General features: G+C 49.5%; 1 protein-coding gene and 1 non-coding gene across 7 annotated transcripts; one reads left to right on the plus strand and one right to left on the minus strand.

The window, feature by feature from the left end:
* The first annotated feature begins 21,593 nt into the window (after nucleotides 1-21,593).
* Nucleotides 21,594-37,798, plus strand: mrps16 (mitochondrial ribosomal protein S16). 6 transcript variants are annotated; one of them, XM_072478128.1, is made up of 4 exons: nucleotides 21,594-21,736; nucleotides 23,299-23,335; nucleotides 34,823-35,083; nucleotides 37,464-37,798. In XM_072478128.1, the coding sequence occupies exons 2-4, from the start codon at nucleotides 23,323-23,325 to the stop codon at nucleotides 37,601-37,603; spliced, it is 414 nt and encodes a 137-aa protein (XP_072334229.1). In that variant the 5' UTR covers nucleotides 21,594-21,736; nucleotides 23,299-23,322; the 3' UTR covers nucleotides 37,604-37,798. The 6 variants fall into 6 exon arrangements, with proteins under 6 accessions (XP_072334229.1, XP_072334231.1, XP_072334228.1 ...); XM_072478130.1 differs by having other exon boundaries at nucleotides 21,629-21,661; XM_072478127.1 differs by having other exon boundaries at nucleotides 21,671-21,817.
* On the minus strand, nucleotides 25,646-25,727 carry trnas-aga (transfer RNA serine (anticodon AGA)). Its single transcript has one exon. It is a non-coding gene; the product is annotated as a tRNA-Ser (tRNA).
* Nucleotides 37,799-71,923: the final 34,125 nt, after the last annotated feature.

Genomic DNA, 71,923 nt, shown 5'->3' on the forward strand with positions numbered 1-71,923 from the left:
ACCCGTCGCCACCAGGAGCAGACGGTACAGTGCCCAGGACCGGATCTTCATTAGGTCAGAGATCCAAAGGCTACTGAGGGAAGGAGTCATTGAAGCCAGTAACAGCCCCTGGAGAGCTCAAGTAGTGGTGGTAAAGATCGGCGAGAAGCACAGGATGGTCATCGACTACAGTCAGACCATCAACAGGTTTACGCAGCTGGACGCGTACCCTCTCCCCCGCATATCCGACCTGGTAAACAGGATCGCGCATTACAAGGTCTTCCCCACGGTGGATCTCCGCCTACCACCAGCTCCCCATCCGCACTAGTGACCACAAATACACTGTCTTCGAGGCAGACGGGCGGCTCTATCACTTCTTAAGGGTTCCCTTCGGTGTCACCAACGGGGTCTCGGTCTTCCAGCACGAGATGGACTGAATGGTTGACCGGTACGGTTTACGGGCAACATTCCCGTATCTCGATAATGTCACCATCTGCGGCCACGACCAGCAGCACACGACACCAACCTCCGAAAATTCCTCCAGACCGCAAAGATCCTTAACCTTACATATAACAAGGATAAATGCATGTTTAGCACTGACCGCTGAGCCATCCTCGGCTACGTAGTGCGAAATGGAGTTATGGGCCCCGACCCTGAACGCATGCGCCCCCTTATGGAGTTCCCCCTCCCTCACTGCTCCAAGGCCCTGAAGCGCTGCCTCGGGTTTTTCAGTTACTACGCCCAGTGGGTCCCCAACTATGCGGACAAGGCCCGTCCCCTGATCCAAGCCACAGCTTTTCCCCTGTCAATAGAGGCCCACCAGGCCTCCAGCCGCATCAAAGCAGTCATTGCAAAGGCCACGATGCACGCCACCGACGCGTCCCTCCCCTTCCAGGTCGAGAGCGACGCGTCTAACGTAGCTCTGGCGGCCCCCCTCAACCAAGTGGGCAGGCCCGTGGCCTTCTTCTCACGTACCCTCCATGCTTCCAAAATTCGCCACTCCTCAGTCCCAGCCCATAGTAGAAGCTGTGCGACATTGGAGGCATTACCTGGCCGGCAAGAGATTCACTCTCCTCACGGACCAACGGTCGGTTGCCTTCATGTTTGATAATGCACAGCGGGGCAAGATAAAAAATGACAAGATCTTGCGGTGGAGGATAGAACTCTCCACCTTCAACTATGAGATCTTGTATCGTCCCGGGAAGCTAAACGAGCCTCCTGACGCCCTGTCCCGCGGCACATGTGCCACCGCACAAGTGGACCGCCTCCGAGCCCTCCACGAGGACCTCTGACACCCGGGGGTCACTCGTTTTTTCCATTTTGTCAAGACCCGCAACCGCCCCTACTCCATCGAGGAGGTCAGGACAGCCACCAGGGACTGCCAAATCTGCGTGGAGTGCAAACCACACTTCTACCCGCCAGAGAAAGCGCACCTGATAAAGGCTTCCCGTCCCTTTGAACGCCTCAGTGTGGACTTCAAAGGCCCCCTCCCCTCCACCGACCGCAACACGTACTTCCTGAACGTGATTGATGAGTACTCCCGGTTCCCATTCGCCATCCCCTGCCCCGACATGACCGCAACCACCGTCATCAAGGCCCTCCATAGCATCTTTGCACTGTTCGGTTTCCCCGCTTACATACATAGTAATAGGGGGTCCTCCTTTATGAGCGACGAACTGCGTCAATTCCTGCTCAGCAAGGGCATCGCCTCGAGCAGGACGACCAGTTACACCACCAGGGTAACGGACAGGTAGAGAGGGAGAACGGAACGGTCTGGAAGACCGTCCTACTGGCCCTATGGTGCAGGAATCTCCCAGTCTCCCACTGGCAGGAAGTTCTCCCGGATGCCCTCCACTCCATCCGGTCACTGCTTTGTACCATCACCAACCAGACACCTCATGAAAGTCTCCTTGTCTTCCCCAGGAAGTCCTCCTCTGGGACCTCGCTCCCGACCTGGCTGGCAGCACCCGGACCCATCCAGCACCGAAAACACGTACGGGTGCACAAGTCGGACCTGTTGGTCGAGAGGGTCCATCTGCTCCATGCTAACCCCCAGTACGCCTACGTGGCGAACCCCGACGGCCGACAAGATGCGGTCTCCCTACGAGACTTGGCGCCTGCAGGAGCCCCACGCACACCCCAGCCACCAGTCCCACCCTCCCCTCCACTGGGACACCTTACAGGAGGATCGGTCCTTCCTCCGGCCCCGTCTAGGCCCCCCCACCCACCGACGCTCCCCGCAGGCGCTCCCTTCCCAGGTCAACCGTTTTCCCCACCAGTGCCAAAGCTGCCATGGAGATCGAAGACACGCTCCCGGAGTCACAGACGCCCGAGCCTCCACCGGAGTCACCACCGAAGCTCCGACGATCACAGAGGACGACCAGGGCCCCCGATCGACTGATTGCTTCATTTTAAATTGTAAACTGTAAACTGTAAATGTAAATCATCAAATGTACATAGCTATCGGAATTGTAAATAGCTACAAAACACTGTATGGAGGTATCACGGTACCTCCATAACTAATTCTACCACATTGCCATGTTTGTAGTATCAGGCCACCACCCCCGCCGGACTCTTTTTTAATGGGGGGTGAATGTGGTATTAGAAGTATAATCGTACCTGATAGGCAGGAGCACTATTGGTGGAAACTGTATGCTTTCTATTGGTTAGGATGTATGGTAGCTCTGCCCTGCTAGGCGGGGTATAAGAGCCCGTGCTGCCCCAGCAGCCTTCATTCTGTACCTGAGCTGCTGGGGGAAACATCTAGCTTATTAAAGCCTTCAGTTGGACGACAACCTTGTTTTAGTGGTCATTGATCGTGCATCAATATAACAAGTTATCCACATACAGCAAAGCCCTATGCGCGACAACCAACCCCGCCCTCCACGATCAATCTCTCTCCAATCCCTCGACACCCGAAGCACCAACGGCGCTATCACCAATGCGAGAAACATTGGGGAGAGTGAGTACCCCTGCCTCATCCCACGATGTAGCCCAAAGTAGGGTTTGTCCGTACACTCGCCACTGGCGCCATGTACAGCAGCCGGACCCAATCCACAAACCCTCACCCACCTAAACCCAAACCGGCCCAGCATCTCAAACAAATATGCCCTCTCCACCCGGTCACAAGCCTTTTCTGCGTCCATCGCCATCACTCCCTCTACCTCCTGCCCCTCCAAAGGTACCATCATCACGTTAACTAACCTCCGCATATTCGCCGACAACTGCCTTCCCTTCACAAAACCTGTCTGGTCCTCCCCTACCACCTCCGGCACACAGTCGTCAATCTGCGCACCTGACTCCAGGACTGTACAGAAATCACCCCCCCCCCCCCCCCCCCCCCCCCCATAATCAACCGATGCGTGTCCAGGTCCGGAATTGTCCCCAACACCCGTGTCATAAACTCCTAATTCGGGGCATAAACGTTTACCAGGACTACCGGCATCCACTCTGGCTTTTTATTGACCATCACATACCTACCCCCCCCCCCCCCCCCCGGATCGACCGCAATGCCCCCCACCTCAAACGCCATCCTCTTATTGTCACTGCCACTCCCCTTGTCTTCATATTCAGCCCCACCTGAAACACCTGCCCCACCCATCCCTTCCTCAGCCTCGTCTGATCCCCCGACATGGTGCATCTCCTGCAGAAACACCATGTCTGCCCTCAGACTCCTCAGCTGCATGAGCCCACACCAATGTTTAACTGGCCCATTCAACCCTCTCACCCTCCACGTGAGCAGCCTGGTCAGGGAGTTTCCTGCCCCCCACCCTTTCCTGCCAGTCAACCATACCCCTTTTTGAGCCAGCCCCCTGCCCGCGTCACGCGCCCCTCCAGGCCCACCCTCGAAAATTTGTTGCTATCTCTCTCTTCCCAACTGCGCTATACCAACCACACCCATTGTCAGCATTCCCTCTTCACCCTTAAACAAAAACACAACCCCATCTCCCCCCCCCCCCCCCCCCCCACCACCACCTCACTCCCGTTAACTAGCCTGCCCAGCTAGCATGGTGGCCGCCACCCAAGGCCTCTGACTTCCTCTCATCCCTCCAGGTTACCCCCTCCCAGTTCCCCCAACCACCCACAAACCAAGAAAAATGAAAAGCACACTCACCATCATCGCTCCCCCATCGAAACCCACCCCAAACTCCCCACCCGTACACTTTACAATGAACAATTTACAATGCCCCCTCTCCAGAGTTCAGTGGTCCTCACATTCCTCCCAGTCCATGGTCCCTCATAAAGTATTCAAAGCAAAATATAATTTCTATGGGTATTTTCACTGGCTGAACTATGTGGCACAATGTAAAATATCTGTTTTTAAAAAGGAAACAAAAGGAATTCTGCCACTTGTGATTGAGGCAAACATCATGGGTACATTTAAGGAACTGGATAAGTGCATGAGGGAAGAGAAATATATGTTGGGGTGAGGTGGGAGCAGTTTCGTGTGGAGCATAAGTTAAGCCCAGGGGCCAGTTTCTGTGCTGGAAATTCTCGAAGATGGTTTTGGTGAAATTAATTGATATTGTCGTGAAAAACCTCCACACCTTGGGAACTTCCAGCGGTGGCCACGGAGTGACGGTTCGCTCACAGGGGAGCTCCAACTCGAAGGTGTTGATTTGTGCTCTTTTTACCCGAAAGCAGGGGAATTTCGACAGGAAAGTGTAGCTGCAGGTGTGGAAGAGAGGTTCCCCCTGGGAGTGGCATGTCTACTGGGTACCAGACCCGGCAGAAGAAGGTTAAAGACCTGGCCAAGGCACTGGAAGAGAACTGTGGTGCATCAACAATTGGGAAGATGGCGGAGGGGGAAGGGTTGTCGCAAGCTGGGAAACCTCAGATAGAGCAGTTGATGCCTTTTATTAGAGAGGGCGGTGGGGGGCATCCTGTTGAGCAGTAGGATGGGGATTGTAGGCGCCAAGGATGTGCGGGATCTGGGGGGGAGATATGTGATGGTGAGTGGGGTATTAGAAATGAAAATCGCTTATTGTCACAGGTAGGCTTCAAATGAAGTTACTGTGAAAAGCCCCTAGTCGCCACATTCCGGCGCCTGTTCGGGGAGGCTGTTACGGGAATTGAACCGTGCTGCTGGCCTGCCTTGGTCTGCTTTCAAAGCCAGCGATTTAGCCCAGGGGACGCTGGTGTGTTAGTGAACACGCCGAATTGGGACAACGTGGGGTTTGTGATGCTGGGAGCGAGTCCAGATCTGGACACACATCAGTTGGTTATGGGGGGGTGATTTTAACCGTGTACTGGAACCGAGGGTAGATAGGTCGAGCCCTAAGTCAATGGGAAGGCTGAGGATGGCGAAAGAGCTGGGAGGGTTTATGGAATGGATGGGAATGGCTGATCCACAGAGGTTTAGGTGCCCAGGGAGAGGGAGTACTCCTTCTCGCATGTGTACAAGGTATACTCCGGGATTGACTTTTTTGTGGTGTTATGGGCCAGGGCTTAGAGAGCACCAAAGTGTATCATGGTGTTCACCTGACCCACAACTTTTAATAGATTGTGGTATGGGGAGCACACGGCCCACTCTACAGGTATGGTACAGCAGAAATGGAAAAGTAATTTTTAAAGCAAAACAATGTTTATTCTATGAACTCAAGTTAACCTTTTTAAAACATAGTGAACATCTTAGCAACCATTAATTCAAATACAACCCCCAAAGAATACAACACTAAGTAATCCTTTAAGCTTTCCTTTTAACATCCATAAGACTTAAAACACCTTTTACCAGAAGCACATCAGGTTAAAGTCACTATTGTTATTAGTTTTATATCAACAGGATCGATTTACAGTCTCTAGATTACAGAGAGGGACTCTAATACACCTTCTGGCTGTGACTGCAGCTATCCAGCTCTGAAAACGAAACTAAAACACACCCTGCAGCAAAACAGCCTAAAACGAAAGTAAAATGTTGACAGACAGCCCAGCTCCACCCCCTCTCTGACATCACTGCAGTAATAAACACCCATTTCATAAAGGTACTCTCACTACAAATATTTATATACACACCCATTTATAAACACCCATTTCTTAAAGGTACACTTCTTACACACCCATTTCTTAAAGATACTCTCACATATGACAGTGGTGGGCCGAGAGGTGTTGGTGGGGGTGATGGTTGAGGAGTATGCAGAAATTATGATCTCAGACCATGCGCCTGACTGACTGGAGGTTAGATTTAGCTCGAGGCAGGAGCAGACGCCGGGATGGAGGCTAATCCCAAGGCTTTTGGTGGACAAGGGGTTCTGTGAGAAGGTGTGGTTGGTGTTCAGAGACCGTGTGGAGTTGAACCAGAATGGGGAGGTATCAGCGGCCACACTTTGAGAGGCATTGAAGGCGGTGATTCGGGGGAGGTGCACAGAAATAGGAGAAGGAAGGAGTGTGGATGTTCTTGGATGAGATAGTCACAGTGGACAGGAAATATTCGAGTGCCCCCAACAAGGAGGGGTTGGTGGAGAGAAAGAAGTTACAGGAGCAGTTTGATAGTTTGACGGCGGGGAAGGCAGTGGGGCAGCTACGGCGGATGAGGGGGGTGCAGTATGAATATGGGGAGAAGGCAAACCACATGCTGGCCCATCAGCTATGGAGGCAGGCCGCGTCTCGGGAAATTCTGAGGATACAGACAAGGAAGGGAGAGGTTAGTGTCGGAGCTGGGGAAGACTAATGAGGCATTCAGGGAGTACTATGAGAGGTTATACAAGGCCAATCCTGGTGGTGAGGAAGGGAATATGCGGCGGTTTTTGGATGAGCTGGAATTCCCTTGGCTGGATGAGGAGAGGAGGCAGGCGCTGGAGGAGCCGCTAGGACTGAGAGAGGTGATGGAAAGCATAAAAAGGATGAAGTCGGGAAGGCCCCGGGGCCAGACGGTTACCTGACGGAGTTCCATAAAGAGTTAACGGAGCTGGCCCACCACATCCATTGGGGATGTTTAGCGTGGCGCTGAAGAAGGGGGAGCTGCTGGACACATTGACCAGATGTCGATCATGCTAATTCTGAAGAAGGGGAAGGACCCGTTGGAGTGTGGGTCATATAGGCCCATTTCACTCCTTAATATTGATGTGAATGTGTTGGCCAAGTTAGGGGTGGGGATGGAAGGATGCGTCCCGGGGGTGGTTGCTGAGGATCAAACGGGTTTCGTGAAGGGCAGGCAGCTTTCCAGTAACATCAGGCGGTTATCAAATGTGATCATGACCCCATCGAAGGGATGGCTACCGGAGGTCAATGGACTCGGAGAAGGCTTTCGACCGGGTGGAGTGGCGTGGTACCTGTTTGAGGTTTTGGGCTGAGATTTGTGGCATGGTTGCGTCTGTTGTACGTGGCTCCAGTGGCGAGTGTACGGACAAACAAGATGAGTTCACGGAGCTTTGGGTTGCACAGGGGTGTCCGCTGTCGCCGCTAATGTTCGCGCTGGCAATAGAGCCCGTGGCGATCACGCTTAGGGGGTCTGAAGAGTGGTAGGGGATTGTGAGGGGAGTAGGGAACATCGGTGTCGCTGTATGCTGTTCGTGTTGGACCTGTTGCTGTTCGTGTTGGACCCATTGGAGAGTATGGGGAGAATTATGGGCATACTAGATGGGCTTGGGGCATTATCAGGCTATAAGCTGAATGTCGGAGTGAGGGGTTTCCGGTGAATGTGGCACGTCAGGGAGACAATCTGGGGGAGTTGCCATGTAGGTTTGCCAGGGACAGGTTTAGATATTTGGGAGTTCAGGTGACGTGGGAGTGGGTGACGATGCAGAAATGGAACCTAACAAAGCTGGTGGAGGAGGTTAGGGAAGACTTTAAGAGATGGGATATGTTACACCTGGTACTGGGAGGGTCCAGGTGGCACAAATGAACGTTCTGCCAAGGTTCCTGTTTATATTCCAGACCCTCCCGATCTTCATTTCAAAGGCCTTTTTGCAGAAACTGGATGCAGCCAATTTTGGAGTTTATATGGGCAGGGAAGGTACTCAGGGTAAAGAGATTGGGCGGCGAATACGGAGAAGGTGAGGTGGTGGTGGGAAGGAGAGGGGTTAAGATGGAGGAGGAGTCCTGTAGGGGGTCTAGACTAAAGGCCACGGTGGCGCTTCTACTGGCACATCAATGCAGTGTTAATGTGAGCCTATTTGTGACACTAATAAAGATTATTAAGCTGCCGGAGTATACCCCATTAGAGCAGTTGCTGCTCCTGGATGTGAAAGGGCAGGGTAGGATTGGGGTTATATACGGATGGCTGAGGGAGTATGGGGGAGCGCAGCTGGTGATGATTAAGGAGAAATGGGAGGAGGGGCTGGAGAGAGAGGATAGGATGGGGAGTGTGGAATGAGGGAATGCTTTGGGTGAATTCGTCCTCCTCGAGTGCGAGGATGAGTGGGTTCTTCCAGGGGGTGACAGACAAGTGTGAGAAGTGTGGCGAGGACCAGCAAATCACGTGCATATATTCTGGAGCTGTGAGAAGTTGGAAAGATACTGGGAGGGGTGTTTGAGACATTATCGAAGATAGTGGGGGTGGAGGCCGGGCCGGACCCTATGATGATGATTTTTGGGGTATCGGAAATTCTGGAGCTGATGGAGGGGAGGAGGGCCGACATTGTGGTCTTCACTTCTCTAGTCACCCGCGAAGGATTCTGTTGGAATGGCGTTCCATCGGGTGTGGCGGCCTGGCTGGGGGACTTGTACAACTTTCTCCTGCTGGAAAAGATTAAGTTCGAATTGAGGGACTCAGCGGAGGGCTTTGAGACACGGTGAGGACTGTTCATGACCATATTTAAGGAATCGTTCATCGGGGGCGAAGGAGGGAGGGGGTGAAAAGGGGGAAAACTTGCTCAAACTGTGAACTGGGAGTTGTGGAGAATGCTCTTGGATTCATTCATGTTTTTGTACCTTTGAATGTGTTTGGAATAAAATATATTTTTAAAAAAACATCTTAGTTCATATTAAATATTTATGGAACTGTCACAATTCTTCAGAGTACAGTACAGCTTTTGACACTTGCAAACAGTAATTTATTTTGGAAAAATCAAGTTTTTGAATCAAAAATAGGGAGCAACATAGGTACATACTAAATTTGCAACCAAACTTTATTTGCAGGTTTATTAACTTTTTGCAACTACTTTTCTGTTCAGCGTATTTGGGTGGAAATTTAAAAGGAAGGAACATTCTTATCTGTAGATGGTGCAGGTTTGTCTTGTTAACTCGTCTTTAATGACCCGTTTAGTTTTGGATGGAGATCTTTTGTACCACTATTTTATGCACCTCTGTCCCATCTGCGTCTTAAGTGCACAACTGCTACATTACTAAAACCCGGTTCATTAAGACTTGGACTTTACTATCTGTTTATGTTGACTTATTCATATTCCACCTTTATTTTATGTTTCATTCAAAACTTTTTTGCTAAATACAAATATTACCAAAGATGTGCAGCCTAGGTAGACTGGCTGTGCTAAACTGCCACTCCAGGGATGTACAGGTTAGGTTACAGGTGTCATGTTCTGTAGACTGGCTGAAGTGAATGATGAACCACAGAACATGTCATTTAAAATAATTTCTTGAAGAACAACTGTGTGACTAGATAGCTAGGATGAATTAAATAATGAACAACTAGCACTTGTTGTGGAACTAACAATTGTGGAACTACTGCAAATAGATCTGTCTCCCAGCACGGCCTGTTCCCAACTCCCAGAACACAGGGTCACGTGATGGGTTTACAACGCCACCTAGTGGTCGGAGGTCGTGCATAACATTATGTAGACTTTTATTCTGCATATCATCACATCCCCTTTCTTTTGTAAAAGAAAATTATTTACAAACATTAAATTACTTTTTACATTTCATCATGATATGCATAACTATATACAAGTTCAGATATGTTTTATTTTACTTTACAGTCTGTTTACAAGTTCAGTCCTTCTGGCTTGTGCCTTATTCTTGTGGATCTTCTCAGTGTCTGCTGAACTGGCACACTTCTTCATGTTCCTTAGTATTTGTTGTTTGTGTTTGATGTTGTTCATGTGTTGACGTATCGTCCTCTTGTGTTGGTTCCTCCTCTTGTTGTATTTGTCCCGTATGTTCTTCCGATGTTTTAGGACTGTTGTATGCTTCTTCTGGTGGTTGCATCACAAATGGTTTCCATAACTTTTTTTTTTTAATCGACATTTTATTGAGGTATTTTTGGTATAGTAACAACAAAATAAACAATATACATGAAACCATAAACATAGTGCAAAAGCCATTTACCTTTCGTACAGGTCACACTCTTATTGACCCCCCTACTCTAATCTAAACTACCCCCCCCCCCCCCCCCCCGGTCTGCTGACGATTAGTTTTCCGCAAAGAAGTTGACGAACGGTTGCCACCTCTGGGTGAACCCTAACAGTGACCCTCTCAAGGCGAACTTGATTTTCTCCAAACAGAGAAAGCTAGCCATGTCCGATAGCCAAGACTCCGACTTCGGGGGCTTTGAGTCCCTCCAAGCTAATAGTATCCGTCTCCAGGCTACCAGGGAACCAAAGGCTAGAACCTCTGCCTCCTTCTCCTCCTGGATTCCCGGGTCTTAAGACACCCCAAAAATCGCCACCTCTGGACTCAGCGCCTCTCTTGTTTTTAACACCGTGGACATGACATCTGCAAACCCCTGCCAAAATCCCCAAAGCTTTGGGCTTGTCCAGAACATGTGGACATGGTTCGCCGGTCCTCCCGCACATTTTGCGCACCTGTCCTCCACCCCAAAGAATCTGCTCATCCGGGCCACTGTCATGTGAGCCCGGTGAACAACCTTAAATTGTATCAAGGTGAGCCTGGCACATGTTGCTGACGCATTGACTGTACTCAACGCGTCCGCCCATAGACCATCCTCTATCTCTCCTCCCAGCTCCTCCTCCCACTTGCGCTTCAGCTCCTCGGTCTGCGTCTCCTCCGACCCCATAAGCTCTTTATAAATGTCCGAGATGCTCCTTTCTCCTACCCACCCTCTAGAAACTACTCTGTCCTGAATCCCCCTCAGTGGTAGGAGCGGGAAGGTTGACACCTGTTTACGAAGGAAGTCCTGCACCTGCAGATACCCAAATTTGTTTCCCTTCGCCAACCCAAACTTTTCCTCCAATGCCCTCATACCCGGAAAGCTCCCCTCTATGAACATATCCCCCATCCTCTCAATCCCCGCACTTCGCCATAACCGGAACCCCCCCTGTCCATACTCCCCGGGGCAGCCGGTGATTATCACAGATTGGGGCCCAGACCGATGCTCCCACTGCTCCCACATGCCGCCTCCATTGGCCCCAAACTCTCAGGGCCGCCAACATCACTGGACTGCTGTGCCGGTGGGAACGGCAGGGGCGCAGTTACCAACGCCCCCAGACTGGTGCCCTTACATGAAGCCGCCTCCATACGCACCCATGCCGACCCAACCCCACCACCCACTTCCTGATCATGGCTATATTCGCCGCCCAGTAATAGTTGCTAAAATTTTGCAGTGCCAGCCCGCCCTCTCCCCGACTCCGCTCAAGCATTACCTTCCTTACTCGCGGGGTTTTGCCCACCCAGACGAAGCCCGTGATCACTCTGTTAACCCGCTTAAAAAAGGACCGCGGAATAAAGATGGGGAGACACCGAAATACAAATAGGAATCTCGGGAGGACTGTCATCTTCACCGTTTGCGCCCTCCCAGCCAGAGGCAACGGAAGCGCATCCCATCTCCGAAAGTCGTCCTTCATTTAGTCTACTATCCGGGCCGGATTTAATTTATGCAGTCAGTCCCATTCCCGCGCCATTTGAATGCCGAGGTACCTAAAGCTTCCCCCTACTAATCTAAACGGCAGCTCCCCCAATCGCCTCTTCTGTCCCCTCGCCTGGACCACAAACATCTCACTCTTTCCCACATTAAGTTTATACCCTGAAAACCGGCCAAATTCCCTTAAGAGTCCTCATGATTTCTTCCATCCCCTCTATTGGGTCCGAAATGTACAGAAGCAGGTCATCCGCATAGAGCGAAACCCTGTGCTCCCCCCCCCCCCCCCCCCCGCCGTCCCGGACCAGTCCTCTCCAGCCCCTCGAGGCTCTCAGAGCAATTGCCAACGGCTCTATAGCCAGCGCAAAACAACAGTGGGGAGAGGGGGCATCCCGGTCTCGTCCCCCGGTGCAGTCTAAAATAGTCTGATGTTGTCCTATTCGTCCGTACACTTGCCACAGGAGCCCGATACAGTAACCTGACCCAGTCAATAAAGCCCCGCCCAAATCCGAACCGTCCCAGTATCACCCACAGATAATCCCATTCTACCCGATCAAAGCCTTTTCTGCATCCATTGCGATCACTAACTGCACCTCCTTCCGGGGGCATCATGATCACATTTAACAGCCTTCTTACATTGGCCACCAACTTCCTGCCCTTAACAAACCCCGTCTGGTCCTCCCCAATAACGTCCAAAACACAATCCTCGATCCTGGAGGACAAGATTTTGGCCAGCAACTTGGCATCTACATTCAACAGGGAGATCGGCATGTAGGACCCACACAGCTCCGGTTTCTTGTCCCGCTTAAGAATCAGCAAAATCATTGCCTGTGACATGGTCGGGGGGCAATACCCCTCTTTCAACATCCTCAACAACACCGGCCCCAATATCCCCGAGAACGTTTTATAAAACTCCACTGGGTACCCATCCGGACCCGGGGCCTTACCCGATGCATGGCCTTCAGATCCTCCACTATCTCTTCCAACCCGATCTGGGCCCCCCAGCCCTTCTACCAGCTCCCCATCCACCTTTGGGAAATTCAACCCCTCCAAGAAGTGCCTCATCCCCTCCGGCCCCGTAGAGGGTTCCGACCTGTACAGCCTGCTGTAGAAATCCCTAAACGCCTTATTCACCCCTACTGAATCACCAACTAGGTTCCCATCTCTGTCCTTTACTTTCCCTATCTCCCTAGCTGCCTCCCTCTTCCTTAGCTGCTGTGCAAGCATTCTGCTGGCCTTCTCTCCATGTTCATAGATCGCCCCCCTCGCCTTTCTCAGCTGCTCCACCGCCCTCCCTGTGGTCAGCAAGCTAAACTCTGCGTGTAACCTCCGCCGTTCCCTTAAAAACCCTGCCTCTGGGGTCTCCGCATACCTCCTATCGATCTGAAGTATCTCCTTTACTAGTCGGTCCGTCTCTGCCCTGTCCACCTTCTCCCTATGGGCCCGGATGGAGATCAGCTCCCCCCTGAGCATTGCCTTCAGTGCTTCCCACACCACCGCTGCCGAAGTTTCCCCCGTGTCATTGACCTGCAGGTAGCTCTGAATACATTTCCTCAGCTGCTCGCACACCCCTTCATCCGCCAAAAGCCCCACATCCAACCTCCAGTGCAGGTGCTGGTTACTGTCTTTACTGACCTGCAGGTCAACCCAGTGCGGAGCATGGTCTGAGATTGTGATCGCCGAGTACCCCGTGTCCACCATTCCCGCCAGCAAGGCCCTGCTCAAAATGAAGAAATCGATCCGGGAGTACACTTTATGCACGTGTGAGTAGGGGAACTCCTTCACCCTCGGCTTCCCAAATCTCCATGGATCCCCCCACCCCATCCGCTCCATGAACCCTCTTAGTTCCTTTTCCATTGCTGGCACCCTGCCCATTCTAGAGCTTGACCGGTCTAAGCTCGGGTCCATAACTGTGTTGAAGTCCCCTCCCATGACCAACCTGTGCGAGTCCAGGTCCGGTATCGTCCCCAGCATCCCCTTTATAAACTCCACATCATCCCAATTTGGCGCAAACACATTTACTAATACCACCTGCACCCCCTCTAACTTCCCACTGACCATAATGTACCAGCCTCCCACGTCTGAGACTATTCTACCCGCCTCAAACACCACCCGCTTGTTGATCTGGATCGCGACCCCTCTAGTCTTTGAGTCTAGTCCCGGGTGAAAGACATGACTGACCCAGCCTTTCCTCAGTCTAACCTGGTCCGTTACTCTAAGGTGCGTCTCCTGCAACATTACCACGTTCGCCTTCAATCCCCTAAGATGACGAACCCACGTTCCCTTTTGACCGGCCCATTTAACCCTCGAACATTCCAGGTAATCAGCCTAGTTGCGGGGCTCATTGCTCCCCCCCCCACCCCCTCCGCCGATCAGCCATCCCCTTTTTAGGCCCGCCTCCAGCCCGTGCTCCGTGCCTCCACCGGTCCATCCCCAGGCAGCCCCCGCCCCCAACCTCCTCTCTGTCCCTCAACCCAAGTCCCTCCCTCGTCAGCAGAACATTCACCCCCCTCGTAACAACACCCTGTAACCCAACCCCTTCACTAAACCAAACATATGCACCAACCCCCACTGCGCTTCCAAGAGCTAGGTCGCCCAGCTAGCTTGTTGGCCCCCATCCCCGGCGCCAGATAGTCTCCCACCTATTGTTCCCTCCCCACCCTCCCCCTGCTCATACAAACAAACTCCAACATCAAACAATCCCCACACAATTGCCCAACAAAAAAACACCAAGATCAAAACAAGCACCCCTCCATCCCCCAACAGTGCAAATGAAAACCTTAATTCACTCAGCTCTACCGCTGGTTCCAAATCAATGCAAACAGCATCATGAACAGCTTACATCTTCCATGAAACGCAAAACGAGAAACTTTTTACAAAACAGAGAAACAAAAAGAAAAAACAAAAACATGAACGTTGCAGCCAAGTTCAAAAGTTCTCAATCCATCACCAGCCCTTTCTTTTTCGCAAAGTCCAACGCGTCCTCAGGCGACTCGAAGTAGAAGTGCTGATCCTCATGCGTGACCCAGAGAGGGGCCAGGTATAGCAGTCCAAACTTCACCTTTTTCTTAAAAAGGATCGACCTGATCTGGTTGAAGCCTGTTCTTCTCCTGTCCACCTCTACACTCAGGTCCTGGTAAAGCCGCAGGATGCTATTGTCCCATTTACAGCTCCTATGTCTGCTTGGCCCACTGCAGAATACGCTCCTTATCCGAGAACCTGTGGAATCTCACCACCATTGCCCTCGGGGGGGGGGTCTTCCATTCGCGGCTTCCTCGCGAGTGCTCTGTGAGCCCTATCCACCTCCAAGGGCTGGGAGAATGTACCATCCCCCAGCAGCTTCACAAACATGTCTGTGATGTATGCCCCAGCGTCCGTTCCTTCGGACCCCTCCAGGAGCCCGACGATTCTTAGGTTCTGCTGGCGGGACCTATTTTTTAGGTCCTCCACCTTCTCCTGGAGCTTCTTCGGCTGGTCTCTCAGCATCCCCACCTCCAGCTCCACCGCAGTCTGATGTTCCTCCTGCTCGGCCTGCGCCTTCTCCACCTTCTAGATCGCCCGAACTTGGGCGTCCAATCTGTGCTCCAACCGCTCAATCAACTCTTTTATCGGATCCGAGCAGTCCCGTTTCTGTGTAGCAAAGCCTTCCTGAATGACTGGCATCAGCTGCTCCATAGACTGCTGGGTCGACAAGCCAGAGGTCCAAACCTCCGTCATGCTGTCTTCTATGCAGCTACAGCCCAAGCCTTCTCTATCTTTTTGTTTCTGCCCTGACGAACACTTCTAGTCCTTCTCTCCATGCACCGAAGTGGGAATTCAATAAACAATTGCCACTAACATCTGTTTTACAATTCAGGTCCGGTAGAAAAACGGGGGAAAGGTCCAAAAGTCCAACCAGAGCGGGAGCCACCAAATGTGCGACTTACTCCTTCATAGCCACCACCGGAAGTCCCTGGTTTCCATAATTTAAGCAAAGCTCTTCTGTTCCTTCTCAAGATAACACCTTAATCCGTCATAACAAGATATGAGTTTGGACCTGCTGGTCTCGGTACCTTTGCCTGTTTGGCCCGTCCATTGCCTTTGGAGTCTTCTACTCTCACCGTATCCTCTGGCTAGAGGTTGAAGTCTTTCGGCAGACCTATCATAGAACCCCTCCTGCCTCCTTGAGGTCAATTGTCTTGTTACCAAGTGGTTCACGGGCTCGTTAGGAAAGCGAGGTAGAGTCGTACATAGTTGCCTGTTCATCAGCATTTGAGCAGGCGAGAGGCCATTGACTCTGGGTGCCGAACAATAGCTGAGAAGCGCAAATTATGTATCCTCGCGACTGTCGAGTGCTTTCTTCAGGAGCTGTTGGGACAATATGCACTCCCTTTTCAGCCTTGCCATTCGACTGAGGGTAATGCGGGATGGAAGTAACATGTTGGAAACCATACTGCCCCGCAAATTCCGTCCATTCATAACAGTCAAAACAAGGAACATTATCAGTCATGACCACAGCCGGAATGACATGTCATTCAAAAATGTATTTGACATTTTTAATAACAGCTCTTGCCGTTGAATTCGGCAACTGCGCTAAATCCAGGTAGTTCAAGAAATAGTCTATGACCAGAAGGTACTCCTTTCCATTGAAATGGAAAAGGTCCATGCCAACCTTCTGCCATGGAGTAGCGACTGCCTCGCCCATCTGCATAGGTTCCTTGCTCTGCTTGCGCTGAAATCTTTGGCATGTTTCATAGTTCTCCACCATCAACTCAATGTCTCGGTTGATCCTAGGCCAATAGACTGCTCTCCTCTAGCACTTTTCCACCCATCATGCAGCCTGACGATGATCAGACCGCAATGCCTGTGGAATCACAATCCACTGATTTTGCAACCATTAACGTCACTTAATTCTGCTCGAATATTGCAGAAACTCGCACATGATCTTTGAGCCATCGTTCATGGATGTACTTAATCACTTTCTGCAACATTAGGTCATTCTTAGTTTCTTCTCTAATGACCTTTGACTTGTTGTCAGAGACTGGCAGAGATCTGTCACCATGTTTACATGGACCTGTACGTCCTCATCCAGCTGGGGTGGTTCCTCACTGCCGGTACCTCGGGAAAGTGTGTCAGCCAGAATAAGGTGTTTATCCGGCGTATACACCAACTCAAAATCGTACTGCTGCAACTTCATGATCATCTCACTAAGATTTTCTTAAAGGTAGCATGGTAGCACAGTGGTTAGCACTGTTGCTTCACAGCTCCAGGGTCCCAGGTTCGATTCCCGGCTTGGGTCATGGCCTGTGTGAAGTTTGCATACTCGCCCAGTGTCTGCGTGGGTTTCCTCCGGCTGCTCCGGTTTCCTCCCGCAGTCCAAAGTTGTGCAGGGTAGGTGGATTGGCTATGTAAATTGTCCTTAGTGTCCAAAAAAAAGGTTAAGTGGGGTTACTGGGTTATGGGGATAGGGTGGAGGTGTGGGCTTAGGTAGGGTGCTCTTTCCTAGGGCCGGTGCAGACTCGATGGGCCGAATGGCCTCCTTCCGCACTGTAAATTCTATGATATAATCTCTGATTATGATGGCGACCAGGGGCCTGTGGTCAGGTTGGAATCCCGTACACATAACCATGTAACTTTGTTAGCCCATTAACGAGCCCTAGACACTCTTTTCCGATTTGTGCGGATCGTCGTTCAATGTCGGACATCACCCTGGACGCACACGCCACTGGCAGCCAGTTTCCTTCCAGATTCTGCTGGAGCAGGACCGTCCCTAAACCATCCTGTGATGCGTCGGTTGAGATGTTTGTGTTCTTGGTTGGGTCAAAAAACGTAAGAACTGTTGCCCTGGTAAGCGAAACCTGCAATGCCTGCCACCCTTGTTTGTGCTTGCTGGACCACTGGAATGCTGCCAGATGTGCTGTTTTGGCTGCCGATTTGGGGATGATCTTGCCCACAAAACTTTTCATGCCCAGCATTCTTAAAATGTATTTTTTATCTGTAGGACGTGGCATCTGCAGAATCGCCTTTACCTTGTCTTCATCGGGCTGAACCGACTTGACATTTCATTCTGTTTAACATCAGACCATTTTTTCTGATACGCCTTAGGATCCTCAGCAGACGCTTATCATGTTTTTCCCGAGTCGACCCCCCAAAAATAAAGTCATCCACATTTACACGGACCCTCGGGGTTCCTTCAACTATATGCTCCATGGCACGATGAAATATCTCTGAATCCGGGATGATGCCAAATGGCATTGGTAAAAAAACAGTACCGCCAGAAGGATGTGTTGAATGTGCACATTTTTGTGCTTTCTTTATCTAGCTTCTATTGCCAGACACCGTGTGACGCGTCCGATGTACTGAAACAGGTTGCTCCTGCTAGTTCAGATGTTATCTCCTCCCTCTTTGGTATAGGGTAGTGTTCCTTTTTAATATTGAGATTCAAATGCTTCAGATCCATGCAGATTCTTAGGTCCCCATTACGTTTCTTTACACAGACCATGGAATTAACCCAGTCGGTAGGGGCTTCAATACGTTTAATGGCACCCAAAGCAGTCAGTCTCTCTAACTCTGCCTTTAGTTTATCCCTTAACGGCTTTGGCTCACGTCTCGGCGCGTGAATCACAGGCTTTACATCTTCCTCCAGTTGAATCTTGTATGTGTATGTACTTGGAAATTTCAGGGAAATCATTCAGTATGGCGTCTCCTGAGGGACGAGGGCCTGTGGCAGCACTGTCTGCACTGTCGACTCATCGGACGAGCTGTAGCTCCTCATATGCCTCAATTCCAATTAAAGACTCGCGGTCCGCCACAACCACAGGAAATTTCAACTTGTATCTTTTGTTTTTGACACTTATATCAAGCTGACATGCTCCGAATGACAAGATTTCGTTACCATTATAATCGCTTAATAATACCTTTCTGGTAACTATTTTTGGCTGAATTTGCAGCTTTTTTTACATCAGACAGGTCGATGAGGTTGGCCCTCGCACCAGCGTCAAGCTTGACTGTTATCACTCGTTTGATTATCTGCCTTCAATTCACTATTGCTGCAGATTTGAACAAGTACATTACTGTTCGGTCTGACTCGAGTCTCGTCTTCACTGGAGATCACGTTTACAAAGAATGTGTTCTCTAGACTCACCTCACCAATTATGTTGATCCTCTTTGTTTGTTCAGGCCTTTTGCTTGTATAACACTGGATTGCAAAATGATTCCTGTCATTACAGATGGCACATGTTTTTCTATCAGCAGGGCATTGCCGTGGCATATGCCGTTTACAACATTGGTACACAAAATGGAGGATCGGGTTGGCCACTTAAAATGGCTACCCGCATATTTCTTATTCAGCTGTGTCACCACATTAATGGCATCTGCCGCCTCTTCTGCCTTCGCGCCAAAACTATGGAGATTCAACGTGTCGAGCTGCTTTGCTGCAAGCACGCTAGCGTGACATATTTGACTGGCACTTTCAAGTTGCATGTCTGTTTCCCTCGGTAGCCGCTCGCACACTATATTATTGAAGATAGCGAAAATTATCTGGTCTCGTATCATTGACTGGAGTGTGCTGAAGTTGCACGGCTGCGCTTTCAATTGCAAGTCAGTGAGGAAGCTATCAAATGCTTCTCCCGCGTTCTGGGTGGGCGAATGGAATTTATAGCACTCAAAGGTTTCATCCTTTCTAGGGGAGCAATGCTGATCGAATCGTTTAAGCACTTCTTTGAAGCTTTTGCTGTCAGCCTCATTTTCAAATGCAAAAGTATTGAAGATCTCAATTGATTGTGGATTGCTACAGTGAGCAGCAATGCAATGTGCCTCTCATCAGGCTGTGCCTGCAGACCCAGGGCTGCAACATGAAGTTTAAACTGCTCCTTAAACACTCTCCAATTTTGAGCTACATTACCAGTAAACTGAAGCTGTTGAGGTGCCTTGATACCTTCCATTCCAGGCTTTTACTGCGCGTTGAGCATCAGATGCCAGTAACTTGCAAGGATAGTCGCAAAGATTTGTTTCCTTTCTTATCCTGCAGAGTTATCTATAGGTGTTCGGATGTTTTATGTACAGAATCTTCAAGTTCTTGTTATATCATTACTCTTGGTACGCCATGTTCCGTAGACTGGTCAAAATGAATGATGAGCTACAGAACATGTAGTTTAAAATAATTTATTCTGGAACAACTGCGTGATTAGATAACTAGGATAAATTAAATAATGAATGACTAACTCTAAACATCAATTGTGGAACTACTGCAAAAATATCTATATCCCAGCATGGCCCCTCCCAACTCCCGGATCATGTGGTGAGTTTACAATGCCACCTATTGGGCAGAGGTCGTGCATAATATTATTTACAAACTTGTATTATGCATATCATCACAACGGGGATAGGGAGCGGAGTGGGCCTGGGAAGGGTCGTCTTTCAAAGGGTGAGTGCAGACTCGATGGGCTGAATGGCCTCCTTCTGCACTATAGGAGTTGCATGGTCCTATTGCAAGTTATATTTCTGTATTTTCTGTTGTATAATCTGTGCTCCGCTCAATACAACCTCAGTCACAGAGGGCGCCAGTCTTAGTTGCTGTGCTGAGTAAGAAGTTTTACAACACCAGGTTAAAGTCCAACAGGTTTGTTTCGATGTCACTAGCTTTTGGAGCGCTGCTCCTTCCTCAGGTGAATGAAGAGGTATGTTCCAGAAACATATATATAGACAGATTCAAAGATGCCAGACAATGCTTGGAATGCGAGCATTAGCAGGTGATTAAATCTTTACAGATCCAGAGATGGGGTAACCCCAGGTTAGAGAGGTGTGACTTGTGTCAAGCCAGGACAGTTGGTAGGATTTCGCAGGCCAGATGGTGTGGGATGAATGTAATGCGACATGAATCCCAGGTCCCGGTTGAGGCCGCACTCAGGTGTGCGGAACTTGGCTATAAGCTTCTGCTCGGCGATTCTGCGTTGTCGCGCGTCCTGAAGGCCGCCTTGGAGAACACTTACCCGGAGATCCACACCCCCACTACTTGCCTTCAAACAACCGTGCAACCTCAAACAAACCATTGTTTGCAGCAAACTACTCAGCCTTCAGAACAGTGATCACGACACCACACAACCCTGCCATGGCAATCTCTGCAAGACGTGCCAGATCATCGACAGGGATACCACTATTACACGTGAGAACACCACCCACCAGGTACGCGGTACATACTCGTGCGACTCGGCCAACGTTGTCTACCTCATACGCTGCAGGAAAGGATGTCCCGAAGCGTGGTACATTGGCGAGACCATGCAGACGCTGCGACAACGAATGAACGGACATCGTGCGACAATCACCAGGCAGGAATGTTCCCTTCCAGTCGGGGAACACTTCAGCAGTCAAGGGCATTCAGCCTCTGATCTCCGGGTAAGCGCTCTCCAAGGCGGCCTTCAGGACGCGCGACAACGCAGAATCGCCGAGCAGAAACTTATAGCCAAGTTCCGCACACATGAGTGCGGCCTCAACCGGGACCTTGGATTCATGCTGCATTACATTCATTCCCCACCATCTGGCCTGGGAAATCCTACCAACTGTCCTGGCTTGGTACAATTCACACCTCTTTAACCTGGGGTTACCCCATCTCTTGATCTGTAAAGATTTAATCACCTGCTAATGCTCGCATTCCAAGCATTGTCTGGCAGCTTTGAATCTGTCTATATGTATGTTTCTGGAACATACCTCTTCATTCACCTGAGGAAGGAGCAGCGCTCCGAAAGCTAGTGACATCGAAACAAACCTGTTGGACTTTAACCTGGTGTTGTAAGACTTCTTACTGTGCTCACCCCAGTCCAACGCCGGCATCTCCACATCATTGCTGTGCTGAGGCAGAGTTTGGCCTTCAGCTCCCTCCTGGACAGCAGGCTGACACCACGTGACATTATTGACAAATCACCGCGCCCGTTTAGCTTCCACGTCCGGGTCAAAGTGCGGTAACATGGTGGCGCCCAGTGCTCGGGACCGAGAGTGGTAAGCGGTGGGGCTGCGCCGGCTCGGGACCGAGAGTGGTAGCGGTGAGGCTGCGCCGGCTCGGGACCGAGAGTGGTAAGCGGTGGGGCTGCGCCGGCTCGGGACCGAGAGTGGTAGCGGTGAGGCTGCGCCGGCTCGGGACCGAGAGTGGTAGCGGTGAGGCTGCGCCGGGGGCCGGGAGCGGGCGGAGGCCACACGGGAAGAGGTGGCCGAAGGGGGAAAGGGCCGTGAGGGAGAGACCCGAAGGGGAAGGCGAGCCCGGGGCCGGTTTGCGACTCCCTCATAAAACCCCCGATGGCGGCTCCATCATTCAGTTACCCCCCCTCCATAGGATAAATAACTAATGTAAAATGGCTCGATATTATCCTAGATTCCTCAGCAGGAGGGGCAATTATCCAGCAGCTCTCTGCTGTGTTCATGGATAAATCATCCCTGGGCCTCTAATTCTTCCCAATGCTTTATCTGGGGTTTTTTAAAATATTGTTTTTAGAAATTGTCATGAGTGCGAAACAAACAAATTGATCTCAATCAACCCAGTGTCAGTTAACTGACCTCGGACCAGGTACACATGGGGAAGAGGGCCGATGCCCTGGCTTTTGCTTCCTCAATCGCACAGAGAATCCTGCTCAGCTGGCACCACCCAGCACAGCTGCAGACTCGGTGGCAGACCAGTCGGAATTTCTCCACCTAGAGAAGATCAAGCACACAATCTGAGGGTCGGACGAGGGCTTCCACAAAGCGTGAGGGTTCCACATCAGCCTGTTCCAAGACCTGTTCGAAGCCAATAGCAGATAGGAAGATAGGGGGGAGGGGTGACCGATGAGGGCAGACAAGAGCGCATAGAGTAGAAAGGGATGCGGGAGGGGGCAAGAAAGGAACCTGGGGGAGTATCAGGGAGAGACATGGAAAAAGAGTGAGGATGGAAGGGGAAAAGAGCCCCCCAGCAAACCCACAAGGATAACAGCAGGAATCATATAAGGACATAAGGAAGGAAAGAAGTATAACAATATGACACCCAGGGCGATAGGTGGAGCCAGAAGGGAGCTGAGAGAAGGCGTGTGTGTAAAATTGTACATCAGAAACATCATGCTCTGTAAATATGTGCTTTAAATGTCAAATTGTCAAACTGTTAAAATTGGAAAATGCCAATAAAAATATATTTTTTAAAAGGTTACAATAGATCCCAGCACCCTAATCGGTCTGGTTTTAGCCACTGCGCCTTCTCCTGTGATTCCTGCTGGAAAGAGTTTGTGTGGGTTTTGAGAGAGGACATGGGATCCAGTTCTGATAGATTTCTAGATGCCGATGACATCAAGGGATTCAGGGATCACATTGTAAGACGGCATTGAGGTTGAGGATCAGCCATGGCTGAGCAGGCTCGAGAGACCGAGTGACCTCCCCCTCACATGTTCCTATTTCTTGCACTGACAGTCGCTGTCTGGCTCACCCCTGAGGACCGGCTATTTCAATTATCAGGAGAGTCACTTGTACCTGAGTACAATTTCAACAACCATACTGGGGCAATCAGCACCTTCAGGAGAGAAAATTAATTGAAATAAACCAAAGGAAGATCCAAATGTGTATGAATGGCACTGGAATGTATGATGTGCATTTATTTTATGTATTTTTCTCTCCAGGTGAAAAATTGGAAGAGAAAAGCCATGGTGCACCTGTGTAAGTATTACACAAAAACCTAATGGGAAAACACTTCTACCAGTTTAGTGCCCCAAGGTATATTAGCTACAGATACCCAGTTGGATTTCACAGATAACTCTGTAATATCTGCCCTTTTGTTCCCTCTGTTTGCAGTGTCAGACCACTTCACATTGGTTGTCTGGACTGGGTCTGTGAAACCCTGGGGTTTGGTTGAACACATCAAGGGGTCCTGTGGTAGGCCAGAATGATGTATAAAATTTGAAAAATGCTATGAAGCTGCTTTACAATCCGAGGCGGGTTTCTCTCATTAGTGAGCCCATCAGTAGTGAATGCAGTGAGATGCCAGTCTCTTGATTGATTGGATAAACTGGAAACAGAGGGAAAATAAGTCCTCAAAGGACCAGGTTAGGGTGAAATTGAGGGAGAGAGCAGACGGGGGAGTGGCCATTGGGCGGCAAGGTGAGCAGTCTTGAGCGGAGGGAGAGTTGGTGAGTGTGTAAGAGTGAGGGAGTTGAGCGTGAGCATAAGAAAGAGAGGCGTGAGTACACATGTGAGGGAAAGAGAGTGTGTGCATGCATGCCTGACATCCACTCCTGGGTGAGGCCAAATTTCTTCCAGCCTGACAGATCTTTTTGGTATCTCTGTGCCTCTTGTTGCCCACCCATATTGGACCAGGTGATGTGTAGTCTCTGGATTTGGGCCAATCCTAAATTGAGTTACTTGCCCCATGTCTGTTCATTCACCAAGGGTGCAGTTTTCTATTTGAGTGTTGTTGCCTGCTTGTTCCCCCGTGTTGCAGTCAGAATGAATTTCTTCCCAATTAACTTCTGCTGTCCTCGTCAATCTTTCACCAACTCCTGCACCCACCTCATATCCACTTCAAGACTCCAGTGTGTGTGGTGTGTTATGCTGTTCCACACTCGTGGCTTGGCACCGTGATCTTCTCCAGTTGTGTGAAACGGAAAGGCCCTTCCATTACCAAGCCCACACCAAACTAGAGGCTCAGGACCATGTTCTGAGGTGGGGCTTCTTATCTCAGCTTTATCATATTTCCATATCATCTCTTCACGTGCCTCAGAGCCAGTGACTTATTGTTAACTACCACCATTGATCTTATGCAAACGTTTCACTTGTTTTACACACAGCAATATCCGATACAAAGGCAGCAGCAAGTTGCATTGACCATTGGAACAATCTGTATTAAGTGTTGGCTGAGCTTGGTGCGGGCGGGAGTGAATATTTAACTCTGCCAACACCCTACCCTTCCAATACTGCAATGGGATATTTTCATCCACCTGAAGTACTCAGCTCGGGCTTGTGTTTCATGCGAGCCCTAGAGCAGTTGGTGTATAAGAACTAGGAGCAGGAGTAGGCCATCTGGCCCCTCGAGCCTGCTCCACCATTCAATGAGATCATGGCTGATCTTTTGTGGACTCAGCTCCACTTTCCGGCCCGAACACCATAACCCTTAATCCCTTTATTCTTCAAAAAACAATTGATCTTTATCTTAAAAACATTTAATGAAGGAGCCTCTACTGCTTCACTGGGCAAGGAATTCCATAGATTCACAACCCCTTGGGTGAAGAAGTTCCTCCTAAACTCAGTCCTAAATCTACTTCCTCTTATTTTGAGGCTATGCCCCCTAGTTCTGCTTTCACCCGCCAGTGGAAACAACCTGCCCGCATCTATCCTATCTATTCCCTTCATAATCTTATATGTTTCTATAAGATCCCCCCTCATCCTTCTAAATTCCAACGAGTACAGTCCCAGTCTACTCAACCTCTCCTCGTAATCCAACCCCTTCAGTTCTGGGATTAACCTAGTGAATCTCCTCTGCACACCCTCCAGTGCCAGTACGTCCTTTCTCAAGTAAGGAGACCAAAACTGAACACAATACTCCAGGTGTGGCCTCACTAACACCTTGTACAATTGCAGCAGAACCTCCCTAGTCTGAAACTCCATCCCTCTAGTAATGAAGGACAAAATTCCATTTGCCTTCTTAATCACCTGTTGCACCTGAAAACCAACTTTTTGCGTCTCATGCACTAGCACACCCAGGTCTCTCTGCACAGCAGCATGTTTTAATATTTTATCATTTAAATAATAATCCCTTTTGCTGTTATTCCTACCAAAATGGATAACCTTACATTTGTCAACATTGTATTCCATCTGCCAGACCCTAGCCCATTCACTTAGCCTATCCAAATCCCTCTGCAGACTTCCAGTATCCTCTGCACTTTTTGCTTTACCACTTATCTTAGAGTCGTCTGCAAACTTGGACACATTGCCCTTGGTCCCCAACTCCAAATCATCTATGTAAAGAACATACGTAGTCGGCAGGGTTCGAACCTGCGCGGGGAGACCACAATGGATTTCTAGTCCATCGCCTTAACCACTCGGCCACGACTACTATAATCTGTATCTGATGTGAAGGTGCTTTGTGGAGAGCTGTATAATCTGTATTTGATGTAAAGTTGCTGTGTGCTGTGCTGTATAATCTGTAATTTGATGTGAAGGTGCTGTGTGGAGTGGTGTATAATCTGTATCTGATGTGAAGGTGCTGTGTATAATCCCTATCCAGCACTCTCAGCAAGTGCTCCTTAAACAACCCCCACATTACTGTTGTGCATTTCCCCAATTTATGCTCCGCAGCTCTTGTCTAATCACAGTATAATTTCCCCTCCCCAATTAAATGCCTTCCCATACGGCCTACTCCTATCCCTCTCCATGACTATAGTAAAGGTCAAGGAGTTGTGGTCACTGTCACTGAAATGCTCTCCCACCGAGACATCTGATACCTGGCCTGGTTCGTTGCCAAGCACCAAATCCAATATGGCCCCCCACCTAGTTGACTTATCTACATATTGAGTCAGGAATCCTTCCTCGACACACCTGACAAAACCTGCTCCATCCAAATCATTTGCACTAAGGAGGTTCTAGTCAAAATTCGGGATGTTGAAGTCACCCATGACAACAACTTTGTTACTTCTGCATCTTTCCAAGATCTGCGCCCAATCTGTTCCTCCATCTCTGCTGCTATTGGGGGGTCTCTCCATCTCTCTGCTGCTATTGGGGGGTCCTCCCAATAAAGTGATTGCTCCTTTCTTGTTTCTTACTTCCACCCATACTGACTCAGTAGATAAACCCTCCTCGACTACCTCCCTTTCTGCAGCTGTGATGCACTCCCTAATTAACAGTGCCACTCCACCTCCTCTTTTACCTCCCTATTCTTCTTAAAACATCTAAATCCCGGAACATCTAACAACCATTCCTGCCCCTGTGAAATCCATGTCTCCGTAATGGCCACAACATTGTAGTTCCAAGTACTGATCCATGCTCTAAGTTCATCTCCTCTATTCCTGACTCTCCTTGCATTGAAACAGACACACTTTAACCCATCCCATTGAGGGCAACTTTGCCCTATCAACTGTCTGTCATTCCTCACAGACTCACTGCATACTATTTCTGCCTGTTCAACAGCTATCCTATCCTCTGATTCGTAGCTCTGGTTCCCATCCCCCTGCCAAACTAGTTTAAACTCTCCCGAAGAGCTCTAGCAATCCTCCCGCCCAGGATATTGGTGCCCCTCCAGTTAGGTGTAACCCGTCCTTCATGTACAGGTCCCACTTTCCCCAGAAGGTATCCCAATGATCTACATATCTGAAGCCTTCCCTCCTGCACAAGCCCTCTAGCCACGTGTTCAACTGCACTCGCTCTCTGTTCCTTGCCTCACATGCATGTGGCACCATTAGCAATCTTGAGATTACTACTCTGCTGTCCTGCTCTTCAGCTTCCAACCTAACTTCCTAGTTTCCAACCTAACTCCCTAAGTGCTGTATAATCTACCTGATGTGAAGGTGCTATGGTGTATAATCTGTATGGCACAGTATGGGCACTGCTGCTTCACAGCTCCAGGAACCTGGGGTTAATTTCTGCCTTGGGTGACGGTCTGTATAGAGTTTTCACTTTCTCCCCGTGTCTGCGTGGGTTTCCACCGGGTGCTCCGAATTCCTCCCACAGTCCAAAGATGTGCAGGTTAGGTGGGTTGTCTATGCTAAATTGCCCCTTAGTGTCCAAGAGGTTGTGGGGTTGCGGGGATAGGGTGAAGGTGTGGGTTTGAGTAGGGTGTTCTTTCCTTGGGTCGGTGCAGACTCGATGGACCAAATGGCCTCGTTCTGCACTGTAGCGATTCTATGATTCCATGGATCAGATGCGAAGATGCTGTGTGGACTGCTTTATAATCTCTGTGTCTGATGCGAAGATGCTGTGTGGAGTGCTGTATAATCTGTGCCTGGTGTAAAGGTGCTGTGTGGAGTGCTGTATAATCTGTGACTGGTGTGAAGGTGCTGTGTGGAGTGCTGTATAATTTGTGTCTGGTGTAAAGGTGCTGTGTGGAGTGCTGTATAATCTGTGTCTGGTGTGAAGATGCTGTGTGGAGTGCTGTATAATCTGTATTTGATGTGAAGGTGCTGTGTGGAGTGCTGTATAATCTGTGCCTGGTGTAAAGGTGCTGTGTGGAGTGCTGTATAATCTGTGTCTGGTGTGAAGGTGCTGTGTGGAGTGCTGTATAATCTGTGTCTGGTGTGAAGATGCTGTGTGGAGTGCTGTATAATCTGTATTTGATGTGATGGTGCTGTGTGGAGTGCTGTATAATCTGTGCCTGGTGTAAAGGTGCTGTGTGGAGTGCTGTATAATCTGTGACTGGTGTGAAGGTGCTGTGTGGAGTGCTGTATAATCTGTGTCTGGTGTGAAGGTGCTGTGTGGAGTGCTGTATAATCTGTGTCTGGTGTAAAGGTGCTGTGTGGAGTGTGGTATAATCTGTGTCTGGTGTAAAGGTGCTGTGTGGAGTGCTGTATTATCTGTATTTGATGTGAAGGTGCTGTGTGGAGTGCTGTACAATCTGTGTCTGGTGTGAAGATGCTGTGTGGAGTGCTGTATAATCTGTATTTGATGTGAAGGTGCTGTGTGGAGTGCTGTATAATCTGTCTGGTGTGAAGATGCTGTGTGGAGTGCTGTATAATCTGTGTCTGGTGTGAAGGTGCTGTGTGGAGTGCTGTATAATCTGTGTCTGGTGTGAAGGTGCTGTGTGGAGTGCTGTATAATCTGTATTTGATGTGAAGGCACTGTGTGGAGTGCTGTACAATCTGTATTTGATGTGAAAGTGCTGTGTGGAGTGCAGTATAATCTGTATTTGATGTGAAAGTGCTGTGTGGAGTGCTGTATAATCTGTGTCTGGTGTGAAGATGCTGTGTGGAGTGCAGTATAATCTGTATTTGATGTGAAGGTGCTGTGTGGAGTGCTGTATAATCTGTGTCTGGTGTGAAGATGCTGTGTGGAGTGCAGTATAATCTGTATTTGATGTGAAGGTGCTGTGTGGAGTGCTGTATAATCTGTGTCTGGTGTGAAGGTGCTGTGTGGAGTGCTGTATAATCTGTGCCTGGTGTAAAGGTGCTGTGTGGAGTGCTGTATAATCTGTGTCTGGTGTGAAGATGCTGTGTGGAGTGCTGTATAATCTGCATTTGATGTGAAGGCGCTGTGTGGAGTGCAGTATAATCTGTATTTGATGTGAAGGTGCTGTGTGGAGTGCTGTACAATCTGTCTGGTGTGAAGATGCTGTGTGGAGTGCTGTATAATCTGTGTCTGGTGTGAAGGTGCTGTATAATCTGTGCCTGGTGTAAAGGTGCTGTGTGGAGTGCTGTATAATCTGTGTCTGGTGTGAAGATGCTGTGTGGAGTGCTGTATAATCTGTGTCTGGTGTCAAGGTGCTGTGTGGAGTGCTGTATAATCTGTTTCTGGTGTAAAGGTGCTGTGTGGAGTGCTGTATAATCTATGTCTGGTGTGAAGGTGCTGTGTGGAGTGCTGTATAATCTGTGTCTGGTGTCAAGGTGCTGTGTGGAGTGCTGTATGATCTGTTTCTGGTGTAAAGGTGCTGTGTGGAGTGCTGTATAATCTATGTCTGGTGTGAAGGTGCTGTGTGGACTATTGTGTAATCTGTATCTAATGTGAAGATGCTGTGCGGAGTGCTGTATAATCTGTGTATCTGATGCGAAGGTGCTGTGTGGAGCGCTGTATAATCTGTGTACTTGATATGAAGGTGCTATGTGAAGGTGTATAATCTGCATTTGATGGGAAGGTGCTGTATAATGTGTATTTGATGTGAAAGTGCTGTGGAGTGCTGTATAATCTGTCTGGTGTGAAGGTGCTGTGTGGAGTGCTGTATAATCTGTATTTGATGTGAAGGTGCTGTGTGGAGTGCTGTATAATCTGTATTTGATGTGAAGGTGCTGTGTGGAGTGCTGTATAATCTGTATTTGATGTGAAGGTGCTGTGTGGAGTGCTGTATAATCTGTATTTGATGTGAAGGTGCTGTGTGGAGTGCTGTATAATCTGTATTTGATGTGAAGGTGCTGTGTGGAGTGCTGTATAATCTGTATTTGATGTGAAGGTGCTGTGTGAAGGTGTACAATCTGTATTTGATGTGAAGGTGCAGTGTGAAGGTGTATAATCTGTATTTGATGTGAAGGTGCTGTGTGGAGTGCTGTATAATCTGTATTTGATGTGAAAGTGCTGTGGAGTGCTGTATAATCTGTATTTGATGTGAAGGTGCTGTGTGAAGGTGTACAATCTGCATTTGATGTGAAGGTGCTGTGTGAAGGTGTATAATCTGTATTTGATGTGAAGGTGCTGTGTGGAGTGCTGTATAATCTGTATTTGATGTGAAGGCGCTGTGTGAAGGTGTATAATCTGCATTTGATGTGAAGGTGCTGTATAATCTGCATTTGATGGGAAGGTGCTGTATAATCTGTATTTGATGTGAAGGTGCTGTGTGAAGGTGTATAATCTGTATGTGATGTGAAGGTGCTGTGTGGAGTGCTGTATAATCTGTATTTGATGTGAAGGTGCTGTGTGGAGTGCTGTATAATCTGTGTCTGGTGTGAAGATACTGTGTGGAGTGCTGTATAATCTGTGTCTGGTGTCAAGGTGCTGTGTGGAGTGCTGTATAATCTGTTTCTGGTGTAAAGGTGCTGTGTGGAGTGCTGTATAATCTATGTCTGTGTGAAGGTGCTGTGTGGAGTATTGTGTAATCTGTATCTAATGCGAAGATGCTGTGCGGAGTGCTGTATAATCTGTGTATCTGATGCGAAGGTGCTGTGTGGAGCGCTGTATAATCTGTGTACTTGATATGAAGGTGCTATGTGAAGGTGTATAATCTGCATTTGATGGGAAGGTGCTGTATAATGTGTATTTGATGTGAAAGTGCTGTGGAGTGCTGTATAATCTGTCTGGTGTGAAGGTGCTGTGTGGAGTGCTGTATAATCTGTATTTGATGGGAAGGCGCTGTGTGAAGGTGTGTAATCTGTATTTGATGTGAAGGTGCTGTGTGGAGTGCTGTATAATCTGTATTTGATGTGAAAGTGCTGTGTGGAGTGCTGTATAATCTGTATTTGATGTGAAGGTGCTGTGTGGAGTGCTGTATAATCTGTATTTGATGTGAAGGTGCTGTGTGAAGGTGTACAATCTGCATTTGATGTGAAGGTGCTGTGTTGTGCTGTATAATCTGTATTTGATGTGGAAGTGCTGTGGAGTGCTGTATAATCTGTATTTGATGTGAAAGTGCTGTGTGGAGTGCTGTATAATCTGTATTTGATGTGAAGGTGCTGTGTGGAGTGCTGTATAATGTGTATTTGATGTGAAGGTGCTGTGTGAAGGTGTACAATCTGCATTTGATGTGAAGGTGCTGTGGAGTGCTGTATAATCTGTATTTGATGTGAAAGTGCTGTGGAGTGCTGTATAATCTGTATTTGATGTGAAGGTGCTGTGTGGAGTGCTGTTTAATCTGTATTTGATGTGAAGGTGCTGTGTGGAGTGCTGTATAATCTGTATTTGATGTGAAAGTGCTGTGTGGAGTGCTGTATAATGTGTATTTGATGTGAAAGTGCTGTGTGGAGTGCTGTATAATCTGTATTTGATGTGAAGGTGCTGTGTGAAGGTGTACAATCTGCATTTGATGTGAAGGTGCTGTGGAGTGCTGTATAATCTGTATTTGATGTGAAGGTGCTGTGTGGAGTGCTGTATAATCTGTATTTGATGTGAAGGTGCTGTGTGGAGTGCTGTATAATCTGTATTTGATGTGAAGGTGCTGTGTGGAGTGCTGTATAATCTGTATTTGATGTGAAGGTGCTGTGTGGAGTGCTGTATAATCTGTATTTGATGTGAAGGTGCTGTGTGAAGGTGTACAATCTGCATTTGATGTGAAGGTGCTGTGTGAAGGTGTATAATCTGTATTTGATGTGAAGGTGCTGTGTGGAGTGCTGTATAATCTGTATTTGATGTGAAGGCGCTGTGTGAAGGTGTATAATCTGCATTTGATGTGAAGGTGCTGTATAATCTGCATTTGATGGGAAGGTGCTGTATAATCTGTATTTGATGTGAAGGTGCTGTGTGAAGGTGTATAATCTGTATGTGATGTGAAGGTGCTGTGTGGAGTGCTGTATAATCTGTATTTGATGTGAAGGTGCTGTGTGGAGTGCTGTATAATCTGTGTCTGGTGTGAAGATACTGTGTGGAGTGCTGTATAATCTGTGTCTGGTGTCAAGGTGCTGTGTGGAGTGCTGTATAATCTGTTTCTGGTGTAAAGGTGCTGTGTGGAGTGCTGTATAATCTATGTCTGTGTGAAGGTGCTGTGTGGAGTATTGTGTAATCTGTATCTAATGCGAAGATGCTGTGCGGAGTGCTGTATAATCTGTGTATCTGATGCGAAGGTGCTGTGTGGAGCGCTGTATAATCTGTGTACTTGATATGAAGGTGCTATGTGAAGGTGTATAATCTGCATTTGATGGGAAGGTGCTGTATAATGTGTATTTGATGTGAAAGTGCTGTGGAGTGCTGTATAATCTGTCTGGTGTGAAGGTGCTGTGTGGAGTGCTGTATAATCTGTATTTGATGGGAAGGCGCTGTGTGAAGGTGTGTAATCTGTATTTGATGTGAAGGTGCTGTGTGGAGTGCTGTATAATCTGTATTTGATGTGAAAGTGCTGTGTGGAGTGCTGTATAATCTGTATTTGATGTGAAGGTGCTGTGTGGAGTGCTGTATAATCTGTATTTGATGTGAAGGTGCTGTGTGAAGGTGTACAATCTGCATTTGATGTGAAGGTGCTGTGTTGTGCTGTATAATCTGTATTTGATGTGGAAGTGCTGTGGAGTGCTGTATAATCTGTATTTGATGTGAAAGTGCTGTGTGGAGTGCTGTATAATCTGTATTTGATGTGAAGGTGCTGTGTGGAGTGCTGTTTAATCTGTATTTGATGTGAAGGTGCTGTGTGGAGTGCTGTATAATCTGTATTTGATGTGAAAGTGCTGTGTGGAGTGCTGTATAATGTGTATTTGATGTGAAAGTGCTGTGTGGAGTGCTGTATAATCTGTATTTGATGTGAAGGTGCTGTGTGAAGGTGTACAATCTGCATTTGATTTGAAGGTGCTGTGGAGTGCTGTATAATCTGTATTTGATGTGAAGGTGCTGTGTGAAGGTGTGTAATCTGTATTTGATGTGAAGGTGCTGTGTGGAGTGCTGTATAATCTGTATTTGATGTGAAAGTGCTGTGTGGAGTGCTGTATAATCTGTATTTGATGTGAAGGTGCTGTGTGAAGGTGTGTAATCTGTATTTGATGTGAAGGTGCTGTGTGGAGTGCTGTATAATCTGTATTTGATGCGAAAGTGCTGTGTGGAGTGCTGTATAATCTGTATTTGATGTGAAGGTGCTGTGTGGAGTGCTGTATAATCTGTATTTGATGTGAAGGTGCTGTGTGGAGTGCTGTATAATCTGTATTTGATGTGAAGGTGCTGTGTGGAGTGCTGTATAATCTGTATTTGATGTGAAGGTGCAGTGTGAAGGTGTATAATCTGTATTTGATGTGAAGGTGCTGTGTGGAGTGCTGTATAATCTGTATTTGATGTGAAAGTGCTGTGGAGTGCTGTATAATCTGTATTTGATGTGAAGGTGCTGTGTGAAGGTGTACAATCTGCATTTGATGTGAAGGTGCTGTGTGAAGGTGTATAATCTGTATTTGATGTTAAGGTGCTGTGTGGAGTGCTGTATAATCTGTATTTGATGTGAAGGCGCTGTGTGAAGGTGTATAATCTGCATTTGATGTGAAGTTGCTGTATAATCTGCATTTGATGGGAAGGTGCTGTATAATCTGTATTTGATGTGAAGGTGCTGTGTGAAGGTGTATAATCTGTATGTGATGTGAAGGTGCTGTGTGGAGTGCTGTATAATCTGTATTTGATGTGAAGGTGCTGTGTGGAGTGCTGTATAATCTGTATTTGATGTGAAGGTGCTGTGTGGAGTGCTGTATAATCTGTATTTGATGTGAAGGTGCTGTGTGGAGTGCTGTATAATCTGTATTTGATGTGAAGGTGCTGTGTGGAGTGCTGTATAATCTGTATTTGATGTGAAGGTGCTGTGTGGAGTGCTGTATAATCTGTATTTGATGTGAAGGTGCTGTGTGGAGTGCTGTATAATCTGTATTTGATGTGAAGGTGCTGTGTGGAGTGCTGTATAATCTGTATTTGATGTGAAGGTGCTGTGTGAAGGTGTACAATCTGTATTTGATGTGAAGGTGCAGTGTGAAGGTGTATAATCTGTATTTGATGTGAAGGTGCTGTGTGGAGTGCTGTATAATCTGTATTTGATGTGAAAGTGCTGTGGAGTGCTGTATAATCTGTATTTGATGTGAAGGTGCTGTGTGAAGGTGTACAATCTGCATTTGATGTGAAGGTGCTGTGTGAAGGTGTATAATCTGTATTTGATGTGAAGGTGCTGTGTGGAGTGCTGTATAATCTGTATTTGATGTGAAGGCGCTGTGTGAAGGTGTATAATCTGCATTTGATGTGAAGGTGCTGTATAATCTGCATTTGATGGGAAGGTGCTGTATAATCTGTATTTGATGTGAAGGTGCTGTGTGAAGGTGTATAATCTGTATGTGATGTGAAGGTGCTGTGTGGAGTGCTGTATAATCTGTATTTGATGTGAAGGTGCTGTGTGGAGTGCTGTATAATCTGTATTTGATGTGAAGGTGCTGTGTGGAGTGCTGTATAATCTGTATTTGATGTGAAGGTGCTGTGTGGAGTGGTGTATAATCTGTATTTGATGTGAAGGTGCTGTGTGGAGTGCTGTATAATCTGTATTTGATGTGAAGGTGCTGTGTGGAGTGCTGTATAATCTGTATTTGATGTGAAGGTGCTGTGTGGAGTGCTGTATAATCTGTATTTGATGTGAAGGTGCTGTGTGGAGTGCTGTATAATCTGTATTTGATGTGAAGGTGCTGTGTGGAGTGCTGTATAATCTGTATTTGATGTGAAGGTGCTGTGTGGATTGCTGTATAATCTGTATTTGATGTGAAGGTGCTGTGTGGATTGCTGTATAATCTGTATTTGATGTGAAAGTGCTGTGTGCCTGTTTGCAGTTTTGTTGTAGATCATGTGTTTGTGTCGTCTGTTTTTCAGCATCGAATCTGCTGAAATATTATCACGGGGGCTTTGTGTGCATCCGCATGGCTTTGAGTGGCTGCACAAATCGACCATTCTACCAGATTGTAGCAGCACATAACAAGCGGGCCAGGGATGGCAAATACCTGGAGCAGCTGGGCACGTACGACCCCATGCCCAACATCTTCAACGAGAAGTTGGTCAGTTTGAACTTTGATAGAATCAAGTACTGGCTGGCCTGTGGGGCACACGTGACAAAGCCTGTTGAGAAAATACTAGGTAAAAGGTTCTTGTTCCTCCCTATTCTTTTATCAACACCTCCCCCCTCCACTCACTTTTGGTAACAGTAGCCCCTCGGCTGCATGTCTCTCCCAACTAAATGAACACAGACTGGGACGTGTTAGTATATCTCTGAATGACATCAATATGTGCCATCCCCTGCCCTGCCACCAGGCGGAGCAAATGCCCAATTTTTGATTCTGTTGCCATTAACATCTCCGAGTCATCGAGTTTTACAGCACGGACAGAGGCCCTTCAGCCTCAGTCCGCGCTGCCCATCAAGCCTGTAACTATTCTAATCCCATTTTCCAGCACTTGGTCCGTATGCTATCGTGTTTCAGGTGCTCGTCTGAATAATTCTTAAACATTGTGAGGGTTCCCGCCTCTCCCACCCTTTCCGGCAGCGAGTTCCAGGTTTCCACCACCCTCTGGGTGAAACTGCTTTTCCTCAAATCCCCTGGAAACGCCAATACCTTATTGTCCCTCTCCCTCCTGAACCAACCCTCCAGCCTCTCCCAACAGGCAGCTGCACAGATACCAACGTGGGTGTCTGCTCTCTGGGAGTGGAAGCGTTGAGGGGGACACAGAGAGGCTACAAAGAGATGTGGCCAGGTTAAGGATGTGGGCAACAAGATAGCAGATAGAATATAACGTGGGCAAGTGTGAGGTTATTCACTTTGGTCGCAAGGGTAGAAAGGAGCATTTTTTATTTCAAGATGTGAAACTTGTAAATGTTGATGTTCAGAGAGAGTTGAGTGTGTTTGTACAGAGCATGCAGGCACAGCAGCAATTAGGGTGGCAAATGGCATGTTTTTTATGGCAAGCAGATTGGAGTGCAGGGATAAATAAGTCTTGCAGCAATTGTACAGGCTTTTGGTGAGACCACACCCTGAATACTGTGTGTGCGGTCTTAGTCTCCATACTTCAGGAAGAATGTACTTACATTGGAGGCAGTACAGCAGAGGGTCTCTAGATTGGCCCCTCTGAGAGGGTCACCCTGTGATGAGAGACTGAGTAAATTGGGTTTATATCCTCTGGAGTTTAGAAGAATGAGAGGTGACCTCATTGAAACATTCAAGATCCTGTGTGTGTGGTGTGTGGGGCGGTACTGGATATGGCAGACGCTGAGAGATTATTTTCACTGGACAGGGAATCGGAAACACGGGGGTCAGAGTCGCAGGATAGTGGACCAGTTATTTAGGACTGCGATCAGGAGAAATTGCTCCACTCCGAGGATTGTGACTCTTTGGAATTCTCTGCCCCAGAGGGTTGTCAATGCTCCATTGTTGATTATATTTATGACTGGGATACACACACATTTAGTTTCTTGGGGAAATCGATAGGATACTGGGAGCGAATGGGACACTGGAGTTGAAGCCCGAGATGAGCCATGGCGATATTGAATGGCGGAGCAGGCTCGATGGGCTGAATGGCCTCCTGCTCCTATTTCTTGTGTTCTATGGCAGTGATACTGGCTGGATTCAGAGGTTCGGATAAGTGTACCAACAAGACCTAGCGATCAGGCCAATAGGAAAGGGACCCCTTCTTCATTCTTAACCAATTAAAGGTCAAACTCACTTTATGGCCAAAGTACAGCAGAGTTAATATTAATAGGCTCTGGCTCCTCTGGCACCTTCCTCCCTGCCCTGGCCACAGGCTCTGGTTCTCCTGGCACCTTCCTCCCTGCCCTGGCCACAGGCTCTGGCTCCTCTGGCACCTTCCTCCCTGCCCTGGCCACAGGCTCTGGCTCCTCTGGCACCTTCCTCCCTGCCCTGGTCACAGGCTCTGGTTCTCCTGGCACCTTCCTCCCTGCCCTGGCCACAGGCTCTGGCTCCTCTGGCACCTTCCTCCCTGCCCTGGTCACAGGCTCTGGTTCTCCTGGCACCTTCCTCCCTGCCCTGGCCACAGGCTCTGGCTCCTCTGGCACCTTCCTCCCTGCCCTGGCCACAGGCTCTGGCTCCTCTGGCACCTTCCTCCCTGCCCTGGCCACAGGCTCTGGCTCCTCTGGCACCTTCCTCTCCTGCCCCGGCCACAGGCTCTGGCTCCTCTGACACCTTCCATCCCCACTCTGGCTCCTCTGGCACATTCCTCTCCTTCCCCGGCCACAGGCTCTGGCTCCTCTGGCACCTTCCATTCCTGCTCTGGCTCCACTGGCACCTTCCTCTCCTGCCCTGGCCAGAGGCTCTGGCACCTTCCTCCCCCACCCTAGCCAGAGGCTCTGCCCCCCCCCCCCCCCTGTCCTGGCCACAGGCTCTGGTTGCCTTGTGGGTCGCTGTATTGTGTCCCGAGGTTGCTGGTTTGACGAGAGTATGTTAAATCAGGAGCTGGGAAATTGGTGCTTCTTGATAAATGTTTTTGTGTCTCTTCTTTCATTGTTTAGGTCTGTCTGGTTTTTTCCCTCTGCACCCAATGACGGTTACCGGGGCAGAGAGATTTTACAAGAAGCAGGCACTAATGGGCCACGCTGAGTCAGAGGAAGAGCCTGTGGAAGCCGCAGGGGGCGAGCAGCCGAGTGCCTGATGCCAGAGTTAGCAGTGCAAACCCTGCAGATGGACATAAACAGTTACACAAAATGCTTCATTGAATGTCACCTGTAACGAGCGCAAGAGATACGAATGCCTGATTTGGACCTGTGTCTACAAGACAGCACAGAGTATTGTCATGGGACTTGATTACTTTTGTATAAACCCATTATTATAAAAGGCGCACTTGAAACCCGTGTCCTTTAAATTGTCTCATCCTGGTGTTAGACAGTCGGATACAACCGGAGTTGAACGTTTACAGCTGTGTGTTTCTTTTAGATTGAGTGTGGGTGTGGTGATTGAGCCTCATGTCCATCACTAGAGTGAGAGCAATTGTTCGTTGGGATTCTAAACTCCTGCTGCTTTTAACCCTCCGAAATATTTCAGTTGTTGGTGTTCACCTTCCCCCCCCCCCCGTCCCTGAACATACATCCCAGGCCTTGTCGTCGCCGCTGCAGTTCATAGGTCACTCTGGGTCCACGCTGTATCCGGGCAATATATAGACTTGAGCAGAAACAGGCCGCTTAGCTCAACATGCCATTGTCACTGTTTATGCTCCACACAAACCTCCTCCCAACACTTTTCACCTGAGTCCTTTGAAGAATATCCTTCTATTCCTTTCTCCTTTATTCATCTCGCTTTCCCTTGAATGCATCGCCGAATAATCCCGAAGCACAACATCCCAGTTATCTCCGCCCAGCCACTCTCCCAAGAATGGGCAATGCCTCGTATGACCCTACAGTTGCTGCTTATCTTGTTTCTCTTCGTTAATCAAATAAACTAAATCACCAAAGTGTGGATTAAAAATTTAAAAATGTAGTTCCTCAAATGGATACTGCACCAAGGTAAATAGAAGCTCAAAGGAAACCTAAAACATCAAAATAAAATGTGATGAAAGGGGTCGATAACTCACCCCGGTCCCCGCGGTGCCCATCGGGTATGCAAGGCCTCAATGATGCCAGAAGGCACTCTGTGCTCCCTTTCCAGGGACATCCAGCAGGAAATGTAACTGCAGAGGAGGGACAGGATGGACAACCCCCTTGACTGCCCACTGCCTGGACCTAGTCATGGCCTGCTAGGGGAGGAGGAGGGGAGGAGGGGAGGAGGGGAGGAGGGGAGGAGGGGAGGGGGGAGGAGGGGAGGAGGGGAGGGGGGAGGAGGGGAGGAGGGGAGGGGGGGAGGAGGGGAGGGGAGGGGGGGGAGGAGGGGGGGGGGAGGAGGAGGGGGGGGGGGAGGAGGAGGGGAGGGGGGGGCGGAATTGGCAGTGTGCGGCAGGGTAAGGAGGGAGGGGGGGCGGAATTGGCAGGGTGAGGGAGGGGGGTGTGGAATTGGCAGTGTGCGGCAGGGGTAAGGAAGAGGGGGGGCGGAATTGGCAGGGTAAGGAGGAGGGGGGCAGAATTGACTGTGCGGCAGGGTAAGGAGGGAGGGGGGTGGAATTGGCAGGGTGAGGGAGGGGGGTGCGGAATTGGCAGTGTAAGGGAGGGGGTGGAATTGGCAGGGTGAGGGAGGGCGGAATTAGTGTGTGGCACGGTGACGGGAGGTGTGGAATTGGCAGTGTGGGGCAGGGTAAGGGGGGTGGAATTGGCAGTGTGGGGCAGGGTAAGGGGGGTGGAATTGGCAGTGTGTGGCAGGGTAAAGGGGGGGTGGAATTGGCAGGGTGAGGGGGGCGGAATTGGCAGTGTATGGCAGGGTAAGGAGGAGGGGGGCTGAATTGGCAGGGTAAGGACGGGGGCAGAATTGGGAGTGTGTGGCAGGGGAAGGACGGGGGGGGCGGGGCAGAATTAGCAGTGTGTGGCAGGGTAAGGACGGGGGGCGGAATTGGCAGCGTGTAGCAGGGTGAGGGGGTGTGGAATTGGTAATGTGGCAGGGTAAGGAGGAGGGGCAGAATTGGCAGTGTGTGGCAGGGTAAGGAGGGGTGTGCGGGATTGGCAGTGTGTGGCAGGGTAAGGAGGGGTGTGCGGGATTGGCAGTGTGTGGCAGGGTAAGGAGGGGTGTGCGGGATTGGCAGGGTAAGGGGGCAGACTGGACTGGCAGGGTAAGGAGGAGGGGGGGCGGAATTGGCAGTGTGTGGCAGAGTAAGGGGGGTGGAATTGGCAGGGTAAGGAGGGGGGCGGAATTGGCAGTGTGTGGCAGGGTGAGGGGGGGTGGAATTGGCAGGGTAAGGAGGGGGGGCGGAATTGGCAGTGTGTGGCAGGGTGAGGGGGGGTGGAATTGGCAGTGTGTGGCAGGGTAAGGAGGGGGGCGGAATTGGCAGTGTGTGGCAGGGTGAGGGGGGATGGAATTGGCAGTGTGTGGCAGGGTAAGGAGGGGGGCGGAATTGGCAGTGTGTGGCAGGGTGAGGGGGGATGGAATTGGCAGTGTGTGGCAGGGTGAGGGGGGGTGGAATTGGCAGGGTAAGGAGGGGGGCGGAATTGGCAGTGTGTGGCAGGGTAAGGAGGGGGGCGGAATTGGCAGGGTGAGGGGGGGTGGAATTGGCAGGGTAAGGAGGGGGGGGCGGAATTGGCAGTGTGACAGGGTGAGGGGGGGTGGAATTGGCAGTGTGTGGCAGGGTAAGGGGGTAGAATTGGCAGTGTGGCAGTGTAAGGAGGTGGGTGTGTGGAACTGGCAGTGTGTGGCAGGGTAAGGAGGGGGGATGCGGAATTGGCAGTGTGGCAGGGTAAGGGGGAGCGGAATTGGCAGTGTGTGGCAGGGTAAGGATGGGGGACGGAATTGGCAGTGTGTGGCAGGGTAAGGAGGGGGGGGTAGAATTGGCAGTGTGCGGCAGGGTAAGGAGGGGGGGTAGAATTGGCAGTGTGTGGCAGGGTAAGGAGGGGGGCAGAATTGGCAGGGTGAAGGAGGAGAGGCTGATGGCACTGCCACCATCCTACGTGAATGTTTGTCCAGTTTTATTTGCCGAGCATTGCTTATTGAAGCAGGTGTTACTTCAACAACCACTCCCTTTTTGCCGTTTGTTGCCTCACCTGATTTTAGCGGTGCCATGACACTTGGTGAAGTCTTGGTGCCCCCCTTCCCTCCCCCTCCCCCAGCATACGCCTCCCTCCTCCCCCTCAAAGCAAAATGCTGAAAACCTGAAATGAAGGCAGAAAATGCTGGGAATGCTCAGCGAACAGACAGCATCTATGGAGAGAGAAAGAAGCGTTAACATTTCATCCGAGATGTTAAAGTAAGAACTATGTGGAACATGGGATCAGTTTATTTATTTATTAAATAAAAAATTTAGAGTACCCAATGACCTTTTCCCAATTAAGGGGCAATTTAGTGCGGCCACTGCACCTCCCCTACACATCTTTGGGCTTTGGGGGTGAGACCCACGCAGACAAGGGGAGAATGTGCAAACTCCACACGGACAGTGACCCGGGGCCGGGATCGAATCCGGGTCATCAGTGCCGTGAGGCAGCAGTGCTAACCACTGTGTCACCGTGCCGCCTTGGGATCAGTTTTTATTTGAAAGAAAGATGCATTTGCATAACGCCTTTCACAACCATTGGACATCTCAATCGATTCACAATCAATAAAGCACTTTTGTAGTGTGGTCATTGTTATAATGTAGGATAACACTTTCAAAGACCCAGCACGGGCCTGATGGGCCGAATGGCCTGTACTGTATCATACTACAAATATAAGGGGGTCAGGAAACAAGTTTTTTTTCTCTTAAATTTAGAGTGCATAATTTGTTTTTTCAATTGAGGGGCAATTTAGCATGCCCAATCCACCTAACCTGCACACCTTTGGGTTGTGGGGGTGAGACCCAAGCAGACACGGGGAGAATGTGCAAAATCCACACAGACAGTCCAGAACAAAAGTAAAAGGGAAGTTGTGATTAAATGCTGATAGGAAAAAGTAAATGATAATGAAACAAATAAAGGAAAGAAAGGATCAAGAGGAGGCATAGATAGTTACAGCAGAGGAGGGTGGAAGCAGAGAAAATTTGGCAGAAGCAGAGCAGGATCTGGAGCCTAGAAATATGTCACGGAAAGATGGAGGGATCCCAGTGGTGGCGAGCACTGAATCTGTGAAATCAGATTTGATTACTCTGGAGTTACTCCACCTGTGGGGACATGAGTGCACTTGTGGTTCGTAATTGTAGTTGGCCGAACAGTTTGTTTCCTGACAGCGTAGCTTGGAAGCTGAGAATCCTGTTCTGTATCCACTGCCGCACCCTGGCGTCAGGCTCATCACCGTGCCCTGGCACAGGCTCGTCACCGCACCCTGGCGTCAGGCTCGTCTCCGTGCCCTGGCACAGGCTCATCACCGTGCCCTGGCACAGGCTCATCACCACACCCTGGCGTCAGGCTCATCACCGCATCCTGGCACAGGCTCATCACCGCACACTGGCACAGGCTCGTCACCGCGCCCTGGCACAGGCTCGTCACCGCACCCTGGCGTCAGGCTCATCACCGCACCCTGGCACAGGCTCATCTCCGTGCCCTGGCACAGGCACATCACCGCACCCTGGCGTCAGGCTCATCACCGCACCCTGGCGTCAGGCTCATCTCCGTGCCCTGGCACAGGCGCGTCAACGTGCCCTGGCACAGGCTTGTCACCGTGCCCTAGCGTCAGGCTCATCACCGTGCCCTGGCACAGGCTCATTACCGCACACTAGCACAGGCTCATCACCACACCCTGGCACAGGCTCATCACCGTGCCCTGGCACAGGCTTGTCACCGTGCCCTAGCGTCAGGCTCATCACCGTGCCCTGGCACAGGCTGATCACCGCACACTGGCACAGGCTTATCACCACACCCTGGCACAGGCTCATCACTTTGCCCTGGCACAGGCTCATCACCGCACACTGGCACAGGCTCATCACCACACCATGGCACAGGCTCATCACTTTGCCCTGGCACAGGCTCATCACCGTGCCCTGGCACAGGCTCATCACCATGCCCTGGCACGGGCTTGTCACCGAACTCTGGCGTCAGGCTCATCTCCGTGCCCTGGCACAGGCTCACCGCTGCCCCGTGGTGCCTGGCTGTTCACCCACTTCCTTTCCTGAGGTGCTGTCTCCTCTTTGGTGTAAATTCCATACACACTCAGAGGCCCTCATGCTAGGTGCTGTTCTTCCTGTGTGAACACAGGTAGTGAGTAATGACGGATTGTTCAGTCATGAGGTGCATCATCGCTGAGTCCAATTTAGCCCTTGCCCAATGTACCCCTTCCAGCAATGATGATCAGCACCAGGAACTCTGACTGATAGTTTCCTTTACAATTTATCTTCTTTAATATGGGTCCTATAAAATCCCCTTCCAATATTCCCAGGATGTGCTAATGGAAGTCAGAAATGAGCATTCCTTCACATGGTTGATGTGTATATGGATGTCCAAAGGTGCCACACCGTGGATTTGGCAGTAAAGCTGAAGTTCGTTGACTATGAGGACTTATGGCAGCACAAATACAAATTGCGTGCGGGAAAGTCTGTGGGGGCGAGCACTTGTTTATTTGGACTGGTGGATAGATATACAGTGGGCAGAGGTCTCTACGATGATCACTGCTTTCTTAATCGATATTAAATCACCAAGAGTGGGGTGTGTGGGGGGCAACTTCAAAAGTTGTAAATGACACAAAATTTGTATGTCCTGTGAAGTGTGAGGAACAGTAATAGACTTCGAAAGGACATAGGCTGGTGGAATGGGCGGACAGGTGGCAGGTGAAGGGTGAAGCAATTCGTTGTGATGGGAAGAATGAGGGGAGGCAATAACATTCTCAACGTCGTGCAAGGCGATTTGGGGTCTGCTCTCGAGTTTCAGTTAAACTTAATGAACAAATAGTCAACACCTCAAAGAAACTTGAAAGGAAACCTATCAAAATTACATCAAAATGTTGCTTTGGGGATGGATGAAACACTCCAGCCCCAAGAATACCCACTAGTCAGGGAAGGCCTCAAATGTACCAGTGGAGGATGGGGGCTCCCTCTCTCGGGACCCCCAGGCGTGGGCATAACTACAGAAGAGAGGCAGACCCTCTCAACCGCCTGGAGCAGTTTATGGCCACCGTGGCCAAGAGCAGATTAATGAGGAGCTCCCTGCCCCTCTCCCAATAAAAAACCCAAAAGGCTCAGTGAATAAATAAATGTGCTACCTGGTGCGGAACTAAATATTCAGGCTGGAAGGTCCAAACATTGAAATCTTGCCAGTACAGAGTGAACTGGGCTGGGCGGCAGTGGCGGCGACAGTTAGCCTTGGGTTCAGGAGAAAGTGGAAAGGAGCCTGGGTTCAGTAAGACTGCCGTACAATGAGCAAGAGCAGGGTGATTGATGTATGATAGCCTATAGCGCGCAAAGGAATGGCCATTTGGCTCACAAACGGATGGGCTATTGAGGGATGATTAACCAGCCCGAGTGTGATACCCCACCCTCTCGCTGGGTAAAGGGAAGACTAACCACCCCAGGAAGAATCCACAGGGAGAAAGTGGATTTTGAGGAATGCTTGTGTATTGGAGAGTGAGTTATTACCTATTGTACCTACACTGCAGAGAAGGAAAATGAAGTTTGGAGAGAAAAGCTATTGAGTTACAAGTGAGGGCATTGTGCTGAGGAAAGATTCCATTAGCATTGCTTTGAAATGAATGAATCACCTGCTCGATTAAAGGAAATCTGATCGAAACATTTACTTCAGCGAACAAAGGCAAATTTATGGAGTTGTCAGTTCCCAACAGCCTGTAGTAAAAATCTTGGCACAGGTTTGGATTAATATGGACGCAAACGTCCGACTCTCCGTGTTTATCTGGTACCATCGCTGCTCATACCAGTGTGGCCGTGATGCAGATTGGCGCCAAGATCAGCAGGGCACCAGGTGGGTTCACAGTGCCAGGGCTTGGGGTGGGGGGAAATCCTTGAGTCAGAATCTCCCTGATCAGCTGTCGGCAGAGTTTTTGCAGCCAATGAGGTGAACCACTTGTCTGTCAGGAATCAGAAAACAAGGAGGTCAGAAGGTGGACGTCTGAGGCTGGGAGGGACCTTTCCACAGCTTTCGTCACAAATCAGTACATTCTGCCGCCAGGGCGGTGGGGTTGCCTGCACTCAGAACCAGCACGCAGGTTGGACTCTTCCTTTCCCATAACTCCCGAGTGAAAGGTCAAAGCACCACAGCATAGGATGTCAAAGATGCGCTGGGGAATACCTCTTGGAAGTTTACAGGTAAGGATTTGCACCGCAATTGCCCAGAAAGACAAACCTCCCCTGGACAATTGCCCTGCTCTGCAAACTATCTGATCAAGTATTCAAATTACTAGCTTCGACTAATTACGCCAGTTACTCTGAAAAAGTTAGAAGAATTAAAACCTCTTCTAACTTTGGGGAACTGTTGGAAAGACCCAGGTCAATCCCCGCATGGGTCTCCCCCGCATCTTGAACCCCACAAGAAATCTTCAGACCCACTAACACGCGGTCCCAACCCAACCTGACTCGCAGACCCAATCCCCCCACAGACCTCACCCTGAACCACAGACCCAATCCCCCCACAGCCCTCACCCTGACCCACAGACCCAATCCCCCCACAGCCCTCACCCTGACCCACAGACCCAATCCCCCCACAGCCCTCACCCTGACCCACAGACTCAATCCCTCCACAGCCCTCACCCTGACCCACAGACCCAATCCCCCCACAGCCCACACCCTGACCCACAGACCCAATCCCCCCACAACCCTCACCCTGACCCACAGACCCAATCCCCCCACAGCCCTCACCCTGACCCACAGACCCAATCCCTCCACAGCCCTCACCCTGACCCACAGACCCAATCCCCCCACAGCCCTCACCCTGACCCACAGACCCAATCCCTCCACAGCCCTCACCCTGACCCACAGACCCAATCCCCCCACAGCCCTCACCCTGACCCACAGACCCAATCCCCCCACAGCCCTCACCCTGACCCACAGACCCAATCCCCCCACAGCCCTCATCCTGACCCACAGACCCCATCCTACCACAGCCCTCACCCTGACCCACAGACCCAATCCCCCCACACCCTTCACCCTGACCCACAGACCCAATCCCCCCACAGCTCTCACCCTGACCCACAGACCCCATCCTCCCACAGCCCTCACCCTGACCCACAGACCCAAACCCCCCACAGCCCTCACCCTGACCCACAGACTCGACCCAATCCCCCCACAGCCCTCACCCTGACCCACAGACCCAATCCCCCCACAGCCCTCACCCTGACCCACAGACCCGACCCAATCCCCCCACAGCCCTCACCCTGACCCACAGACCAAATCCCCCCACAGCCCTCACCCTGACCCTCACACCGACCCAATCCCCCAGAGACCTCACCCTGACCCACAGACCCGACCCAATCCCCCCACAGCACTCACCCTGACCCACAGACCCGACCCAATCCCCCCACAGCCCTCACCCTGACCCACAGACCCAATCCCCCCACAGCCCTCACCCTGACCCTCACACCGACCCAATCCCCCAGAGACCTTACCCTGACCCACAGACCCGACCCAAACCCCCCACAGCCCTCACCCTGACCCACAGACCCGACCCAAACCCCCCACAGCCCTCACCCTGACCCACAGACCCAATCCCCCCACAGCCCTCACCCTGACCCACAGACCCGACCCAATCCCCCCACAGCCCTCACCCTGACCCACAGACCCAATCCCCCCACAGCCCTCACCCTGACCCACCGACCCAATCCCCCCACAGCCCTAACCCTGAACCACAGACCCAATCCCCCCACAGCCCTCACCCTGACCCACAGACCCAATCCCCCCACAGCCCTCACCCTGACCCACAGACCCAATCCCCCCATAGCCCTCACCCTGACCCACAGACCCAATCCCCCCACAGCCCTCACCCTGACCCACAGACCGAATCCCCCCCACAGCCCTCACCCTGACCCACAGACCCAATCCCCCCACAGCCCTCACCCTGACCCACAGACCCGACCCAATCCCCCCACAGCCCTCACCCTGACCCACAGACCCAATCCCCCCACAGCCCTCACCCTGACCCACCGACCCAATCCCCCCACAGCCCTAACCCTGAACCACAGACCCAATCCCCCCACAGCCCTCACCCTGACCCACAGACCCAATCCCCCCACAGCCCTCACCCTGACCCACAGACCCAATCCCCCCATAGCCCTCACCCTGACCCACAGACCCAATCCCCCCACAGCCCTCACCCTGACCCACAGACCGAATCCCCCCCAAAGCCCTCACCCTGACCCACAGACCCAATCCCCCCACAGCCCTCACCCTGACCCACAGACCCAATCCCCCACAGCCCTCACCCTGACCCATAGACCCAATCACCCCACAGCCCTCACCCTGACCCACAGACCCAATCCCCCCACAGCCCTCACCCTGACCTACAGACCCAATCCCTCCACAGCCCTCACCCTGACCCACAGACCCAATCCCCCCACAGCCCTCACCCTGACCCACAGACCCAATCCCCCCACAGCCCTCACCCTGACCCACAGACCCAATCCCCCCACAGCCCTCACCCTGACCCACAGACCCAATCCCCCCACAGCCCTCACCCTGACCCACAGACCCAATCCCCCCACAGCCCTCACCCTGACCCATACACCCAGCCCAATCCCCCCATAGCCCACACCCTGACCCACAGACCCAATCCCCCCACAGCCCTCACCCTGACCCATACACCCGGCCCAATCCCCCCACAGCCCTCACCCTGACCCACAGACCCCATCCTCCCACAGCCCTCACCCTGACCCACAGACCCAATCCCCCCACAGCCCTCACCCTGACCCACAGACCCAATCCCCCACAGCCCTCACCCTCACCCACAGACCCAATCCCCCCACAGCCCTCACCCTGACCCACAGACCCAATCCCCCCACAGCCCTCACCCTCACCCACAGACCCAATCCCCCCACAGCCCTCACCCTGACCCACAGACCCAATCCGCCCACAGCCCTCACCCTGACACACAGACCCGACCCAATCCCCCCACAGCCCTCACCCTGACCCACAGACCCAATCCCCCACAGCCCTCACCCCGACCCACAGACCCAATCCCCCCACAGCCCTCACCCTGACCCACAGACCCAGTCCCCCCACAGCCCTCACCCTCACCCACAGACCCAATCCCTCCACAGCCCTCACCCTGACCCACAGACCCAATCCCCCCACAGCCCTCACCCTCACCCACAGACCCGACCCAATCACCCCACAGCCCTCACCCTGACCCACAGACCCAATCCCCCCACAGCCCTCACCCTGACCCACAGACCCAATCCCCCCACAGCCCTCACCCTGACCCACAGACCCAGTCCCCCCACAGCCCTCACCCCGACCCATAGACCCAATCACCCCACAGCCCTCACCCTGACCCACAGACCCCATCCTCCCACAGCCCTCACCCTGACCCACAGACCGAATCCCCCCACAGCCCTCACCCTGACCCACAGACCCAATCCCCCCACAGCCCTCACCCTGACCCACAGACCGAATAACCCCCACAGCCCTCACCCTGACCCACAGACCCAATCCCCCCACAGCCCTCACCCTGACCCACAGACCCAATCCCCCCACAGCCCTCACCCTGACCCATACACCCGGCCCAATCCCCCCACAGCCCTCACCCTGACCCACAGACCCAATCCCCCCACAGCCCTCACCCTCACCCACAGACCCAATCCCCCCACAGCCCTCACCCTGACCCACAGACCCAATCCCCCCACAGCCCTCACCCTGACCCACAGACCCAATCGCCCCACAGCCCTCACCCTGACCCACAGACCAAATCCCCCCACAGCCCTCACCCTGATCCACAGACCCAATCCCCCACAGCCTTCACCCTGACCCACAGACCCGACCCAATCCCCCCACAGCCCTCACCCTGACCCACAGACCCAATCCCCCCACAGCCCTCACCCTGACCCACAGACCCAATCCCCCACAGCCTTCACCCTGACCCACAGACCCAACCCAATCCCCCCACAGCCCTCACCCTGACCCACAGACCCAATCCCCCCACAGCCCTCACCCTGACCCACAGACCCAATCCACCCACAGCCCTCACCCTGACCCACAGACCCAATCCCCCCACAGCCCTCACCCTGACCCACAGACCCAATCCCCCCACAGCCCTCACCCTGACCCACAGACCCAATCCCCCCACAGCCCTCACCCTGACCCACAGACCCAATCCCCCCACAGCTCTCACCCTGACCCACAGACCCAATCCCCCCACAGCCCTCACCCTGACCCACAGACCCAGTCCCCCCACAGCCCTCACCCTGATCCACAGACCCGACCCAATCCCCCCCCACAGCCTTCACCCTGACCCACAGACCCAACCCAATCCCCCCACAGCCCTCACCCTGACCCACAGACCCAATCCCCCCACAGCCCTCACCCTGACCCACAGACCCAATCCCCCCACAGCCCTCACCCTGACCCACAGACCCAATCCCCCCACAGCCCTCACCCTGACCCACAGACCCAATCCCCCCACAGCCCTCACCCTGACCCACAGACCCAATCCCCCCACAGCCCTGACCCTGACCCACAGACCCAATCCCCCCACAGCCCTCACCCTGACCCACAGACCCAATCCCCCCACAGCCCTCACCCTGACCCATAGACCCAATCCCCCCACAGCCCTCACCCTGACCCACAGACCCGACCCAATCCCCCCACGGCCCTCACCCTGACCCACAGACCCAATCCCCCCACAGCCCTCACCTTGACCCACAGACCCGACCCAATCCCCCAGAGACCTCACCCTGACCCACAGACCGAATCCCCCCCACAGCCCTCACCCTGACCCACAGACCCAATCCCCCCACAGCCCTCACCCTGACCCACAGACCCAATCCCCCCACAGCCCTCACCCTGACCCACAGACCCAATCCCCCCACAGCCCTCACCCTGACCCACAGACCCAATCCCCCCCACAGCCCTCACCCTCACCCACAGACCCGACCCAATCCCCCCACAGCCCTCACCCTGACCCACAGACCCAATCCCCCCACAGCCCTCACCCTGACCCACAGACCAAATCCCCTACAGCCCTCACCCTGACCCACAGACCCAATCCCCCCACAGCCCTGACCCTGACCCTCACACCGACCCAATCCCCCCACAGCTCTCATCCTGACCCACAGACCCAATCCCCCCACAGCCCTCACCCTGACCCACAGACCCAATCCCCCCACAGCCCTGACCCTGACCCACAGACCCAATCGCCCCACAGCCCTCACCCTGACCCACAGACCCAATCCCTCCACACCCTCACCCTGACCCACAGACCCAATCCCTCCACAGCCCTCACCCTGACCCACAGACCCAATCCCCCCACAGCCCTCACCCTGACCCACAGACCGAATCCCCCCCCACAGCCCTCACCCTGACCCTCACACCGACCCAATCCCCCCACAGCCCTCACCCTGACCCATAGACCCAATCCCCCCACAGCCCTCACCCTGACCTACAGACCCAATCCCCCCACAGCCCTCACCCTGACCCACAGACCCAATCCCCTCCCAGCCCTCACCCTGACCCACAGACCCAATCCCCCCACAGCCCTCACCCTGACCCACAGACCCAATCCCCCCACAGCCCTCACCCTCACCCACAGACCCAATCCCCCCACAGCCCTCACCCTGACCCACAGACCCAATCTCTCCACAGCCCTCACCCTGACCCACAGACCCAATCCCCCGACAGCCCTCACCCTGACCCACAGACCCAATCCCCCCACAGCTCTCACACTGACCCACAGACCCAATCCCTCCACAGCCCTCACCCTGACCCATACACCCGACCCAATCCCCCCACAGCCCTCACCCTGACCCACAGACCCAATCCCCCCACAGCCCTCACCCTGACCCATACACCCGACCCAATCCCCCCACAGCCCTCACCCTGACCCACAGACCCAATCCCCTACAGCCCTCACCCTGACCCACAGACCCAATCCCTCCACAGCCCTCACCCTGACCCACAGACCCAATCCCTCCACAGCCCTCATCCTGACCCTCACACCGACCCAATCCCCCCACAACCCTCACTCTGACGCACAGACCCAATCCCCCCACAGCCCTCACCCTGACCCACAGACCCAATCCCCCCACAGCCCTCACTCTGACCCATAGTCCCGACCCAATCCCCCCACAGCCCTAACCCTAACCCACAGACCCAATCCCCCCACAGCCCTCACCCTGACCCACAGACCCAATCCCCCCAGAGCCCTCACCCTGACCCATGGACCAAATCCCCCCCACAGCCCTCACCCTGACCCACAGACCCAATCCCCCCACAGCCCTCACCCTGACCCACAGACTGAATCCCCCCCACAGCCCTCACCCTGACCCACAGACCCAATCCCCCCACAGCCCTCACCCTGACCCTCACACCGACCCAATCCCCCCACAGCTCTCATCCTGACCCACAGTCCCAATCCCCCCACAGCCCTAACCCTGACCCACTGACCCAATCCCTCTACAGCCCTCACCCTGACCCATAGACCCAATCTCTCCACAGCCCTCACCCTGACCCATAGACCCAATCCCCCCACAGCCCTCACCCAGACCCATGGACCCAATCCCCCCACTGCCCTCACCCTGACCCATGGACCCGACCCAAACCCCTCACAGCCTTCACCCTGACCCATAGACCCAATCCCCCCACAGCCCTCACCCAGACCCATGGACCCAATCCCCCCACTGCCCTCACCCTGACCCATGGACCCGACCCAAACCCCTCACAGCCCTCACCCTGACCCACAGACCCAATCCCCCCACAGCCCTAACACTGACCCTCACACCGAACTGTGCACCCGACCCTCTCCTTGACCCTCACCCCAAACAGCGGACCCGAACCCTAAGCCACAGGCCTGACTCCTCCTGACCCTCACCCCGAACAACTAACCCGACCCTCCCCTGATTCAAACTACTGAATCAACCCCCTGACCCTCACCCCAAACTGCGGACCTGGTTGCTCCCGACCTTCACCCAGAAGAGACGACCTGACCCGAACCCCTGACCCTCACCCCAAGCTGTGGACCCAACCCAACACCTCCCCCCTCTGACCTGAGCTGTGGACCTGACCCCCACCACCCTTAACCCAAACCGCGGACTCCACCCCACACCGCTCTCCCTGATCCTCATTTTTAACCTTAGACCTGACCCCTCCACCTTGCCCGCACCCTGAATCACAGACCGAACCCGATCCCCCAACTCAACCCACAGACCTGACAAGTGGACCCAACCCAATCTAACCTGCGGACCTGACCTGACCCCCCCAACCCTCACCTTAACCCCAGACCAGACCCGATCCCCCTGCGACGTGTAATGTTCAGTGTTGTGGCCGTGGTAAAGATGCACACAGAACAACTAGTTCTTTGACTAGTAAGATAGTTTATTAACAAAATGAACACGTGGAGAGATAACTGATGAACTATGATACAAATGGTAACGAATGATTGAATTCAGTGAATTCTCCCGGAGCTACCTCTAGTGTGACTGTCCTCTGGTACGACTTACTACTAACTGCCGGATCTCTGGAGTCACATGGTGGATCTCTATCACCACCTGCTGGTTAGAGGTCATATCGTTAACTATATACATTAATATATAACTCTCTACATTACTGTGAACATGCATATCACCACATCCTCGTTTCTTTGGAAGTGTTAACATTTACAAATGTAACTGCGTTACAAAACATGATCTGCGTATTTTTTGAAGTGTTCCCCATGAACACAGTTTATTACACATTTAGCCTTTCAGATTAACAACATTTGTTGGTCTTCTGAACCTTCACCTAATACTGGACCTTGTTTCATTTTTTGAAAGGCTGGTTTTCTGGTTGGTCTTTGATTCACCAACTCTTTCAGCCTTTTGAAGCGATGCTTCCTATCCGTGTATGTTCTTGTATATTGGCCTGACTGCCGATGCCTGTGTCTTCACTTTCACGGCCGCTACCCAGTCGACCATCTGTCCCCGCGAATCTTCTCTTACCCGTCCTTATCTTTTTGTCAATCAGCTCCTTCCTTCTCCTTTACTTCTTAGCTTTAGTGACATCATCCATGAAGTTGGTGCAGTTCACACTCACATCGGCCTGTGCACCTAGTGCATCCTGCTTGCTTCAGGCTTCAACAGAGGGATTAGCTATTTCTGGATCCATTGCCACAATGGTTTCTTCTGGATCTTTTGCAGCAGGAGCAGCTTTTGTATCGTCTCCTGTCGTAGCTGTTTGTGGATCTGCTGCTGTAATAGCTGTCTCTGGATCTTCTGCTATAATAGCTGTTTCTGGATCTGCTGCTGGAATAGCTGTCTCTGGATCGGCTGCTATAATAGCTCTTTCTGGATCTGCTGCTATAGTAGCTGTTTCTGGATCTGCTGCTGTAATAGCTGTTTCTGGATCTGCTGCTATAATATCTGTCTCTGGATCTGCTGCTATAATAGCTGTTTCTGGATCTGCTGCTATAATAGCTGTTTATGGACCTGCTGCTGTAATAGCTGTTTCTGGATCTGCTGCTGTAATAGCTGTCTCTGGATCTGCTGCTATAATAGTTGTCTCTGGATCTGCTGCTATAATAGCTGTCTCTGGATCTGCTGCTACAATAGCTGTCTCTGGATCTGCTGCTGTAATAGCTGTCTCTGGATCTGCTGCTATAATAGCTGTCTCTGGATCTGCTGCTATAATAGCTGTCTCTGGATCTGCTGCTGTAATAGCTGTTTCTGGATCTGCTGCTATAATAGCTGTTTATAGACATGCTGCTGTAATAGCTGTTTCTGGATCTGCTACTGTAATAGCTGTCTCTGGATCTGCTGCTATAATAGTTGTCTCTGGATCTGCTGCTATAATAGCTGTCTCTGGATCTGCTGCTATAATAGCTGTCTCTGGATCTGCTGCTACAATAGCTGTCTCTGGATCTGCTGCTGTAATAGCTGTTTCTGGATCTGCTGCTATAATAGCTGTCTCTGGATCTGCTGCTGTAATAGCTGTCTCTGGATCTGCTGCTGTAATAGCTGTCTCTGGATCTGCTGCTGTAATAGCTGTCTCTGGATCTGCTGGCTATAATATCTGTTTCTGGATCTGCTGCTATAATAGCTGTTTCTGGATCTGCTGCTGTAATAGCTGTCTCTGGATCTGCTGCTGTAATAGCTGTCTCTGGATCTGCTGGCTATAATATCTGTTTCTGGATCTGCTGCTGTAATAGCTGGCTCTGGATCTGCTGCCGTAATAGCTGTCTCTGGATCTGCTGCTATAATAGCTGTTTCTGGATCTGCTGCTGTAATGGCTGTGTCTGGATCTGCTGCTATAATAGCTGTCTCAGGATCTGCTGCTCTAATAGCTGTCTCTGGACCCACTGCTATAATAGCTGTCTCTGGATGTGCTGCGATAATAGCTGTTTCTGGATCTGCTGCTATAATAGCTGTTTCTGGATCTGCTGCTATAATAGCTGTTTCTGGATCTTCTGCTATAATAGCTGTTTCTGGATCAGCTGCTATAATAGCTTTCTCAGTATCTGCTGCTATTATGGCTGTCTCTGGATATGCTGCTCTCCAAGCTGTCTCAAGATCTGCTCCTATAATACCTGTTTCTGGATCTGCTGCTGTAATAGCTGTCTCTGGATCTGCTGTTATGATAGCTGTCTCTGGTTCCGCTGCTATAATAGCTGTCTCTAGATCTGCTGCTATAATAGCTGTCTCTGGATCCGCTGCTATAATAGCTGTTTCTGGATCTTCTGCTATAAAAGCTGTCTCTGAATCTGCTGCTATAATAGCTGTTTCTGGATCTGCTGCTACAATAGCCGTCTCTGGATCTTCTGCTATAAAAGCTGTCTCTGAATCTGCTGCTATAATAGCTGTCTCTGGATCTTCTGCTATAATAGCTGTTTCTGGATCTGCTGCTATAATAGCTGTCTCTAGATCTGCTGCTATAATAGCTGCTTCTGGATCTGCTGCTATAATAGCTGTCTCTAGATCTGCTGCTGTAATAGCTGTTTCTGGATCTGTTGCTATAATAGCTGTTTCTGGATCTGCTGCTATAATAGCTGTTTCTGGATCTTCTGCTATAATAGCTGTCTCTGGATCTGCTGCTATAATAGCTGTCTCTGGATCTGCTGCTATAATAGCTGTCTCCGGATCTTCTGCTATAATAGCTGTCTCTGGATCCGCTGCTATAATAGCTGTCTCTGGATCTGCTGCTATAATAGCTGTTTCTGGATCTCCTGCTATGATAGCTGTTTCTGGATCTTCTGCTATAATAGCTGTTTCTGGAACTGCTGCTATAATAGCTGTTTCTGGATCTGCTGCTATAATAGCTGTTTCTGGATCTTCTGCTATAATAGCTGTTTCTGGATCTGCTGCTTTAATAGCTGTTTCTGGATCTGCTGCAATAATAGCTGTTTCAGGATCTGCTGCTATAATAGCTGTTTCTGGATCTGCTGCTATCATAGCTGTTTCTGGATCTTCTGCTATAATAGCTGATTCTGGATCTGCTGCTATAATAGCTGTTTCTGGATCTGCTGCTATAGTAGCTGTTTCTGGATCTTCTGCTATAATAGCTGTTACTGGATCTGCTGCAGTAATAGCTGTTTCTGGATCTGCTGCTATAATAGCTTTCTCAGTATCTGCTGCTATTATAGCTGTCTCTGGATCTGCTGCTCTCATAGCTGTCTCAAGATCTGCTGCTATAATAGCTGTTTCTGGATCTGCTGCTGTAATAGCTGTCTCTGGATCTGCTGCTGTAATAGCTGTTTCTGGATCTGGTGCTATAACAGCTGTCTCTGGATCTGCTGGTATAATAGCTGTCTCTCGATCTGCTGCTATAATAGCTGTTTCTGGATCTGCTGCTATAATAGCTCTCTCGAGATCTGCTGCTGTAATAGCTGTTTCTGGATCTGCTGCTATAATAGCTGTTTCTGGATCTGCTGCTATAATGGCTGTTTCTGGATCTTCTGCTATAATAGCTGTCTCTGGATCTGCTGCTATAATAGCTGTCTCTGGATCTGCTGCTATAATAGCAGTCTCCGGATCTTCTGCTATAATAGCTGTCTCTGGATCCGCTGCTATAATAGCTGTTTCTGGATCTGCTGCTATGATAGCTGTTTCTGGATCTTCTGCTATAATAGCTGTTTCTGGATCTGCTGCTATAATAGCTGTTTCTGGATCTGTTGCTATAATAGCTGTTTCTGGATCTTCTGCTATAATAGCTGTTTCTGGATCTGCTGCTATAATAGCTGTTTCTGGATCTGCTGCTATCGTAGCTGTTTCAGGATCTTCTGCTATAATAGCTGTTACTGGATCTGCTGCAGTAAGAGCTGTTTCTGGATCTGCTGCTATAATAGCTGTTTCTGGATCTTCTGCTATAATAGCTGTTTCTGGATCTGCTGCTATAATAGCTGTTTCTGGATCTGCTGCTATAGTAGCTGTTTCTGGATCTTCTGCTATAATAGCTGTTACTGGATCTGCTGCAGTAATAGCTGTTACTGGATCTGCTGCTATAATAGCTGTTTCTGGATCTTCTGCTATAATAGCTGTTTCTGGATCTTCTGCTATAATAGCTGCTTCTGGATCTGCTGCTATAATAGCTGTTTCAGGATCTGCTGCTATAATAGCTGTTTCTAGATCTGCTGCTATCATAGCTGTTTCTGGATCTTCTGCTATAATAGCTGTTTCTGGATCTGCTGCTATACTAGCTGTCTCTGGATCTGCTGCTATAGTAGCTGTTTCTGGATCACCTGCTATAATAGCTGTCTCTGGATCTGCTGCTTTGATAGCTGTTTCTGGATCTGCTGCTATAATAGCTGTTTCTGGATCTGCTGCTGTAATAGCTGTCTCTGGATCTGCTGTTATGATAGCTGTCTCTGGTTCCGCTGCTATAATAGCTGTTTCTGGATCTGCTGCTATAATAGCTGTCTCTACATCTGCTGCTATAATAGCTGTTTCTGGATCTGCTGCTATAATAGCTGTCTCTGGATCTTGTGCTATAATAGCTGTCTCTGGATCTGCTGTTATGATAGCTGTCTCTGGTTCCGCTGCTATAATAGCTGTCTCTAGATCTGCTGCTATAATAGCTGTCTCTGGATCCGCTGCTATAATAGCTGTCTCTGGATCTTCTGCTGCAATAGCTGTCTCTGGATCTGCTGCTATAATAGCTGTCTCTGGATCTGCTGCTATAATAGCCGTCTCTGGATCTTCTGCTATAATAGCTGTCTCTAGATCTGCTGCTATAATAGCTGCTTCTGGATCTGCTGCTATAATAGCTGTCTCTAGATCTGCTGCTGTAATAGCTGGCTCTGGATCTGCTGCCGTAATAGCTGGCTCTGGATCTGCTGCCGTAATAGCTGTCTCTGGATCTGCTGTTATAATAGCTGTTTCTGGATCTGCTGCTGCAATAGCTGTTTCTGGATCTGCTGCTGTAATGGCTGTGTCTGGATCTGCTGCTATAATAGCTGTCTCAGGATCTGCTGCTCTAATAGCTGTCTCTGAACCCACTGCTATAATAGCTGTCTCTGGATCTGCTGCGATAATAGCTGTTTCTGGATCTGCTGCTATAATAGCTGTTTCTGGATCTGCTGCTATAATAGCTGTTTCTGGATCTTCTGCTATAATAGCTGTTTCTGGATCAGCTGCTATAATAGCTTTCTCAGTATCTGCTGCTATTATAGCTGTCTCTGGATATGCTGCTCTCAAAGCTGTCTCAAGATCTGCTCCTATAATACCTGTTTCTGGATCTGCTGCTGTAATAGCTGTCTCTGGATCTGCTGTTATGATAGCTGTCTCTGGTTCCGCTGCTATAATAGCTGTCTCTAGATCTGCTGCTATAATAGCTGTCTCTGGATCCGCTGCTATAATAGCTGTCTCTGGATCTTCTGCTGCAATAGCTGTCTCTGGATCTGCTGCTATAATAGCTGTCTCTGGATCTGCTGCTACAATAGCCGTCTCTGGATCTTCTGCTATAAAAACTGTCTCTGAATCTGCTGCTATAATAGCTGTCTCTGGATCTTCTGCTATAATAGCTGTTTCTGGATCTGCTGCTATAATAGCTGTTTCTGGATCTGCTGCTATAATAGCTGTCTCTAGATCTGCTGCTATAATAGCTGCTTCTGGATCTGCTGCTATAATAGCTGTCTCTAGATCTGCTGCTGTAATAGCTGTTTCTGGATCTGCTGCTATAATAGCTGTTTCTGGATCTGCTGCTATAATAGCTGTTTCTGGATCTTCTGCTATAATAGCTGTCTCTGGATCTGCTGCTATAATAGCTGTCTCTGGATCTGCTGCTATAATAGCTGTCTCCGGATCTTCTGCTATAATAGCTGTCTCTGGATCCGCTGCTATAATAGCTGTCTCTGGATCTGCTGCTATAATAGCTGTTTCTGGATCTCCTGCTATGATAGCTGTTTCTGGATCTTCTGCTATAATAGCTGTTTCTGGATCTGCTGCTATAATAGCTGTTTCTGGATCTGCTGCTATAATAGCTGTTTCTGGATCTTCTGCTATAATAGCTGTTTCTGGATCTTCTGCTATAATAGCTGTTTCTGGATCTGCTGCTATAATAGCTGTTTCTGGATCTGCTGCTATAGTAGCTGTTTCTGGATCTGCTGCTATAATAGCTGTTACTGAATCTGCTGCAGTAATAGCTGTTTCTGGATCTGCTGCTATAATAGCTGTTTCTGGATCTGCTGCTATAATAGCTGTTTCTGGGTCTGCTGCTTTAATAGCTGTTTCTGGATCTGCTGCAATAATAGCTGTTTCAGGATCTGCTGCTATAATAGCTGTTTCTGGATCTGCTGCTATCATAGCTGTTTCTGGATCTTCTGCTATAATAGCTGTCTCTACATCTGCTGCTATAATAGCTGTTTCTGGATCTGCTGCTATAATAGCTGTCTCTGGATCTTGTGCTATAATAGCTGTCTCTGGATCTGCTGTTATGATAGCTGTCTCTGGTTCCGCTGCTATAATAGCTGTCTCTAGATCTGCTGCTATAATAGCTGTCTCTGGATCCGCTGCTATAATAGCTGTCTCTGGATCTTCTGCTGCAATAGCTGTCTCTGGATCTGCTGCTATAATAGCTGTCTCTGGATCTGCTGCTATAATAGCCGTCTCTGGATCTTCTGCTATAATAGCTGTCTCTAGATCTGCTGCTATAATAGCTGCTTCTGGATCTGCTGCTATAATAGCTGTCTCTAGATCTGCTGCTGTAATAGCTGGCTCTGGATCTGCTGCCGTAATAGCTGTCTCTGGATCTGCTGTTATAATAGCTGTTTCTGGATCTGCTGCTGTAATGGCTGTGTCTGGATCTGCTGCTATAATAGCTGTCTCAGGATCTGCTGCTCTAATAGCTGTCTCTGAACCCACTGCTATAATAGCTGTCTCTGGATCTGCTGCGATAATAGCTGTTTCTGGATCTGCTGCTATAATAGCTGTTTCTGGATCTGCTGCTATAATAGCTGTTTCTGGATCTTCTGCTATAATAGCTGTTTCTGGATCAGCTGCTATAATAGCTTTCTCAGTATCTGCTGCTATTATAGCTGTCTCTGGATATGCTGCTCTCAAAGCTGTCTCAAGATCTGCTCCTATAATACCTGTTTCTGGATCTGCTGCTGTAATAGCTGTCTCTGGATCTGCTGTTATGATAGCTGTCTCTGGTTCCGCTGCTATAATAGCTGTCTCTAGATCTGCTGCTATAATAGCTGTCTCTGGATCCGCTGCTATAATAGCTGTCTCTGGATCTTCTGCTGCAATAGCTGTCTCTGGATCTGCTGCTATAATAGCTGTCTCTGGATCTGCTGCTACAATAGCCGTCTCTGGATCTTCTGCTATAAAAACTGTCTCTGAATCTGCTGCTATAATAGCTGTCTCTGGATCTTCTGCTATAATAGCTGTTTCTGGATCTGCTGCTATAATAGCTGTCTCTAGATCTGCTGCTATAATAGCTGCTTCTGGATCTGCTGCTATAATAGCTGTCTCTAGATCTGCTGCTGTAATAGCTGTTTCTGGATCTGCTGCTATAATAGCTGTTTCTGGATCTGCTGCTATAATAGCTGTTTCTGGATCTTCTGCTATAATAGCTGTCTCTGGATCTGCTGCTATAATAGCTGTCTCTGGATCTGCTGCTATAATAGCTGTCTCCGGATCTTCTGCTATAATAGCTGTCTCTGGATCCGCTGCTATAATAGCTGTCTCTGGATCTGCTGCTATAATAGCTGTTTCTGGATCTGCTGCTATGATAGCTGTTTCTGGATCTTCTGCTATAATAGCTGTTTCTGGATCTGCTGCTATAATAGCTGTTTCTGGATCTGCTGCTATAATAGCTGTTTCTGGATCTTCTGCTATAATAGCTGTTTCTGGATCTGCTGCTATAATAGCTGTTTCTGGATCTGCTGCTATAGTAGCTGTTTCTGGATCTGCTGCTATAATAGCTGTTACTGAATCTGCTGCAGTAATAGCTGTTTCTGGATCTGCTGCTATAATAGCTGTTTCTGGATCTGCTGCTATAATAGCTGTTTCTGGGTCTGCTGCTTTAATAGCTGTTTCTGGATCTGCTGCAATAATAGCTGTTTCAGGATCTGCTGCTATAATAGCTGTTTCTGGATCTGCTGCTATCATAGCTGTTTCTGGATCTTCTGCTATAATAGCTGTTTCTGGATCTGCTGCTATAGTAGCTGTTTCTGGATCTTCTGCTATAATAGCTGTTACTGGATCTGCTGCAGTAATAGCTGTTTCTGGATCTGCTGCTATAATAGCTTTCTCAGTATCTGCTGCTATTATAGCTGTCTCTGGATCTGCTGCTCTCATAGCTGTCTCAAGATCTGCTGCTATAATAGCTGTTTCTGGATCTGCTGCTGTTATAGCTGTCTCTGGATCTGCTGCTGTAATAGCTGTCTCTGGATCTGCTACTATAATAGCTGTCTCAGGCTCTTCTGCTACTATAGCTGTCTCTGGATCTGCTGCTGTAATAGCTGTCGCTGGATCTGCTGCTATAATAGCTGTTTCTGGATCTGGTGCTATAACAGCTGTCTCTGGATCTGCTGGTATAATATCTGTCTCTGGATCTGCTGCCGTAATAGCTGTCTCTGGATCTGCTGCTATAATAGCTGTTTCTGGATCTGCTGCTGTAATGGCTGTGTCTGGATCTGCTGCTATAATAGCTGTCTCAGGATCTGCTGCTCTAATAGCTGTCTCTGGACCCACTGCTATAATAGCTGTCTCTGGATCTGCTGCGATAATAGCTGTTTCTGGATCTGCTGCTATAATAGCAGTTTCTGGATCTGCTGCTGTAATAGCTGTCTCTGGATCTGCTGCTGTAATAGCTGTCTCTGGATCTGCTACTATAATAGCTGTCTCAGGCTCTTCTGCTACTATAGCTGTCTCTGGATCTGCTGCTGTAATAGCTGTCGCTGGATCTGCTGCTATAATAGCTGTTTCTGGATCTGGTGCTATAACAGCTGTCTCTGGATCTGCTGGTATAATATCTGTCTCTGGATCTGCTGCTGTAATAGCTGGCTCTGGATCTGCTGCCGTAATAGCTGTCTCTGGATCTGCTGCTATAATAGCTGTCTCTGGATCTGCTACTATAATAGCTGTCTCTGGATCTGCTACTATAATAGCTGTCTCTGGATCTGCTGCTGTAATAGCTGTCTCTGGATCTGCTACTATAATAGCTGTCTCAGGCTCTTCTGCTACTATAGCTGTCTCTGGATCTGCTGCTGTAATAGCTGTCGCTGGATCTGCTGCTATAATAGCTGTTTCTGGATCTGCTGCTATAATAGCTGTTTCTGGATCTTCTGCTATAATAGCTGTTTCTGGATCAGCTGCTATAATAGCTTTCTCAGTATCTGCTCTATTATAGCTGTCTCTGGATCTGCTGCTCTCAAAGCTGTCTCAAGATCTGCTCCTATAATAGCTGTTTCTGGTTCTGCTGCTGTAATAGCTGTCTCTGGATCTGCTGCTGTAATAGCTGTCTCTGGATCTGCTGCTATAATAGCTGTCTCAGGATCTGCTGCTATAATAGCTGCCTCAGGACCTGCTGCTATAATAGCTGTCTCTGGATCAGCTGCTATAATAGCTGTCTCAGGATCTGCTGCTATAATAGCTGTTTCTGGATCTGCTGCTATAATAGCTGTCTCAGGATCTGCTGCTATAATAGCTGCCTCAGGATCTGCTGCTATAATAGGTGTCTCTGGATGTGCTGCTGTAATAGCTGTCTGTGGATCTGCTGCTATCATAGCTGTAGAGGGTTCCATCTCTGCTACTCCACTACTGGGCCGATATCTGGGGTTTGAGTATCTATGTGTGTCTCTCTCCAGCTGGCACTGAAACTTCAGAGGCCAGGGGATGCCGCACTGGGACACCTCCACGGAAGAGAGCACTGAATCAAGCCTGCCGTTTATCCCTAACCGGAAGCCTGAGGCTTATATCACACAGATATCCAGACCCCCACCAATGCCCAGGTGATTCTCTCTCTTGCCGGTGGTGCAACACCCACCCGGTTCCTTCTTCGCTGGAGTAGCTTTCCCAAGAGAGAGAATAGGACAGTGCTGTTTATTACCTAACCAGCAGCCTGTCCTGAGTGAACGGGTTCGAATCGTTCAAGATGACCCTAGATTCTCGACCCCGGAATTAAGGTGAGGAATATCTTAACAATGACTTGGTCAGAGATCGCTGGTGAGAGATTGAAGAATTGAAACGACTCCAATTATCAGCAAATCGAGGTTTATTGCAAAACCCAGGTCAAAATCATCAAACAGAAGAAGTTATAATACAATCTTAAACTCTAACACAAACTAAGTCTATTCAGGAAGTACTATAACGGACACAACGTAAAATCTTATTGTTACACAAGGTTAGCAATGGCACAAAACACAAATCAAGCCTCTGCCCCAAAGCCTCAACCACTATCAAAGTCAAGGGAGTTTTGCAAGCTGCTGCAGGGTACTTACGGTCACAGGCTGCGAGAGGTCAAGTCGAAGGTGGAGAGGTCAAGCCAAGAGACCCTCAATCGAAACACAGCCCCTTTTATATCCGTTTTACCTGGCTTTTTCCTGTGTTCGGCCAGCCCCTTTTGCATTGAATCCATAAGGTTTAAAGTTCCCGCTGGTCCTGCCCCCTTTGAGCCGGTCAGACCTGTCAAGATGGGAGTACCTCCCCTAGGTCCGCCTCCAGTCTGCTTTTTGAGATAATGAGGTTGAGCTCCCTTGTGAAGATTTTCAAAGTCTTCCATCTGCTCCGGAGATCGCTGCTATGTTGATGGGGTGTTGATTGGATTCTGCTCTGGTGGAGGCCAAGTCATTTACATCTGCATGGGGCTATGACCATCCCATTGTCCTGCTTGCAGGCAGGCCCCTTGTGTATTCCCGTGCCCCTTTGTCTGTGTTTTAATCTTATCTAGTTGTCTGGCTCCTTCTTCCTTGTAGCTCCTGGGGAGGGGGGGGGGTGGGGTTTGTAAATACCTATGCCCCTACTCGGCTCAGCGGACCAAGCCTGCTGGGAAATTTGGTTACGTTCCCTTGGCTGAAAAGTGTCCAGTTTACAGTCTCTGGGTTTTATTCTTGGGCAGTCCAAAAAGGGCCAAATTGCCCGAAAACCTTACGAGCTGTGTCCGGATCTTCTGCTATAATAGCTGTTTCTGGATCTTCTGCCATAATTGCTGTGTCTGGATCTGCTGCTATAATAGCTGTCTCAGGATCTGCTGCTATAATAGCTGTCTCTGGACCCGCTGCTACAATAGCTGTCTCTGGATCTGCTGCGATAATAGCTGTTTCTGGATCTGCTGCTATAATAGCTGTTTCTGGATCTGCTGCTATAATAGCTGATTCTGGATCTTCTGCTATAATAGCTGTCTCTGGATCTGCTGCAATAATAGCTGTCTCTGGGTCTGCTGCTATAATAGCTGTCTCTAGATCTGCTGCTATAATAGCTGTCTCAGGATCTGCTGCTATAATAGCTGTTTCTGGATCTGCTGCTATAATAGCTGTCTCAGGATCTGCTGCTATAATAGCTGCCTCAGGACCTGCTGCTATAATAGCTGTCTCTGGATCAGCTGCTATAATAGCTGTCTCAGGATCTGCTGCTATAATAGCTGTTTCTGGATCTGCTGCTATAATAGCTGTCTCAGGATCTGCTGCTATAATAGCTGCCTCAGGATCTGCTGCTATAATAGGTGTCTCTGGATGTGCTGCTGTAATAGCTGTCTGTGGATCTGCTGCTATCATAGCTGTAGAGGGTTCCATCTCTGCTACTCCACTACTGGGCCGATATCTGGGGTTTGAGTATCTGTGTGTGTCTCTCTCCAGCTGGCACTGAAACTTCAGAGGCCAGGGGATGCCGCACTGGGACACCTCCACGGAAGAGAGCACTGAATCAAGCCTGCCGTTTATCCCTAACTGGAAGCCTGAGGCTTATATCACACAGATATCCAGACCCCCACCAATGCCCAGGTGATTCTCTCTCTTGCCGGTGGTGCAACACCCACCCGGTTCCTTCTTCGCTGGAGTAGCTTTCCCAAGAGAGAGAATAGGACACTGCTGTTTATTACCTAACCAGCAGCCTGTCCTGAGTGAACGGGTTCGAATCGTTCAAGATGACCCTAGATTCTCGACCCCGGAATTAAGGTGAGGAATATCTTAACAATGACTTGGTCAGAGATCGCTGGTGAGAGATTGAAGAATTGAAACGACTCCAATTATCAGCAAATCGAGGTTTATTGCAAAACCCAGGTCAAAATCATCAAACAGAAGAAGTTATAATACAATCTTAAACTCTAACACAAACTAAGTCTATTCAGGAAGTACTATAACGGACACAACGTAAAATCTTATTGTTACACAAGGTTAGCAATGGCACAAAACACAAATCAAGCCTCTGCCCCAAAGCCTCAACCACTATCAAAGTCAAGGGAGTTTTGCAAGCTGCTGCAGGGTACTTACGGTCACAGGCTGCGAGAGGTCAAGTCGAAGGTGGAGAGGTCAAGCCAAGAGACCCTCAATCGAAACACAGCCCCTTTTATATCCGTTTTACCTGGCTTTTTCCTGTGTTCGGCCAGCCCCTTTTGCATTGAATCCATAAGGTTTAAAGTTCCCGCTGGTCCTGCCCCCTTTGAGCCGGTCAGACCTGTCAAGATGGGAGTACCTCCCCTAGGTCCGCCTCCAGTCTGCTTTTTGAGATAATGAGGTTGAGCTCCCTTGTGAAGATTTTCAAAGTCTTCCATCTGCTCCGGAGATCGCTGCTATGTTGATGGGGTGTTGATTGGATTCTGCTCTGGTGGAGGCCAAGTCATTTACATCTGCATGGGGCTATGACCATCCCATTGTCCTGCTTGCAGGCAGGCCCCTTGTGTATTCCCGTGCCCCTTTGTCTGTGTTTTAATCTTATCTAGTTGTCTGGCTCCTTCTTCCTTGTAGCTCCTGGGGAGGGGGGGGGGGGTTTGTAAATACCTATGCCCCTACTCGGCTCAGCGGACCAAGCCTGCTGGGAAATTTGGTTACGTTCCCTTGGCTGAAAAGTGTCCAGTTTACAGTCTCTGGGTTTTATTCTTGGGCAGTCCAAAAAGGGCCAAATTGCCCGAAAACCTTACGAGCTGTGTCCGGATCTTCTGCTATAATAGCTGTTTCTGGATCTTCTGCCATAATTGCTGTGTCTGGATCTGCTGCTATAATAGCTGTCTCAGGATCTGCTGCTGTGATAGCTGTCTCTGGATCTTCTACTATAATAGCTGTCTCAGGATCTGCTGCTGTGATAGCTGTCTCTGGATCTTCTGCTATAATAGCTGTCTCTGGATCTGCTGCTATAATAGCTGTTTCTGGATCTGCTGCTATAATAGCTGTCTCAGGATCTGCTGCTGTGATAGCGGTCTCTGGATCTGCTGCTCTAATAGCTGTCTCAGGATCAGCTGCTATTATAGCTGTCTCTGGATCTGCTGCTGTAATAGCTGTTTCTGGATCTGCTGCTATAATAGCTCTCTCTAGATCTGCTGCTGTAATAGATGTTTCTGGATCTTCTGTTATAATAGCTGTCTCTGCATCTGCTGCTATAATAGCTGTTGCTGGATCTTCTGTTATAATAGCTGTCTCTGGATCTGCTGCTATAATGGCGGTTTCTGGATCTGCTGCTATAATAGCTCTCTCTGGATCTGCTGCTACAATAGCTGTTTCTGGATCTTCTGCTACAATACCTGTTTCTGTATCTGCTGCTATAATAGCTGTTTCTGGATCTTCTGCTATCATAGCTGTTTCTGGATCTGCTGCTATAATAGCTGTCTCTGGACCTGCTGCTATAATAGCTGTCTCTGGATCTGCTGCTATAATCGCTGTCTCTGGATCTGCTGCTATAATATCTGTCTCTGCATCTGCTGCTATAATAGCTGTTTCTGGATCTGCTGCTATTATAGCTGTCTCTGGTCTGCTACTATAATAGCAGTCTCTGGATCTGCTGCTATAATATCTGTCTCTGGATCTGCTGCTATAATAGCTGTCTCTGGTCTGCTACTATAATAGCTGTCTCTGGATCTGCTGCTATAGTAGCTGTTTCTGGATCTGCTGCTATAATAGCTGTTTCTGGATCTGCTGCTGTAATAGCTGTTTCTGGATCTTCTGCTATCATAGATGTTTCTGGATCTGCTGCTATAATAGCTGTCTCAGGATCTGCTGCTATAATAGCTGTCTCTGGATCTGCTGCTGTAATAGCTGTTTCTGGATCTGCTGCTATCATAGCTGTCTCTGGATCTGCTGCTACAATAGCTGTTTCTGGATCTGCTGCTATAATAGCTGTCTCTGGATGTGCTGCTATAATAGCTTTCTCAGTATCTGCTGCTATTCTAGCTGTCTCTGGATCTGCTGCTATAATAGCTGTCTCAGGATCTGCTGCTATAATACCTGTCTCTGGATCTGCTGCTGTAATAGCTGTTTCTGGATCTGCTGCTGTAATAGGTGTCTGTGGATCTGCTGCTATAATAGCTGTCACTGGATCTGCTGCTGTAATAGCTGTCTGTGGATCTGCTGCTATAATAGCTGTCTCAGGATCTTCTGCTATTATCGCTGTCTCTGGTTCTGCTGCTGTAATAGCTGTTTCTGCATCTGCTGCTATAATTGCTGTTTCTGGATCTGCTGCTGCAATAGCTGTCTCTGGATCCGCTGCTATAAGAGCTGTCTCTGGATCTTCTGCTGTAATAGCTGTCTCAGGATCTGCAGCTATTATAGCTGTCTCTGGATCCGCTGCTAAAATAGCTGTCTCTGGATCTTCTGCTGCAATAGCTGTCTCTGGATCTGCTGCTATAATAGTTGTCTCTGGATCTTCTGCTATAAAACTGTCTCTGAATCTGCTGCTATAATAGCTGTCTCTGGATCTTCTGCTATAATAGCTGTTTCTGGATCTGCTGCTATAATAGCTGTTTCTCGATCTGCTGCTATAATAGCTGTCTCTGGATCTGCTGCTGTAATAGCTGTCTTTGGATCTGCTGCTATGATAGCTGTCCCTGGATCTGCTGCTATAATAGCTGTTTCTGGATCTGCTGCTATAATAGCTGTTTCTGGATCTGCTGCTGTAATAGCTGTCTCTGGATCTGCTGCTATAATAGCTCTTTCTGGATCTGCTGCTGTAATAGCTGTCTCTGGATCTGCTGCTATAATAGCTGTCTCTGGATCTGCTGCTATAATATCTGTCTCTGCATCTGCTGCTATAATAGCTGTTTCTGGATCTGCTGCTATTATAGCTGTCTCTGGTCTGCTACTATAATAGCAGTCTCTGGATCTGCTGCTATAATATCTGTCTCTGGATCTGCTGCTATAATAGCTGTCTCGGGTCTGCTACTATAATAGCTGTCTCTGGTCTGCTACTATAATAGCTGTCTCTGGATCCGCTGCTATAGTAGCTGTTTCTGGATCTGCTGCTATAATAGCTGTTTCTGGATCTGCTGCTGTAATAGCTGTTTCTGGATCTTCTGCTATCATAGATGTTTCTGGATCTGCTGCTATAATAGCTGTTTCTGGATCTTCTGCTATGATAGCTGTTTCTGGATCTGCTGCTGTAATAGCTGTTTCTGGATCTTCTGCTATAATAGCTGTTTCTGGATCTGCTGCTATAATAGCTGTCTCTGGATCTGCTGCTGTAATAGCTGTCTCTGGATCTGCTGCTGTAATAGCTGTCTCTGGATCTGCTGCTATTCTAGCTGTCTCTGGATCAGCTGCTATAATAGCTGTTTCTGGATCTGCTGCTATAATAGCTGTTTCTGGATCTGCTGCTATAATAGCTTTCTCAGTATCTGCTGCTATTCTAGCTGTCTCTGGATCTGCTGCTATAATAGCTGTCTCAGGATCTGCTGCTATAATAGCTGTCTCTGGATCTGCTGCTATAGTAGCTGTTTCTGGATCTGCTGCTATAATAGCTGTTTCTGGATCTGCTGCTATAATAGCTGTCTCTGGATCTTCTGCTATAATAGCTGTCTCTGGATCTGCTGCTATAATAGCTGTTTCTGGATCTGCTGCTGTAATAGCTGTTTCTGGATCTTCTGCTATCATAGATGTTTCTGGATCTGCTGCTATAATAGCTGTTTCTGGATCTTCTGCTATGATAGATGTTTCTGGATCTGCTGCTATAATAGCTGTTTCTGGATCTGCTGCTATAATAGCTGTCTCTGGATCTTCTGCTATAATAGCTGTTTCTGGATCTGCTGCTATAATAGCTGTTTCTGGATCTGCTGCTGTAATAGCTGTTTCTGGATCTTCTGCTATCATAGATGTTTCTGGATCTGCTGCTATAATAGCTGTTTCTGGATCTTCTGCTATGATAGCTGTTTCTGGATCTGCTGCTGTAATAGCTGTTTCTGGATCTTCTGCTATAATAGCTGTTTCTGGATCTGCTGCTATAATAGCTGTCTCTGGATCTGCTGCTGTAATAGCTGTCTCTGGATCTGCTGCTATTCTAGCTGTCTCTGGATCTGCTGCTATAATAGCTGTTTCTGGATCTGCTGCTATAATAGCTTTCTCAGTATCTGCTGCTATTCTAGCTGTCTCTGGATCTGCTGCTATAATAGCTGTCTCAGAATCTGCTGCTATAATAGCTGTCTCTGGATCTGCTGCTGTAATAGCTGTCTCTGGATCTGCTGCTGTAATAGCTGTCTCTGGATCTGCTGCTGTAATAGCTGTTTCTGGATCTGCTGCTGTAATAGCTGTCTGTGGATCTGCTGCTATAATAGCTGTCTCTGGATCTGCTGCTGTAATAGCTGTCTGTGGATCTGCTGCTATAATAGCTGTCTCAGGATCTTCTGCTATTATCGCTGTCTCTGGATCTGCTGCTGTAATAGCTGTTTCTGCATCTGCTGCTATAATTGCTGTTTCTGGATCTGCTGCTGCAATGGCTGTCTCAGGATCTGCTGCTATTATAGCTGTCTCTGGATCCGCTGCTATAATAGCTGTCTCTGGATCTTCTGCTGCAATAGCTGTCTCTGGATCTGCTGCTATAATAGCTGTCTCTGGATCTGCTGCTATAATACTTGTCTCTGGATCTTCTGCTATAAAACTGTCTCTGAATCTGCTGCTATAATTGCTGTTTCTGGATCTGCTGCTGCAATAGCTGTCTCTGGATCTGCTGCTGCAATGGCTGTCTCAGGATCTGCTGCTGTAATAGCTGTCTTTGGATCTGCTGCTATGATAGCTGTCTCTGGATCTGCTGCTATAATAGCTGTTTCTGGATCTGCTGCTATAATAGCTGTTTCTGGATCTTCTGCTATAATAGCTGTTTCTGGATCTGCTGCTATAATAGCTCTTTCTGGATCTGCTGCTGTAATAGCTGTCTCTGGATCTGCTGCTATACTAGCTGTCTCTGGATCCGCTGCTATAATAGCTGTTTCTGGATCTGCTGCTATAATAGCTGTCTCTGGATCTTCTGCTATAATAGCTGTTTCTGGATCTGCTGCTATAATAGCTGTTTCTGGATCTGCTGCTATAATAGCTGTCTCTGGATCTTCTGCTATAATTGCTGTCTCTGGATCTGCTGCTATAATAGCTGTTTCTGGATCTGCTGCTATACTAGCTGTCTCTGGATCCGCTGCTATAATAGCTGTCTCTGGATCTGCTGCTATAATAGCTGTCTCTGGATCTTCTGCTATAATAGCTGTTTCTGGATCTGCTGCTATAATAGCTGTTTCTGGATCTGCTGCGGTAATAGCTGTCTCTGGATCCGCTGCTATAATAGCTGTCTCTGGATCTGCTGCGATAATAGCTGTTTCTGGATCTGCTTCTATAATAGCTGTTTCTGGGTCTGCTGCTGTCATTGCTGTTTCTGGATCTGCTGCTATAATAGCTGTCTCTGGATCTGCTGCTATAATAGCTGTCTCTGGATCTGCTGCTATAATAGCTGTCTCTGGATCTTCTGCTATAATAGCTGTCTCTGGATCCGCTGCTATCATAGCTGTCTCTGGATCTGCTGCTATAATAGCTGTTTCTGGATCTCCTGCTATAATAGCTGTTTCTGGATCTGCTGCTTTGATAGCTGTTTCTGGATCTTCTGCTATAATAGCTGTTTCTGGATCTGCTGCTATAATAGCTGTTTCTGGATCTGCTGCTATAATCGCTGTTTCTGGATCTGCTGCTGTTATAGCTGTTTCTGGATCTTCTGCTATCATAGATGTTTCTGGATCTGCTGCTATAATAGCTGTTTCTGGATCTTCTGCTATGATAGATGTTTCTGGATCTGCTGCTATAATAGCTGTTTCTGGATCTGCTGCTATAATAGCTGTCTCTGGATCTTCTGCTATAATAGCTGTTTCTGGATCTGCTGCTATAATAGCTGTTTCTGGATCTGCTGTTGTAATAGCTGTTTCTGGATCTTCTGCTATCATAGATGTTTCTGGATCTGCTGCTATAATAGCTGTTTCTGGATCTTCTGCTATGATAGCTGTTTCTGGATCTGCTGCTGTAATAGCTGTTTCTGGATCTTCTGCTATAATAGCTGTTTCTGGATCTGCTGCTATAATAGCTGTCTCTGGATCTGCTGCTGTAATAGCTGTCTCTGGATCTGCTGCTATTCTAGCTGTCTCTGGATCTGCTGCTATAATAGCTGTTTCTGGATCTGCTGCTATAATAGCTTTCTCAGTATCTGCTGCTATTCTAGCTGTCTCTGGATCTGCTGCTATAATAGCTGTCTCAGGATCTGCTGCTATAATAGCTGTCTCTGGATCTGCTGCTGTAATAGCTGTCTCTGGATCTGCTGCTGTAATAGCTGTCTGTGGATCTGCTGCTATAATAGCTGTCTCTGGATCTGCTGCTGTAATAGCTGTCTGTGGATCTGCTGCTATAATAGCTGTCTCAGGATCTTCTGCTATTATCGCTGTCTCTGGATCTGCTGCTGTAATTGCTGTTTCTGGATCTGCTGCTATAATTGCTGTTTCTGGATCTGCTGCTGCAATGGCTGTTTCTGGATCTGCTGCTATAATTGCTGTTTCTGGATCTGCTGCTGTAATTGCTGTTTCTGGATCTGCTGCTATAATTGCTGTTTCTGGATCTGCTGCTATAATAGCTGTCTCAGGATCTGCTGCTATTATAGCTGTCTCTGGATCCGCTGCTATAATAGCTGTCTCTGGATCTTCTGCTGCAATAGCTGTCTCTGGATCTGCTGCTATAATAGCTGTCTCTGGATCTGCTGCTATAATAGTTGTCTCTGGATCTTCTGCTATAAAACTGTCTCTGAATCTGCTGCTATAATAGCTGTTTCTGCATCTGCTGCTATAATTGCTGTTTCTGGATCTGCTGCTGCAATGGCTGTCTCAGGATCTGCTGCTGTAATAGCTGTCTTTGGATCTGCTGCTATGATAGCTGTCTCTGGATCTGCTGCTATAATAGCTGTTTCTGGATCTGCTGCTATAATAGCTGTTTCTGGATCTTCTGCTATAATAGCTGTTTCTGGATCTGCTGCTATAATAGCTCTTTCTGGATCTGCTGCTGTAATAGCTGTCTCTGGATCTGCTGCTATACTAGCTGTCTCTGGATCCGCTGCTATAATAGCTGTTTCTGGATCTGCTGCTATAATAGCTGTCTCTGGATCTTCTGCTATAATAGCTGTTTCTGGATCTGCTGCTATAATAGCTGTTTCTGGATCTGCTGCTATAATAGCTGTCTCTGGATCTTCTGCTATAATAGCTGTCTCTGGATCTGCTGCTATAATAGCTGTTTCTGGATCTGCTGCTATACTAGCTGTCTCTGGATCCGCTGCTATAATAGCTGTTTCTGGATCTGCTGCTATAATAGCTGTCTCTGGATCTTCTGCTATAATAGCTGTTTCTGGATCTGCTGCTATAATAGCTGTTTCTGGATCTGCTGCGGTAATAGCTGTCTCTGGATCCGCTGCTATAATAGCTGTCTCTGGATCTGCTGTGATAATAGCTGTT

This window comes from Scyliorhinus torazame, chromosome 16 (genome assembly GCF_047496885.1).
Source record: "Scyliorhinus torazame isolate Kashiwa2021f chromosome 16, sScyTor2.1, whole genome shotgun sequence".
Lineage (NCBI taxonomy): Eukaryota > Metazoa > Chordata > Chondrichthyes > Carcharhiniformes > Scyliorhinidae > Scyliorhinus > Scyliorhinus torazame.

Excerpts from the sequence above, each read along its gene's own strand:
- mrps16 (XM_072478128.1), top strand. Across the intron at positions 35,084-37,463 it reads GCCTGTTGAGAAAATACTAG|GTCTGTCTGGTTTTTTCCCT; the intron begins GTAAAAGGTTCT and ends TTCATTGTTTAG.